We start from the raw sequence: 72,089 nt of genomic DNA, 5'->3' as shown, positions 1-72,089 counted from the left end.
AAGAGCCTCTTACTCATCACTAGTCAAATTCATTGAGGCAAGTGTCATTGAAGAAGATTCTGGAAGCTTCCAGGGTCTTTCCACCTCGTTGAATGAACTTGCCATTTGTCACTTCCCGCTCAGCGCACCCTGGTAGTGCTTCTACCTGCGTTGCAGTGCACCTAGCCAGTGTAATCTCTGCATTTCAGCGCAGACAGTTAGTGGAGCCTCTGAATTGATCCTGAATTGACTTGTTTTTGAGCAATTTCTGGTGGAGAACTTATGTGAATTGCTGTGGTTTGTTAGCCTTGTTCCTCTAGGGGTAGGAACAACATGTTTAGGGAATTTGGATCCCTTAGGTTATGGACATTTCATGCTTATAGCTGTAAGGCACAAAAATGTCTATAACACCGAGGAGGCCGAGCAATCTGAAGAGGAAAATGAGGAAGAAGCTGAGCATTCTAAAACAGAAGTTGAGCATTCTGAGGCAGAAGCTGAACAATCCAAGCAGGAGGAGGAAATGGGACAGTAGGAAGGTAGCCCACCACAGGACCTAGTGGGAGAAGATGAATTGGCCGCAGTTTTGGCCAATATGGGTGAGTATGGCCAACCTTCCAGTCCAACAGACCTCCACGAAAAACCCCAAGAAAAAACTGCATATGAAAAGCCACATACAGAGGAGGAAGAAGAAGGAAATCTGCCTGTACATGATGAAGAGGAGATAAGAGACACTGAACGGGAACAATCCGTTCCCAAGACACCAGAGGAAATTCCGGAGGAAGTAGGAGTAGAAAAAGAAGTTTCCCAGGAAGTGACGGAACCAGTTAGGGTTCCTACCCCAAAACAGCCAGAACAGAACAACGAAGAAGCACCCCAGGAGAAAGATCCAGGGACTAGTCACGGCCCAAAACACAACAAATAGCCTACTTTTCCTTCTAATAAAACACTGGAAATTAGAGAATTACGAAAGGAACAAGGGAGATTATTGAGCATAATAGCCCAGCTCCACAAGCAGATGAGGATCCTGAAAGCAAGGCAGAGGGTAAGGAAGACCGTAGGGAAGAAAAAGGTGACCACTGCAGTAAAATTCCGTAAGATAAAAAGGCGGAGGACCAAAAATCGTCTTGCTATTCAAAGCCCTGCTGAAAATCCAACTGCTGTTCCAAATGATGCTGAGGAACAGACTGTTGTTCCATTTGAAAAGGAACAACAGCAATGTTGGGTATACGACCAAAGTCCCACATTGACTAGAGGTGGGGAGGATCATGGATATATAAGGATGGACAAATATCTCCATTGGTATGAGGCCTTTTGGGGTAAGTCCAAAAGCAAATCCATGAGGGCTTGGGCCCAAAGTGGACAATATCATACCATTGTGGAGATATGTGGTGTCCAAAGTTCTTACAAGTGGTATCAGAGCCATGCCCCAAAGTTAGCCAAGTGGATGAATCCTCAGAATACCGAACGAAGGTGGTGGGCCCTGGTAATATCACGATGGGATCCGTGGATGAGCTCGGTTAGACAGGTGATGTGCTCCGAAGTCTTCATGGACGTGTCCTGGCCCCAACACGGTGAAGAGGAGTTGACCTGGGATATAGCAAGCTCTCGAGGCAGGTGGTGCTTCCATGTAAGGCATGTGCTTCCAACGCATTGGAGCAGAGAATCCTAGTTGGTAGAGAGTGGACGGATGGATAATCATTTGAGGGGAGGCTCGATGGTCCTTTGTTCGAGGGGAGGATTGTTGGGTATACGACCAAAGTCCCACATTGACTAGAGGTGGGGAGGATCATGGATATATAAGGATGGACAAATATCTTCATTGGTATGAGGCCTTTTGGGGTAAGTCCAAAAGAAAATCCATGAGGGCTTGGGCCCAAAGTGGACAATATCATACCATTGTGGAGATATGTGGTGTCCAGAGTCCTTACAAGCAAGCTAACATTCGTGTTAAAAAAGAAATGGAAAACAAGAAAATTCAGATGGAGGCACCACCCTCAGGGGTGATAAGGGTTCTGAACTCAAAACAATGCAATAAGAAAGTTCAGGTAAAACTCACGGCCTCACTGCTACATGGAGAAGAGATCTAAAGACATTGACCTTGCGCAAGGGATTGAAACATGGTCAATAAGAAGCAGAAAGGCTTAGAGAGCAAACGGTCCCTCGCGAGAAGTATGAAGAATTACAACAACAACTAAGGAACGTCAATCAATCCGAAAGCCATGCCTTTGAAGGATGGCGAAAGGAACAAGAAAAAGTTGCAAAGGTAACTCGTAGGCTAGATACTATTATCAAGCAGATGGATACCTTGTGTTTTTTATACAATGACGTTTTAGCATGTAGGGCCCCTGCCAAAAAATATGCTCTATTTTTACTGGAATGGTACTTACAATTAAAAATAAAAGTTGTTAAAGCAGGTGCCCCTATACAAATTAACATTGTCAATGACTTTATAGACTGTTGTAAACATTATGGGGTGAGGGTCCAAAGATTGCTGTGTAAATTCTATTTTCATAACCTCGTGCTAGATCAAGAGACTGAGCTGAACCCTAGCCCTTTTGTTGGAGACATCCAATTGCAAGAATTCATCTCATTCGTGGTTAATCAGATTAAATGGATCAAAGCCTATAATACTTTCCAAAGGCAAGAAAATGGCCTAGACTTGTGGGTAAGGGCTGAGCCTAGGGACCCAGTGCAGTTGTGGAAAGCACATAGAAACCTCATGAGAACTCCGGGTGTCATTGAAACGTCAGGACCCATGCACGAGGCACTCATTCGACAAAGTTTAGAATATTTTCTTTCTATCAAAGACCTCTCCATTGATGCAGCCAAATTTCGGTACCGAATCTCTAATCCAAACATCTAGCTCAGGGAGCCATTTAAGTATGAGAATTTTCAATTAGCTGCCAACCATTTGAACCTCTATGGTGAAATAATTTTGAGGATAGGGCCATCCTGGTTAGGATATAGATTCCGCAGTCCAATTATCTGGCACCCTGCACCCGGATATCAAGCCCTATATGAGATGCCTGAGGGTCAAACAGGCTAGTTCTTTGGCTACCTAGTCACTCACCACGGCTGTAGGCCTCCGCATGAGATTCCTTCTCCAGCCTATTCTCTCACTGCCTTGCATGTCAACTACAACGTTTTCACGAGGGCATGAAACAGGGTAAGCAGGGGGGTGTGTGGAGTACTAAAAAGGTATGCTTTTGATGGTCATTTCAGTGGCTTTTCAGTAGAATTTGTAAACCTTTTTGCATCATGAACTTGGAAAACAATAAAGAAGTATAAAAAGACATGTGGGATTAATACGCAAGACTTAACCGTTGATAGTTGTCATTATCCTGTGCAGGAAAGGGTGAAAACGAGGAGCTGTTGTTCCAAAGAAAAAGAAAAGAACATGGTAACTGCTATCCCTTTGACGGGGGACCGATTACAAACAAGGCTTAGTAGATCAAAGCAAACTGGCCCGGAAAAGGAGGAGAAGACACCAGCTCAGCGGAGGAGAAAAGAAATGATTAAGGATTAACAGTTTGGCGAATCCCTCAGGATCTTTGATCCTGAGGGATCACTGCTTTATTTATCTTGTTACTTAGACATCTCCGTCGTCACCCTTATATAAAGGGACGACACTGTTAGCTTTGGGGGATTATGCTTTTATGTAACTTTCTGTTAAAGATCGAACTTTGATCATCGAGTCTCGTTGAAACTGGTTCATTGTACTTTTGTTTTATGCACTAATATAAACTTGGTGATTATCTTATCTGTGCGTCTAGATTAACTTAAAGCGGTGTACCCTTGGAGGCTAAGGGCCCGGCCCCAGATGACACTTGCTTCTGTATCACTACGATTTGATTTCTTGACCGAATATTGTTACTATTTTGTTACAGAGCTCTTATGTTGTACATTCATGTGATAGAATTTATCTGAAGGTTGTGTTCTTTACGATTCAGGAGTGATGCTGTTCCATTTTGAAATGCAGTTGTATTCCTGATAATGAAGATTGATGCTAGAACAGATTACTCTTCAAGTGTGTTGTGCATGTGTATGATTTCCAAACGTTGTTCCATAACTTATTAGTAATTAATGTTGTTCCATTAGTGTGTGATGCTTGATTTTCCTTGAGAATGAAATATTTTTGTTTGATTACAATGAGTGCATTTGAGTTGGTAGAATAAAGCTTGATTACTACTCGCAAGACTTAGTTGTTCGATTGCTATTCCATTTCAGAATTGCTATTCTATTTTAGCATTGCTGTTCCATTCCAAATTTGTTGTTCAATTTCTTATTTGATGTTCCATTTTTCTACCTGTCGTTTCATTTACTCACATTTTTTGTTTTGGTGTGAGAGACGATCTGTGGCTGTAGTGAGCCTTGGCATTTACTGTCTAGCTCCCAGACCCGTGGTCCATGCTCTAATTTCCTTTACATCAGTTTCCAAAGGGATGGGCTATCGCTGCCGAACCCTTGACTGATAAGTTGCCTAGCTTTAGAGTGTGTGATTTATTTATTTGAAGTAACTTAGTTATAGACAAGCATCCATTTACTCTTGTATTTTTAGACGCTGTACTACTAGCATTACTCTAGCAAATGATAGCCTCAGACTGAGACACTCTTTGAAATAACAAAACGCTCTCGAATTGACATATTAATGTGAGGTAATTAGAGGTGAAAGAGACACGTTTTATAGCTCTACACTCACAAGGGTGTTAAGGTAAATCCTAACAAAATTAAAGTCACCAAGGAATGGAAAATTCCAAAAACTTTAAGGCATCTTCGAGCATTTCTTGGGTTGATAGGGTATTATCGCAAGCTTGTTAGGAATTATATGAAAATAACAACATGCATAACAAAATTACTCAATAAATATGCATTTTATTGGAATCTAGAAGCAACTAAGGCCTTTGAACATGTTAAAGAGGAAATGTGCCAAGCTTTGGTTTTAACTATGCTAGACTTCAGAAAAACCTATATTGTGAAATGTGATGCCTCCAAAAATGGAATTGGTGTTGTTTTAATGCAAGAAGGAAGACCCATTTCCTTTGAAATTTTTCCAATCAAGGGAAGGAATTTACTCAAACTCATTTATGAAAAGTAAATGTTTAATTCTACATTCCCTGAATCAATGGTGCCCTTACCTAATTGGAATACCCTTAAAGGTAAAAACAAATCATGATAGTCTTAAATACTTGTTGGAGCAAATATAGTCTTTGGAAACCCAACAAAACTAGGTCACAAAGATGTTAGGTTATCACTTTGAAATCATATACAATAAAGGGAAGCAAAATGTTGTTTCAGATGCACTTTCAACAAAAGATGAGGATGTAGAGGCATTAATTTGTGCTATTTCTATTATCCAACATGATTGGATAAATGGAGCAAGGTATGAATTGTAGAATGATAAAAATGTGTGGACACACATTCAAAATTTGCAACTAGATCCTAGTGCATCTGACACTTTTATTTAGAAATGACCAGGAGCTCAAAATTTGCCAAAAAATCAAAGTGTCAGAACCTTTGATAAGCTTATCTTCAGATCAAAGAGCTCATCATTCTGAATCAAATGGTGTGAACGACACTCAAATCTGAGCTCATATGCAGAAGTTACCGTAAGTCAAAGTATATATTTGACTTCGACACGTGGTAGGATTGGATGACATAGAAAAGGTCCTAGAGAATGGGGAAGTGCCAAGTGGCAGGTTACCATTGGGTCCTACATATCGCATATCATGGAAAAATAGAGGAGTAACTTAAGGAGAATCATCCCTAGGCAAGTGGCGTTGCAATAATTGTATATCGCAATCGCACAAAGGGAAAGTGTTAAGAATCGGCCCTTGGTAGGATCTTGGTTGTGATTTTGATATTGAAAAATGGAGGAGGAATGAGAATCCGCCCCCGAAAAATTCCGATTGCGATGCGACAAAATCACAATCGCAAATCGTAGAAGAAGCATGAAATAACACCCTGGCCATCGTCGAATGTGATTTGCAATGGGGATAATTTCAGACCCGATATTGTTATACGATGTATTTTATAATCTGAGCAAGTCCTCTACTATCGTAGTGTATGTAATTTGATATCCATCGAGGGAAAGTGTCGATTGCGATTGCGATGGAGTTCCCAGATGCGATATGCTATATTTTGTGTTTTATAATCCCAGCGGGTTCGTGTAGCATATATTTCTTGTTTTTTAGGCTTGGGACTATCCGCTGATGGTTGGACTTCGTCGATTGCGACTTGCGATAGAGCTACAGAACTATCATCTTTTTTGCTTGACTAACCACTTTGTATGTGAGCACTCGGCCCTAACTACAATAAAGGCTTGGAAGTTGGCAGGACTGCCGATTTCAGCAGAACTACCATATTTAACTCTAGATATTGAATTTAACTAGAAGCAAGTTAGATTTGGAGGAGAAAATTTTGGAAAGACTGACAGAAGTCATAACTAAGACAAGTTTCAACCAAATGGGATGCAAAAAGAGCCTAGATATCCATTTTTGAACATTCTGAACTCATTGGAACAATTTTCAAGATCAAAGGAGCACTTTTGGATAGGATTTTTGAAAAGTGAAGCCTATGAGTGCCATGGCCAAACAGAGTGTTGATTCAGTCTGTGGAGGAGTATGAAGATGGATATGACCTTGCAGGGGTCTTCCATTGTCCATGTGTTTTCTACAGTAGCCATTACAACAATGTTTTAGCTTTATTTCTTCTTTTATCTATATGTGTTTGGAGAAAGAGACTTGTTTAATTACTTCAAGTGGATTGTAGTATTATTTATGCTCTTGGAAGTTGGAGTATGGGGTATTGATTTGAAAGCCCTTAGCTTGCTTATTGTTTCATGACTAGCTTTAGGCTTTCAATGTGTTTAGAGTGAGGGTTCTTTGCAGAATAATATTTCCTTGAAAGGGAAACTAGCCACTCTTTCTTTTAGCACACTTATGTACTCTTTATTACTGAAGAATTTTGAGCATAATGAGAAGGAGTCATGTCTTTCGAGCTGATCCAAGGAGATGTAGCCCCTGGAGGGGTGAACTCCTTTAACAAGGGTTGGTGTATTACTGTTGGATGTATGTTTCCATTTAGTGTTTTGGTTTTATGTTTTAATTTTTCTTCATGAAACTAACTTAAGTAAACACACATAAAATTCATGTTTTTACTTGTTATTTTGGAGTACAAGCCTCAAGAACATTTTTATATTCTGAATGGGGAATTAGGACAACATTACCAATCTGGTCCATTTCAAATCAGGTTGGTATGAGATCTTAGGTTTACTTTGCGCGAGGAATTGACTGTTGTTTGCAAGTGAATGTGTTTTGAATCTCAAGTGAGGAGAAGGTTTTTGAAAGGAGAGAAATATTGTTACAATCTATACCACCAAGTTCTACCTCAAATTGCAGTAGAATCTTCAAGAAAATCATGTCCCGAGGAGAGCCTGCAAGAATGTTCAAGGATGTGAAGGATTTTAGAAAGGATTTCTTAGACATGGCAGAAATGGTGAAAGTCCTCCTTGCAAGGTGAAAGCTCTAGACCTCCAAGAGGAGTGTTCTCTAAGGGAAGAAGGTAACAATAATGGTGATAAACCACCATCTTCTCCACAATTTTCATGTTTTTCTACAACTCATATGCAATATGGTAGTGTAGAAAGTCCCTCAGAGAAGGTAGATGGATAGGTTTGCACCTTTTGTCCATATGATGTGCAAGATGAGGTTCGATCAACACCCAAATTCAAGGAGCTGAAAGAAGAGAGCCAAATAGTCAAAGAGGACACATCCAAAATCAAAAGGGAGTTCAAAAACATCTTTGTATGTCAATCAAAAAGATGCAGAAAATGGTAAGAATTTACATGCTTCTTCCTTATGCGAAAATGTTGACGCAAATTCATTTGCATCCTTTAAAAAACATAGTCAAGGCATTGGATCCAAGCTCTTGACCAAGATGGGTTATAAGGAAGGAGGCCTTGGAGTAAACTAGCAAGGCATTAAAAATCTATTTGAGGCCAAGGAAAGGTCAAAATACGAAGGCTTAGGCTATGTTTCAAAAGAAGAATGGTGTTTTAGCGACAACTCATGGGTATTGTGTTCCTTTTGTCGTAAGAGAGGACATGAGGAGGTAAGATGTCGGGATTTGCATCCAGAATTGGTTCCCACTTGGTTCCTCAAGTGTAAGGAGGACTTGAAGTGAAAAGCACCTCCAAAGAGATGAAAACATTGAAGAACAAAGGAAGCTAAATTCTTCTTGCCACGCAAGAAGCTTAAGCCAAAGGAAAATAGAAAGAGGTATAATCATCATATTAATGAAAACACTTTTTTTAATGGAAAACAACACGTAGATTTGAATAACGTGTTGAGAAGAATGTTTCCATGCACCTTTTTCCTTTCATCTAACCATTGTGTAGATAAGTGTGAGAAAATAAAAGCAAACATCAATAAGATGTTTATGTCTAACGGAATTGAGACCGAAAAGAGAAAATATCGTCCAAGGTTAAAGGCAAGTGAGCCAAGAGGAACTCAAAATAACTTTTGTACTCAATACAATATTAGTGGACATTGGGTCGAGAAGTGTTGGAAATTGTTTCCACAACTTCATCCTGGTAAGGGAAAGAAAATCATCCAAGCATCAGAAGAGGAAGTGATAAAATAAAAAGTGGTGCAATATGCAACCATCCCTGAAGAAACTTCAGAAGAAGCGAAAGTTCAAATAGAGGGTTCATTTACCTAGTTGGGTAAGAAATGGGTGGACTATTTGTCTAGCTGAAGTTTGTAATTTTTTGTTTTGCACTAGTTGCATATCCCCATAATTGGGTAACTTGTAAAAGTGATGTTCATAAATACGTCACTTATATGCAACAATGTTTTCTTTAAGCATTACAATGCTAGTTTTGCTTGTTGATAGTTAATTTGAATGGAAAATTTGGGAGTCAAGATTATTACATTTTGTAAAATGCATTTCTATTTGTTGTTTGAGAAAGCATTTTAAAACTAGTGTATGACTAGTTGCAACACATTTAGAATGTTCCAAATGTGTTTATAACTCAAGTTATACAAGTATTCACTATGTGAGGCTTGTTTTGGTTCATTTGGAAAAATCTTTTAGGATCTTATCCTCGATAAGGATTTTGTAGATGAGCACCTTGGAATTCTTCTTGGGAAGGATGTTGCTATGGATGGCCATAGTGACATGGACAAGTCGAGAAGAACATTGAACACAAATTATTTGGTCAAGATATATTTTTAGTTCAACTTGATAAAAATACACGACAAGTACAATTCAAGGCACTGCAAACATCGATTGGATTGAGTTTGAAAAAATGAAGGAATCATACCTTCAAATGCTGAACAATTGAAAGTAAACTTTTGGAGACAAAATTTTTTTCCGCGAGGAAGAGTGATCAAGAGCTCAAAATTTTCCAAAACATAAAAGTGTGAAAATATTTATAAGCTTAGATTCATATCAAATAGCTCGTAATTCTAAATCCAATGGTGCGAATGACACTCAAATCTGAGCTCGTATGCAAAAGTTAGAGCAAGTCAAAGTTCAAATTTGACTTGGACACGTGGCAGGACTGTATGACATTGAAAAGGTCCCAGCGAATGGGGAAGCACCAAGTGGTAGGTTGCCATTAAGTCTCGCATATCGCATATAGAAGAAAAACAGAGGAGTGGCTTAAGGAGAACCAGCCCTAGGCAAGTGGCAATGGGATAATCACATATTGCAATCGCACAAAGTGAAAGTGTTAAGAATCGGCCCCCGACAGGATCCTAGTTGTGATTGTGATATTGAAAGACAGAGGAGGAACAAGAATCAGTCCCCAGAAAAACCTGGTTGTGATGCAAAAAAATAAAAATCATAGATTGTAGCGGGAGCATGAAGTAACACCCTGGTTGTTGCCAATTTTGATTCGTGATAGGGGGACTTTCAGACACGGTACTGTCATACGCTTTATTTTATAACCTTGACAGTTCCATTGCTATTACAATGTATGGAATTTGATATCTGCCGAGGGAAAGTGCCAATTGCAATTGTGATGGGGTCCTTGGATGTGATATGCTATATGTTGTGTTTTATAATCTAGTGGGTCCGTGTATCACAGAGTGCTTATTGTTTGGGCTTGGGACTATCCATTGATGGTTGGACTTTGGCGATTGCAACTTGCGACAGAGCTACAGAATCGTCACCGTTTCCGCCGGACTGACCACTTTGTATGTGACCACTCGACCTTAACTGCAAGATAGGCTTGGAATTTGGCGAAAGCGCCAATTTCAGCAGAACTGCCATATTTAACTCTAGATAATGAATTTAACTAGCAGTAAGCCAGATTTGGAGGAGAAAATTGTGGAAAGACTGACATAATTCATAACTAAGGAAATTTTCAACCAAATGGGATGCAAAAGGAAGCTAGATAGCTATTTTTGGACATCTGAACTCATTGGAACAATTTTCAGGATCAAAGGAGCCATGGTAAAAAAAAGTGTTTATTCAGTTTACGGAGGAGTATGAAGATGGAGATGACCTTGCAAGGGTCTTCCAGCATCCATGTGTTTTCTGAATTAGCCATTACAGTAGTGTTGTAGCTTTATTTCTTGTTTTCTTTATATGTGTTTGGAGAAAGAGATTTGTTTAAGTACTTCATGTGGATTGTTATATTATTTGTGCTCTTGGAAGTTGGAGTGTGGGGTCTTGATTTGAGAGCCCTTAGCTTACTTATTGTTTCATGAATAACTTTAGGTTGTCATGTGTTTAGAGTGAGTGTTCTTGTAGAAGAATGTTTCCTTGAAGGGGAAACTAGCCATTCTTTTTGTTAGCACACTTATGTACTCTTTATTACTGAAGAATATTTAGCATAATGAGAAGGGGTCATGCCTTTAGAGTTGATCCAAGGAGATGTAGCACAGGAGGGGTGAACTCCTTTACAATGGTTGGCGTATTATTGTTTGATTCATGTTTCTTTTCAATGTTTTGGTTTCATGTTTTAAGTTTTCTTCATGAAACTAACTTAAGTAAACACACATAAATTCATTTTTTTACTTTCTATTTTGGAGTACAAACCTCAAGCACATTTTTATATCATGAATGTGGAATTAACACAACATTTCTAATCTTCTCCATTTCAGAGCAAGAAAAATGACTCACTATGGTATTGGGATGATCACTTATATCTATGTGAGAATTCCAAAATCAAAGATAAAGTTCTTTTGGATTTACACACCTCTCCTATAGGAGGGCACTCATGATTTTAAAAAACTTACCACAGGGTCAAGAAGGAATTTTTTTGGGATGGCCTTAAATTTGACGTTGAGAATTTTGTGGGTGAATTTTTGGGTTTTCAATAAAATAAAGTTGAGACAATTAAAATTCCAAGTTTGTTACAACCATTAGCCATTCCAAGTCAACACTGGGAGGAGGTCTCAATGGATTTTATCATAGGTATACCCATGTACGAAGGAAAAAGTGTCATCACGGTAGTTGTTGATATACTTAATATTCAATTGGCTCATAACTCATCTTATCATCCTCAATCTAGTGGGAAAACTGAAATAGTGAACAAATGTTTGGAAGGATATCTTCGTTGCTTTGTATCTGATAAACAAACACAATGGTTCAAATGATTATGTCTATCAAAATGGTGGTATAACATTTCCTTCCATACCGCAACAAAAATGACCCCATTTATGACACTTTATGGATATCATCCACCATCCATCACATCATCTCTAAGAGATAGTTCTAAGTTTCAAGCAGTGGAAGATCACGTAAAGCATCAACAACAAGTTCTCCAACTCTTAAAGGACAATTTGACTCTAGCACATACTTGATGAAGCAACGAGCAGATCAACATCACAACGAATTTTTTTTTGATGTGGGCGATTGAGTATTTTTATAGCTACAATCATGCAAGAACTTGTCACTCAAAGAAGCTAAGAAGGATAATAAAGTATCACCCAATTACTATGGACCTTATAAGGTATTGAAAAATATTGGTACTATGTCATACAAATTGGAGATACCTGCATCTTCACGAATACACAAAGTTTTCCATGTTTCATGTTTGAATAGAGTTATAGGTGACAAGCTTCCAATTCAAACTATATTGCTAGAAATTGATGAAGAAGGAAAAATCCTATTAGATCCTGAAGCAATCATGAAAATAGGAATTCAAAAAATGAGAAATCAATCAATTTTAGAGTATCTCATTAAGTAGAAGAACTTACTATAGTGTTGTTTTAATCAATCCTAATTGACCGAGACTGCAACATTAATTATCAACCTAGGGTTGGTCTTGCTGTTTTAATGGAGTTCACACTATTTGTGCCGATTCACTACAACGAAGAATGAGAAAATGAAAAAAGCAGTAAAATATGTCACTGAAACAAATTGTTGAATCAAATCATTCATGTAGACATAAAAACATTCTACAGAACTAAATCACACTTCGCAACTATCAAAGTAAAGGTGTTCCACACAGGAAGTAATATCTACTCCAACTGGTTACTACCATTCTGTTGATTAACTCAGTGTAACAACATAATGTAAATTGAAATAACGTCGAATGTAACCCATAATTTGTACAACAATAGTGAGAAACCATAAATCAATTAGCTAAACTAGAATGCACACTACCTATACCACTGCAATCCCTTCCAAAGAGGAGGGACCTTCCTCCTCAGCAGGCCACATGAATAACACAAAAGTAATTAATGAATCAACTGAAGAGTAGTAAAAACATCACCATCCTGATTAATATTAAAAATAAACTCAGAGTTACAGAAGCAGAGTAACAATACTTTTCTATATGTCGTGTCCTTGTACATGAAAAATCGAGTTCCTTTATAGTTATTACATACAAGAAATTAGAAATAGACCAGTCATGAGAATCTCACGATTCCCATGCCGATAAAAAATAAAAGTAGTTACAACCTATTTCTAAATACAAATATACATTAGTTAGGATTTGAACCACTTGGGTCTGTTGCTTCCAAAATAAACAAGTCCTATTGCCGACAGCTGTTATGTGGAATAGAACCGACATTTTTCGGCTTCGGTGAAACAACATCTTGCGAGTGAATAGTGGTTCGGGATGTTATGAAAATCACTGGCGACAACAACCTTAGTGTAACAATGAACCTTTGCATTAGTGTGCAGTGTAACAACATCCTGTAACAACATCCAATGTGTAATAACAACCTATAACAACATTCAATGTGTAACAACAACATGTGACAACATCCAGGGTGTAACAATGAATTTTTCTACCCTTCTCTATAGTCAATCCGCATTGCCTGACTGCTCCATAAAGTTATTCTCACGAGAAACACCTGAAAGGAGAAGAGATTTCCAAAATACTTCTTCAATGCTCCCCCAGTTAGCCACAAAAAGGAATAAAGCATCGTATTATTCAGTGAAATACGACATAGTAACATGACAGTAGAATAGGTTAGAAAGGTGAGAAAACAAGGGAATTAATCGTGTAAAGTCATAGGCATGGAGGATAGAAGGATAAAAGCTAGGGAAATAATGTGTAAAGAATAGGTAAAACACCACACCCAACATCTCCCGCCGACTGAAGCAATTGCATGTGCCCATGTAGAATCTCAGATCCTCCTACTATAGCCCAGATGCAAGTCTATGAAACTGTAGGCACCAACAATGTCTTCACTCGGAGCTATGTACCCTTGAATGGCCATCAACTGATGTGGCAAAGATTCCTCTTCATAGTCACATAGGTGGTAGTCTGGATGATACTCCTCCATTAGCAACCAAATCAAAGGAAATTTGAATTTGAGCCCAATCCAGAACACCCCCAATGTCTGCACGATCCGAACATACTCATGCACCCATGTAACAACAACCAAAAAGTTCATGTACTCAAAAGGATCTCCTTCTTGTAACTCAGTGCTACAGGCCTCGGTGAGTTTAAGATATCCTGCTAATGCTCAACTTTTCATTTGTGCATATAGGTTGAGGCAAATCCTCAGAATCCTTTTCCTATAGACGGGAAATTGTTCCCTGATCTCTGGAGTGCTCAGGAAAAGCTTAAACTCATGCCTGAGTTCGTAAACCATCCCTAGTTTAGCTCTAACCCACAATGTTGTTCTCTCTTCGTTAGCTTCTTCCGATTTCATGGCTAGATGCCACTTAATCTGATTCCTCAAAAATCAAAGGAAAACCCACAACTGCAAATCTCCCATATAGGATAAGACACTTGCTATTATCTTTGTGCTGACATATTCACACATGATATTATGCAAAAATAGCTTGCACAACAAGCTCTAGTCATCAAAGTTGCAGCAGCGAAAAATCTCAAGAAAAGTACGAGTTGAAGAACCCAAATAGGACCTGTTCTCAAAAACTGCTTTTAATTGAAATAAATAATAACGTTCCCAAAGGAACACTGGATATGACAGAGATGACCTCCTACATGATAGCAGGTTTAGGGCAAGCTCATGGAGCTTGGTCTTGTCCTCCGTTAGGTCCAAGACCTATCGATTTAGCTCATACAGTTTTTCACTATTCTTCTTCATAGCTTCCTTATGCCTCCATGCTTCCCATTCTCTCTTCCATTCTTCCTTTAGCCATTTTTGCCTAAGGGAATCCATCATCTTCTTTTGTGCCTTAAGTGAGATCACCCCCTCTTGTAGTGAGAGTGCCTGTTGCATCCATTTATGTAGCTCTGGTAACAACTTCTTTTTAAAACACCATCCTTCATCAGGACCCGGTGTTCTCCCACATGTACTATCAATTGAGGGTGTAACAACCTCCTAAGGGTGAAACTGCTCCACTTCAGCTATTGGTTCTTGTGTAACAACAACTTCATCAATGGATTCTGTTACAGTTTCCTTATCTCCCTGATCAACTTCCATCCCCATTGCTAGTTCTTGTGTAACAACAATGTCATCCACAAACTTATGTATATCTTTTTTCCCTGGTTAGGCTTCTGTCTCCACTACTAGTTCTTGTGTAACAATAGTGTTGAACACAAGCTCATGGATGCTAGCTTCTCCTTCCTTTCCTTGGCTGACTTCCACCTCCACTGTTGTTTCTGGTGAAAGAATAGTGTTAGCCAAGGGATCCTGTCTATGGACTATGTCGTCTTAGTTGCTGGTTCTTGTGTAACAACAACATCCTCAACGGGTTCTTGTGTGTGAGCTTCCAAAATTTTAGTTTTTTTTCCCTCGAGCTGGTGTCTACTGCACAAACTTTAAACCCTACAACCACTAGCTTCTTAGCACAGATCGTGCACATATTTCCTGGGGAATTTCCCCTTCTGGCCCTATCCACGGCCTCAACCAAACTATCTAACCCTGGGGCTCTTGCCTCTGCCTTTACCTCTACTATTTGTTCCCTTAGATCTTTATTTTATTTTTTTAAATTTTCAATTCTTAACAGCAAGGATTGAGTTTCGCTCTTACTAGGTGAATAAGGTTCCTCTGGCTTAGCCTGCTCCTTGTCCTCTTGCTTTACTGCTTCTTTGTCCTTCCTTGACATCGATGGGGACTTTGGGTACCCGCTAACCATTATCCTCTGCTTCAGCTGCTTGTCACCAATTTTTTTATCAACTGGCCTCGTACCAAACCTTACTGTCGAAGGCTGGGGTTGCTCCTTTTTCATCACTCGAGCTTCTTCAGTTGTCCCGATTTTCCTCCTGCAGGTGGTCCTGGCCTTCTTTCTCATGAATTCTTCCCAATTCCTACCTTGGTGGCTTAATGCATCCAACACAATGAGCTTGATAAGGCCATGGTTGGTGACGCATGTTTTTGGATGCACAACTATTTTTACGGACGCGTCCATATGCCTAATGTTTCCCAACAAGAAGTAGCGAATATTGATTAGCCAATGATGCCATAGGTGGTTCAACAATGGAAAGTGGTAATTGAACACAATTGTTGCCCTTCCCTCAGAAGTAATGTAATTGATGAGATAGAGGGAAACATCAACCCATGGATGGGGGAGTGACAATATGTCAATTCCCCTTCCTTTATTTACCAACGACTCTTCCTCTTGGAGGAAATCCCCCTTCAGGGAGGGGTCATTAACCTTCCTGTTAAACCACCTCTTTCCTTCCACTGGTAATCCCGTAACTCTAGCAATCACCTCTTCCATGACCTCGAGCTTAAACCCTCTAAACTCCATATGGTTTCTCGCCGCTGTTTGATCCCTCTAACCTCTAGAAGAACTTAAACCGGCTAGCATCCTTGAAAATCTGGCATGCTTCTTTGCCAAGGCTTTTGTGGACCCTGGCTCATGTCGAATTGCTGCTCCATGGATTGGTTATGAAAATTCAATGTTGTTTCTCCTACTTCTCTTTTCCTTTAGATGTTCTGGGTTAGTCGACACACAACTTAGCTGTTTCAGCCTACACTGCTATTTTCCCACTTCTCTCAGCACTCTGAATGGGGATGTAGTGATCCAGCAGGAGTAAATTGTAGGGTGGTAGGGTGGTGCAAGTGAGGATTTCAAATTAGGATTTTGAAATAATGGTTCATATTGAATAATAAATTTTCCTTATTAATGCTGGGTTATGGGAGGTATCATCAATGGTACACTTTCCCTTTTTGTTATGATCAGGAATTAAGTAGCAATAACTACTAGGTTACCATGCCTTAATTGCAGGTTTTTTTGAATAATCACAAGTCATGCGATGGTCATGTCGCAATATGATTCGCTCCCCCCCAGCTTAAATGTGACATCCATCCTCGACTGTCAAAAGTCATTTTAAGTTTCCATAATTACGAAATAAAGAAAATATAATATTACCTTTCGATGACATACCTGGGTAATGTGGGAAGAAGTCATGGGTGGCGCGATGCGCGAACCAAGCTCTGGTGGCAAGACAAGAGAACTTAATTCTAATGACAAGGATCATGATGATGCCTGCTATTTATTACAATAAAATATCTCATTTATTTCTTAAAAGTAGTCAGCTGTTACAGATGTAACAACCAAGATGACTAATATATATTACTTTGCTTTTTACAAAAAATAAAGAAGAAAATATCATGTAACAACACTTATCGTAAGGTATGCTTTGAAATAACATATGTTGTTACAGAGTGTGTAATAGCTGCCACAAGGTGATTTTCAACTGCTACAAAAAGTGTTTATCTATGCTCGGGAATGGTTTTCACAGCTAGATTGTTATTATTATTATTATTATTATTTGAAGAGTTTGAAGGTATAACAACTTCCAATTGTAGTTGATTTTCAATGGTTACACTTATTGGAAAGATTAGAATTTTTGCATCACAGGGGGGCTTTCCACTATTCCTATAATTTGAAGATCTGAATTGGTGACAATGTTGACGAATGAATCCCTTGAAGTTGGTTTGTGATATAATCGAAGACGGTGCCCATTTGCAAGCAATGGTATCCTCGCACTGTCAATGGTCACCAAATTTACAGTCCCATTTTCAAATATTGAGTCTAACTCATAGGGACCTATCCATCTGGTACAAAGCTTACCCTTGAATTCTTCTTGATGAATCTGTCGTGCCACTTAGCTCTCCGCTACTCGATAATCTATGTTTGTTGGATATCAGCTAACCCCGTTTCTCCTCCAATTCATTGAGTCGGTTCAATCTGTGCTTTTGTGGTGTAGCCAAATCAAAATTGACCTGCAATGTTGTTCTTCGTGTCTTGATTTCAAACTAAATGAGGAATAAGGGGTTTTTACCATACACAATTTCATATGGTGAGAATTGAGTGGTATTCCTCCAGGTAGTCTTGTATGCCCACGACACTTTTGGAAGTATATCAGCCCAATTTCTTCGCTAATTGGCCACAGTCTTAGTAAGGATCCCCTCAATGACCTTGTTAGTGCTTTCCACTTGGCCATTTGCTTGTGGATGATAAGGTGTTGTGATCCTATGATGGATTTAATATTTTTCAACCAACTTCTGGATCTTATGAGATGTGAACTGGGGCCCTCCATTTGTGACTATCTCCCTGGGTATGCTAAATTGGAGAAAGATGTCTTCAAACAAAAAGTCTAAGATAGCCTACTATGTGGCTCTGGTTAGTGCCTTTGCCTCAACCCATTTTGTGACATAGTCAATGCAGACCAAGATGTAAGATTTATGTCTGTATGAGGGATTAATTGGTCCCACAAAATCTAGGGCCCATATTTCAAAAGGTTCTAAGACGATTTGGGGTTGTAACGACATCTCATCCGATTGCAGTGATTGGTCCATCCTTTGAAAACTATCAAATCCCTCCACAAAATTATTGGCATCTTGAAATATTGTTGGCCAATAATACCCTATTGAAAGGACTTTATATCCTATCCATTTGTCTACGAAGTGCCCTCCACAAGGTTCTTCGTGAAAATTTTTAAGGATGTCAAAGACCTCATATTCTCTAACACAACATCTCATCTAGAAATTTGGTCCAGTGTGATAGAGATTTCCATCTATCCAAGTATATGTAGCACTTTCTTGTATGATCTTTCTTTTCTCCTTGGAGGACAAAGACTGTGGAAACTTCCCTGCAGCAAGATAATTGGCTATATTTTCATACCAAGGTGAGTAAGTAGAAATAGAAAAGATATATTCATATGGGAAAGAATCCTTAGTAGGAATGCACATCTCATCTAGTTAACCTAAAAAGAAAACCAGCTACTACATTATATTTTCCAGGTTTATCGACAAATGTGATATCAAATTCTTGTAACAACAATAACCAACGTGTAATTCTACCATTGGTAATTGACTTATTCATTTAAAAACGAATGGTAGAATGGTCATTGTGTACAAATACTTGATACCCAGTGATATAATGTAGGAATTTATTGTGTGCACGGCTACTAAGAACTCCTTCTCAGTCACTATGTAGCTGAGTTCAGCCAGGGTTAGATTTTTTCTTATGTAGTAAATAACATAAGGTTTCTTATCCTCCATTTGGCCCAAAACAACACCTACAACAATATCGATGCATATGTATCTATGTGAAACGACAGTTCCCAATTAGGTCCTCCCAAGATCGAAGCTTTTGATACACATTATTTCAATTTTAAAAATGCCTACTCACACTTCCCTGTCCATAAAGTCGACATCCTTCATGAGTAAGGAAAATAATGGTGATGCAATTTTTGAAACGTTTTCTATAAATCTCCTACAATACCCTACATGCCCCAAGAAACTATGTACCTCTTTTTGTGCTTTAGGGGCTAGAATTTTTAGAATTACCTCTACTTTTGTAGGGTCTACCTTGATTCCTTCAACAGAAATGTAGTGTCCAAGCAGGATCCCTTTATTCATTATCATGTGAGATTTTCCAGTGCTCAAAGCAACATTAGTCTCTACACAACGTTCCAACACTTTTTCCAGATTAGCTAATGGTGTTACAAAAGAATTTCCATAAGGTGTAAAATAATCCATGAAGATTTCAAGGAAGTCATTCAAAAATTCAGAAAAAATTACCAATATTTTCCTTTGAAAGGTTGCTGGTGCATTACAGAGTCCAAAAGGAAGCACTTAGTATGCGAAGGTTCCCCAAGGGCAAGTAAAGGTTTTTTTATCTTGATCCTCCGGGGCAATTTGTATTTGATTATAACCACTAAATCCGTCCAAGAATGAAATGAAATTCTTTCTAAAAAGGGTATCAAGGACCTTATCTATAAATGGTAAGGGGAAATGGTCCTTTTAAGTGGCTTTATTGGGTTCTTTGTAATCTACATAGACTCTCCACTTTCCATTCTTTTTAGGAATGATGACAAGCAGCGAAACCCACTAACTGTCAGATATTGGATAAATAATATTAGCACTCAAGAGTTTTTGTAATTCTTCCTTACCATCTCCTTCAATGCAGGGTTCATGCAGCGCTATGGTTGTCTGACTGGTTTGCAACCATCCTTTAAATAAATCTGGTGAGTGCATAGGTTAGGGTGGATCCATTTCATATCCGTATAGTCCCATGCAAATGATTTTTTATATTTCTGTAATAGCTGTAACCGCAGTTAGTTTTTCTCATCAGTTAAGTTTGGGTTAATATTCAAAAACTTCCCATGTTTCTATCTTAATCGGACTACTATCAATATTTAGAGTGGTTCTCATATGTTCAAAATCTATATCTTCCACCTCTTCTTCCTCATTCACATTTTTAATAGAAGCAAAAAAAAGCGAGTTACTGATAAAACCATTAATGACATCATCTTCTGTCTCATCCTTGAAATACTGGGCTTTCCCCAAAGTGAGGAGTGGCAGGGAAATATCTAACTTAGGCTCAAACTCATCCCACCAAGGGTTGTATACATCCACATTTGGTTTTGTGGGGTAAAGGCTAAGGCGCTTTATTGCCTGGCCATCTAAGATCACCATAGATCTCGATATGTAGCCTATAAATGCATCCATAGTGGCCAGCCAAGGTCTCCCTAGGATCAAAGGATGTCCCCCCAAATTGGATTTGGGCTGCAAGATAAGAAAATCAACCGAATACCTCTAAGAAGCTATTGTAATAACGATATCCTCTAACACCCCCTCAGGTTTAACACGAGACCTGTCCATTAATTCAAGTATAGTAGGAGTATGTCTAAGTCCCTGTAACTCAAGAGTGGTAAAGAGGTCCTTTTTCATTACATTAATCACAGCCCCGAGATCAATCAATGTGTTATCTATGGGTTGATCATTAATGTAAATAGTGACTGTAGGATTTTCTGGATCATTATACTTAGTTACAAGAGGCTGAGTAGACATTAATTCAGATAATTTACCCATCACATTTATGGTGGTAGGTTCTTTAGGCTTCCTCACAGGTTTCTTGATGCACAAATCCCTCACTGTAAATAGGTACTTCCTTAAGGGCTTGTAGCAGAGGAATTCGTACATGCAGATTTTGCAACTCCCTAAAAAAATCAAATTCAGGTTGTGAAGTCATCCCAAGTTTAGCCAATATCTAAGGATACGAAAGGTCCTGAGTTAAGAAAGCTGAATCGGTTGTTACAAGTGTATCAGCCTTTCCCGAGTTGGCTGTTATAGTAGTAACAGTCCTTCACGGGTTGGATGTTACAGATGTAACAACTTCCTCTATATAGGTTGTTGTAGGCACAGTAGCCACCTCAGAGCCTCTGATATCTCTTCTAGATGGTTCACCTTCCTCCTCTATAATGAAAGGGGAGTGACTTGGTTTAATTAGCTTTCCTGATCGTAATTGTATTTCATTAAGCCCCACAGGGGTAATAAGGTAGGTCTAGAAGGTAATCAAAGCCTCTATTCCCTAAGCTTCTTTATTGTTCGGGTTTGGGTTAGGTTGCGCAGGTAGTTGGGGTCGCACAGGTAGTGGAGGAGTAGGATCTTGGAAAGGATGTAACTGTAGTTGTTGTTGCATAGGTAATCTAGGTAAAGCTAAGTTCATTCCTCTCGAGTTTTGGTTCCAAGGATATGGTTGAGATTGATGATATTGGACAGAGGGAGATGGAGACCATTGGTTCTAGGGTGAAGGAAACTGTGTTGAATGAGGAGTAGGATATTGCCATGGATATTGCTGAGTATTATATGCATTATTCCACGAATTGAAAGAGGAAAAATCTTGACACATACCTGGAGGTCGTGGTTGCCATGGTCTCCTTGGTGTGATGAAATAAGAGGACCTCACTTCCTCGCTTAATTCTCTATGTACTGCCTTCAGTATAGGAAGCTCTGGACATTTCGCTGTCGAATTTTCCAACTTGCAAATATTACATAAACTAATGTTGTTCAATTCAGATTCCTTCAAAGGATGTTTCTTTCGGTAATTCAAACATAACACAACTAGAGGTGTGTCAACTTCTGCTTGTGTTTTCTTGATCTGCGATGTCGTTATCTGGGAAGAGAGAGTACTGAGGATATCAGTCTTAAAATTTTCAAACAAATTCCTAATCTCTACTCTGGTTACTCCTCCGCCTGCATATTTTTTTATTCGGGCAGAGGCATCTTGAACTGTGCACCTCCCCTTAGACGATCTTCTATAGCATCTTAGATAGAGCTTCACAATTTTCATGAATGGTTCTTGCGATATATCCCCCTTCTCTAATAGGTTTAGGGTGTCAAGGAAGTTGTCCCTCATTCCTATGATAAATATAGTCTTCAAGATTTCCTGATCTAAATCACTATGTTTAGATATTGGGCATTGGATCCCCCACACAACGGTTTTGGGGCTTAAAGCCCACATTTTTGGGAAAATTATATTGTAAAGACTCTGCGAAGTGCGAGGAGCATGAAGTAAAGAGTCGAGTAAAAGGGTTGTCTACCCTAAAATAATGTAATTTGATGTAAAGTGTGTCGGACCACCCATGGTTCGCGGACCATGGGAGCGTATAAATAGAGCAAGGCTCTAAGATGTAAAGTAGCTTGGGAGTAGTTAAGTAAGTCTTGATGGAGAATTGAGTGATTTAGAGTCTGTAAGTCCGAGCCTTGAGTCGTAGGAGTAGGTAGAGGCTTTGCAGCTATGTGCGTAGAGGCCTAGAATCCGCAGCTGAGTGCATGGACCCCTAAAGCTAAGTGCGCAGGGCAGGGTCGGGTTGTAATTGAAGGAAAAATATTAATAAAGATAATTTGATTCTAGATTACTACATATCTATGTTTTTGTATTTTTGTTTATGCATCTCTTTTTACAAGTTCTATGATTACGCGCATACATGTTCATGTTGAATGGTGAGAGGAAGTATTGGGCCCACTTAATCTAATTAAAGAATTATAATACTAAGAATAGCAAGAGTAAAGGATCTTCGTGCTCTTCATTGAACCCCGTGAAGGTAGTTGCACAGGACAAATGGTTGCACAAAAGCTGCACAGTGCGCGAATTTGGACCGTGAACTTTCCAAGACTCATGAAGACATCCCAAGGGTGCGGAAACCTGGTTCCAACACCCTCCCATACTACCTCGGGTGAGACCTTAGTCCACGCACCGCAGACTGTTGCTGAAAGGGCCCATAGTCTCGAGATTTGTTCAGCTAATTCACGACTAAACTTGGGTCAGGCCCCATCAAGCCAACAAATGGTTTCATTGCTGGGACCGGGATCTGCCTAAGGGATGTCTGATGTCAAAACGTTGGAATCCAACAAAGAAAGAAGTTGAAGACTCATTAGTTAACAAGATTCATGTTTTCACGACACAGGAGAATATGAATTCGCGAATGTCTGAGGAGCAATGGTTGGATCGCTACCTGTATACAGAAATGCATGAAATTTTCTTCTCTTATTTCCCAGTCAAGTTTCATGAGTGGATCGTGAAGTTAACAGATAGCCAAGGGAGGTGAAGATTGGATAAACCAATAGCGTGGATGCGAGAATTAGTACGCAGACTAGAAGCCTCAGAAGATAAGATCGTGCGTGCCATAGATTATTGGCTGGATCACATTATAGGCAGATTCATTACTGAATTCAGAGTAGATACGACTGTCGGCTACAGTGAGGAACATTGACAGTTTCTCAAGGGTCCGCGAGGTAAGTTCATCAGAGCTTTGAATACGTGGATTAAAATGTTGTTATGTGAAAAACGGCTTATGCAAGTAAATTAATGTTGGGGGCTACACGAAGTGGAAGACCATATAGAATCGAAGGAATAAAGGATAGTCCTTTGATTTCACTGCAAATGGAAGGATCGAAAGAACTCATAGTAGTTTCGCCAAGGAGCACAACAAGTTTAATAAGGGAAGGGATCCTGTGATTTCCACCACCGCTCACACCACCACCCACCTCACCGTTCTCACCGATATCTCCACCCACTCCACCTTTGCGACGATCACTGTTCAATATGGCAAGTGTAATTAAACTGTCAGTTTTCAGGGGAGTAGGAAATGAAGATCCAGACCAGTTCTAGTTTATGGTATGTACAGTATGGGAAGCGCATGGTGTAGTAGATGATAACATCAAAAAGGCGACTCTCATGAGCACGCTGCAAGACCGTGCGTTGACGTGGTATATCAAAAATTCTAATGATCACTTGAACACAGGGATCATGGAAGTACAAGCCACACTGAACAGGGGGTTTAGCAGACCGAAATCAGAAACACAGTCGATTATCGGACTTAAGGAAAGCGCGATGCTCCTGGGCAAGACACCTTGGGACTTGGATCAAAGGTTGAAAAGCATGATTTGCGAAACAAATATGATGTTGACCGATGTGCAACACCGCGCCTAGTTTATAGCATCATTATCCCCTCATTTGAGAACGACGTTGACCCAACAGAAGTTGGCCACACAAGCCGAGGTGTTGGAAATGGCAATGAGGCTGCATGAGACATCAATATAGGATCCCGCGTGGAGAGTCCAATAGATTCACACACAATTACATAATTTTTGTTTAGAAATGAAGAGCCTAAAGCTAGAAAGAACATTGCGACAAAAATTACGCGAAAAATTCTGGTGCATTAAGTGTAGAGGCCAGGACCATGACAAGAATCACTGTCCTGTTTTCATGAACTACATTACAGGAGGAGGGCCTATTCCAATAAGACTCAAAGTGCAAGCAAGGCCCAGCGCGGCACCTGCCTTACGGTGTGCGACATGTCAGATAGGAGGAAAACATGATACAAAAAACTGTCATCTATTACAAAAATATACGCAGACATCACAATAGCTATTTTGCAATTTTTGTAGGTTAGTTGGGCATGACGAGCACACTTGCAGAAGTTATGAATTAATGATGGACCGAACCCTGACGTATAGAATGCAGACCGAAACGCGAGCCTTGGACCCAAATACAACGGTAGTGCGAAATGGATTTCAGGGGCGCGGATGAGGAAGAGGAGGAATGGGACCCGAAAGGGGTCACAGACAGGTGATCTGTTATAATTTCGGAGGGTCTGGGCACTACACCCGCAAATGCACCAACCCGACAAGAGTATCGTGTTCATATTGCTCTCAGTTTGATCATGAAATGATAGACTATCCTACGTTGGTAACACAAATGCATGAGAAAGGGGTACTTCAGCCTCCCCCGACTCAAAATATCCAAATGATGAGTTTTGAACTGTGCAAAGATGATCCAAATGTAAATATGATGCTTAGAAGTGGCAGTGCGACAGGGGATGATAAGGGGAAACAACCTAAAGAAAATCATTGGGTTCACAAGACTCATACAAAGGAACCCAAATTCGATTTGGAACACGCAAAGAAAACCTTTATGGAAGCTAAGAAGAGCTTTGCGAAGGCCTCTACCTCAAGAGGTCAGGATCAACCAAAGGCAAGAATGGATCCTTCCATGCTCACTACATTTCTGGAGACATGTATGAAATTGTTACGTGATAGTAAGGCATTAAAAGGGTTACAGGGACTAATTACTAGGTGCACAGGGTCTAGAGAACTGCGGATGATCTGAAAAGTAGGAACGCATGCCTCGCGCACAGGAAGGGAAATGAGGTTGACCACGCAAATAGGGGAATATGAAATGGACCAGATAATTCTAGACTTAGGGTCAGATGTCAATGTACTCCTGAAACAGACTTGGGAACGAATGGGGAAGCCCACGTTAGAGTGGTCTCCCATTCAGTTGTGAATGGTGAATCAACAAAAAATCATACCAATGGGGAGACTGCAAGGGGTCACTATCGATATTGAAGGCGCAAGAACACTGGTGGACTTTGAGGTAATAGAGATTGTTGATGACGAAAATCCCTATCCCACGTTGTTAGGCATTGATTGGGCTATGGATATGAATGGAATTATTAATTTGAAAAAGTACAAGATGATTTTCGAAAAGAAGGCATTGCGCATGGTCAAACCATTAGACCCTACTGAAGGCGCGTGATACACTGAGCTGGTGCATGAAAAAGATAGTGATGACAAGCTCGATTGCATTTATCAGATCACTGCGCACGAACAAGACTCAGTGAATCCAACTGCTGATGGAAGAATTTTGTGGGAGCACGACAGCTCCTGCACCTTAGATTCAAATGAAGAAATAGAAATATGGTAGAATCGGCTGCACGAAGTGACACCACTTAATTGAAATACATTGATAAAATCACTACGTTGCTTAACAATGGAGGTGCACGAATTACCAACGTACAACAGATTGAGCGAGGTAGAAATATTCTTGGACAAATTTGAAAGTGTCATACCAACGCTGCAACGGTTCGAAGAGCTGAAATGGACACTGCGCGCTACACCTGCAACATGGTGGGGTACCCATCAAGGTAGTTTTGGGAGCTGGCACGGATGCCGAAGGATGATGCACCTACGTTGGGAAACCACCGTTGAGAATACAAGACAAATATGATGGTCGGGATGACCCGCACTCCCACCTCGCGAAGTGGACAAAAGCCTATGGAGAAAAGCCACAATCTGAATGGGTGCATCTATTCTATCACACTCTGGATATCATACCTATGAACTAATACATGGAAACAGAGCTCCACCATGGTACGAGCGAGTGGGATATCTTGCGTGAAGGGTTTCTTTTTAAGTTTTCATTTGAAGACCACTATTGGGATACTATTGATGGTGCGCTACAAGCAGTCAAGAAATCTATTTTCAAGGTACCCTAAGAGGCTATAGAAGAAATTCGGCCAGAGTGGGCAACACAATTAAGCTGTGCACTGGAATGTTACAATGTGAACATTGAAGAGGATGAAGAGGACCCCCAGAATATTAGTATTCTAGAAATGGAACGGTATCGTGAAGTACAAGGTCCCTTGATTGAAGACCCTGATATTACTCTGCTACTCCAAATGAAACAGGTGAATATTGGAACATAGGAGGGTCCCAAGTACACAAAGCTTGGAGACTATTGGGACGACGCCACCATAGATAAAGTCACAGAGTTACTCAATGAATACTAGGACCTGTTCCCAACCAAGATCATGGAGCTAAAAGGGATTTTCGGTGAGTTAGGAATGATGAGGATCAACATAAAGCCCAACGTGAAGCTAGTCAAGCAACAAACTTACTATTTAAATCCCAAATACAAAGAAAAGGTCCGAGTGGAATTAGATAAAATGCTCGCAGTGGGAATTATTGAGCCCGTGGAAGAATCAGATTGGGTGAGCCCTATCGTACTACAAGAGAAGAAGAAAAAGGGAGAAATATGAATATGTGTGGACCTTAGGAAGTTGAACGATGCCTGTGTACATGATCTGTTCCCAAAACCCTATACAAACGAAGTGCTGGAAAACATTGGTGGACAGGAAGCATACTCATTCACAAATGGGTTCTCAGGGTACCACCAGATTAAGATCGTGCCAGAAGATAGGAGCAAAACAACCTTCACAATAGAATGGGGTTGCTTCCAGTACATGGTCATGTCGTTTGGATTAAAAAACACACCAGTCATCTTCTCGCGCATCTTAGTCACCGTGTTTAAAGAATACATCCACAAGTTTTTGGAGGTATATTTGGATGATTGGACTATTTTCGGTTTAGTTAAGCACCATGTAGCAAGCCTAAGTTTGATGTTGGATACTTTCCGGTGACACCAAATTGCGCTTAACCTTAAAAATTACACTTTCCTTGTTCCCTTCGGGAACCTGTTGGGCCATGTAGTCTGCAAGCAAGGGTTGATGGTGGATCCTGCGAAGATTGCAGTAATTTTGAACCTGGAAGCACTGCATAGTGTTAAACAATTGCACACCACCCTAGGGCACACAAGTTACTACAGGAAGTTTATCAAAAGTTATGCTCAGATTACCGCGCCAATGGAGAAACTCTTAAAGAAGGAGGCTACATATTGCTATAATGATGATTGTATGAAGAGCCTGGATGTTCTCAAGGAAAACTTAGCGTCTGCACCAATCCTGGTTTTTCCAAATTGGGATGAAGAGTTTCACGTTCATGTTGATGCATTATTTATCACACTGGGTGCAGTACTTACTCAAGAGGGAGGTGAGGGATTGGATCAGCCTATTGCATTTCCTAGTCGTAGATTATCCAAAGGCAAAAATAACTATTCAATGACCGAGTGTGAGGGATTAGCGATGGTGTATGCACTTCAGAATTATAAACATTATTTTCTCAGAGGACACTTTAAAATGTATACTTATCATTCCGAATTGAAATATCTGGTCAATAAACCTATGTTGGGGGGGTGCATCTGCAGATGGTTGTTATTATTCCAAGAATATGATTTTGAGGTGGTAGTGAAGCCAGGACACTTGAACGCAGGACCGGGTCATTTGTTAGGCATTGAAACAAGCGAGGAACCTACTAATCTAGAGGAGGGACTACCTAATGCTCAGCTTTTTCTAGTACACGTTACTGATGGAAACTTCGAGGATATCATCCACTTTCTAACAACAAGGACTATGTCGGAGGAATACTCCATCAAACCGAAGAAGGAGTTGGTGGTGCGTACGACAGAGTTTTCCATCATCATGGGACACCTATATAAAATTGGAACTGTTGAAATATTGAGACGATATGTACCTAAATTTGAGCGCGATCAAATCCTCGGAGAAGTGCATGGGGGCGCTGCAGGAGGACATTATGTAGGGCGCGTGACAGCGCAGAAGATAATGCGTGCAGGGTTATGGTGGCCAAATTTGCACTAGGATTCCAAAGAGTATTGTAAGGCTTGCGATGTATGCAAAAGGACTGGGAAACCATCGTGAAGGGATGAAATGCTGCTAAATCCATAGATGACACTGCAACCATTCGAGAAATGGGCAGTCGATTTTGTGGGACCAATCAAACCTCAGGGAAAGATGGGCGTGCGATATATCATCACTGCGATGGAATATCTAACGTGATGGGTGGAGGCACAACTTGTGAAAGACTGCACAGCTACTACAACTGCAAATTTTTTTTGTTTGAAAATGTATTAACCTGTTTTGGCTATCCAAATATCTTAATGAGTGATCACAAAATAATTTTTTAATGAAACTATCAGCGCACTCATAGAAGAGTTATAGATATACCATCAGAAGAGTATGTCGTACCACCCACAAGCCAATGGGATGATGGAAGCTTTCAATAAGATATTGGAGCCTGCACTAACTAAAGTATGGAACATGCAACGAAATTATTGGGACTTGCACGTACCTGCAATATTGTGGGCATATCGGACCACGTGTAAAAAACTAACAGGACAGACATCGTTCTGATTAGTTTATGGGTTGAAGCTGTTATGCCAATGGAATATATTGTACCAAGCCTACGCATTGCAGCACTTACCGGTATGGCAGACCATGAAGCATTGGAAGAACGATTAGTACAATTAGAAGAATTGGAGGAAGAATGATTCCTGACTGGATTTCATCAACAGGTACATAAACAACATGAAAAAGCATGGCATGATCGCCATATCAAGCTGCAAACCTTCAAAGCAAATGACTTGGTACTGCTCTATGATAGTAAGGTTGAAAAATTTCCAGGAAAATTCAAAATGCATTGGCTTGGACCATATGTGGTTCATGAAATCACATATGGAGGTGCAGTCTAGCTTAACAAATTAAATGGAGAACCATTCCCTAGGAAAATAAATGGCAGCGACTTAAAGCTCTATATCAGTAGTGTAGCTACCTAACTCCCCAACAACAACCCAAGTCCTCGTGCTCCTGGGAATCGGTCGAGAGCACAAGACTATAAATGTAGGCCAAAGTTAATGTATGAGGATAATTTGGAAGTCAGATGAATGGGAAAATGGTACAACAAACAGAAGGATAGTGTGCTACAGATTTTTGAGCTACACAGAGGTTTCCGGATGGACTTCACACAATGATCATCACACCGATGCAATGACTCGAGGGCGACTCACGATGTTTGTGTTGGGGGCCAGTTGGGCATCAAATCCCCTGCACAATGGCTTTTGGGGTTAAATCCCACATTTTTAGGGCAATTATATTGTAAAGACTCTGCGAAGTGCACGGAGCATGAAGTAGAGAGTCGAGTCAAAGGGTTGTCCGCCCTAAAATAATGTAATTTAATGTAAAGTGTGTCAGCCTACCAATGGTTCGCGGACCATGGGAGTGTATAAATAGAGCAAGGCTCTAAGATGTAAAGTAGCTTCGTATTAGTTAAGTAAGTCTTGATGGAGAATTGAGTGATTCAGAGACTGTAAGTCCGAGTCTTGAGTTGTAGGAGTAGGTAGAGGCCCTGCAGCTGTGTGCACAAAGGCCTAGAACCTGCAGCTAAGTACGCAGACCCTTGCAACTGAGTGCGAAGGGTAGGGCCAGGTTGTAATTGAAGGAAAAGCATTAATAAAGATAAGTTGATTCTGGATTACTACATATCTGTGTTTCTGTATTTATGTTTATGCATCTCCTTTTACAAGTTCTATGATTGCGTGCATACATGTTCATGTTGAATGGTGAATGTAAGTATTGGGCCCACTTAATCTAATTAAAGAATTATAATACTAAGCACAACAAGAGTAAAGGATATTCACACTCTTCATTGAACCTCACAAAGGCAGTTGCACAGGATAGACGGCTGCGCGAAAGCTGCGCAGCACGCAGATTTGGACCGCGAACTTTCCAAGACTCCTGAAGACATCCCAAGGGTGTATAAACCTGGTTCCAACACCCTCCCATACTACATCAGTTGAGACCTTTGTCCACGCACTGCGGACTGTTGTCGAAAGGGCCCATAGTCTCAGGATTTGTTCGGCTAATTCACTACTAAACCTGGGTCAAGGCCCATCAAGCCACATTAGACCTCTGTAGGTTATAGTGGAACTCCTCCACATAATCTTCCAAGCTTTCCTCCTCCTTTTGTGTCATTCTAAATATCTCCTCCCTTAAGTCCTTGGTTCTCTCACAGTCTTGGTACTTTGATAAGAATGTCTCCTTCATATCATTCCATGTTCGAATAGAAGCAGTGCCCAATCCCATGAACCATCTCAAGGCTGCCCCTTTTAAAGTAGCAAGAAATAATTTTAATTTTTGTGCATCTTAGGTATAATTATAACTTCTGCATAAGACATCAAACTCAAATAGAAAGGTGCTTGGATCTTCCACAGTCATCGCCTGGAAGGATGGTAAGGATGATAGAGGAATATTTTTCATAAGAGCTTAAGCTTTGATATCCTCGATTGGGAACTCAAAAGTGGTGATAGTAGCATCTATTTTAGCATTATTTTCATTGTTGTCCCCCATGACTAATCCTTCTAACCCTTGTTGTAACAGACGTCCTTCAAATTGTTCTTGTGATGGTCTTGTAGGTGTGATTAGTGGATCAAATGTCCTTGGGGTTGGCTGTTTCACCACACTACCTATATCTGGGTATTGATAAACCAACAAGTGTTCTTCCATCTCAGGTGTTCGATGTTCCCCCTTAGTTTCCCCTTGCCCCTCGATCCTCAAGTTATGGCTACTAGCTTCCCCCTCCTACCCCTGAATCAGATTCTTGGTCTTGGGGGTATGAGTGTTAGCTTTAGAATTATATGGTCGCAAGATAGAGGAATCAAAGGTTTCTTCTTTTCTTATGGGAGTAAAATTTTTTTTAGGTCCTATTTTCCTTGCATCCCTTTGAGAGGTAGATTGTTATTTTTTTTCCTTAGTGATTAGTTCCTGGATAAATGTTTTCCTTCCCAAATCTACACTCTTCCTTTCCTTTTTACGACCCATTTTTCCTATGACTAATTAGAGTGGGAGTAATTTTGGTATCTCTATAATTCCTACAGTTACCCACAGGGACCCTATGTGTATTAATTCACACCCTAAGTGTCTTAGTCTTCGACAATGGTGAGCTCCCCTAGGTATGTTAGAGAGATGCACAGGTTCTTACCTCTCATCTTACCGCCCAACGACGGAAGAGCTAAAGACACGCTAAACAAAACACATCAATTCCCTAAGTGCCCTAGTGATCATAATGGTGAGCCTGCCTAGATATGTTACAGTGATGCACATGTTCTTACCTCTTGTCTTATCGCCCAATAATTGTGGACTAGGAACACTCTACATCAAACAAACAACTTGGTTGACTGTATTGTCAATTTCCATCTTCGAAACCAATGCCAAAATGTAGTGTTGTTTTAATCAATCCTAATTGACCGAGACTGCAACATTAGTTGTCAACCCATGGTAGGTCTTGCTATTTCAATGGAGTTCACACTATCTATGCTGATACACTGCAACCAAGAATGAGAAAATGTAGAAGACAATAAAATATGTCGTTGAACCAAATTGTTGAATCAAACCATTCATGTAGACATAAAAACATTCTACAGAATTAAATCACACTTCGCAACTATCAAAGTAAAGGCACGCCACGTAGGAACTAATATCTGCTCCAGCTAGTTACTACCATTCTATTGATTAACTTAGTGTAACACCATAATGTAAATTGAAGCAACAGTGAATGTAACCCACAATTTGTATAGCAACAATGAGAAACCATAAATAAATTAGATAAACTAGAATGTACACTACCTCTACCACTGCAGTCCCTACCAAAGAGGAGGGCCCTTCCACCTCAGTAGGGTGCAGGAATAACACAAAAGTATTTAATGAATAAGTTCAATAGCAGTAACAACATCACCGTGCTAATTAATATTAAAAATAAACTCAGAGTTATAGAAGTAGAGTAACAATAATTTTGTATATGTTGTGTCCTTGTACATGAAAAATCCAGTTCCTTTATAGTTATTACATACCAAAAATTAGAAACAGATCAGTCACGAGAATCTCACAATTTTCATGCTGATAAAAAATAAGAGTAGTTACAAACTATTTCTAAATACAAATATACATTAGTTAGGATTGCAACCGATTGGGTTTGTTGCTTCCAAAATAAACAAGTTCTACTACCGACACTTTTTATGTGGAATAGTACCCACATTTTCCAGCTTCGGTTCAACAACATCCTATGAGTGAATAGTGGTTCGGGATGTTACAACAATCACTGGCGACAACACCCTTGGTGTAAAAACAGACCTTCATATCAGCACGTAGTGTAACAACATCCTATAACAGCATCCAATGCGTAACAACATGCAATGTGTAATAGGAAACTGTGACAACATCCAGGGTGTAAAAATGAATTGTTCTACCCTTCTCTATAGTCAATCTTCACTGCCTATATGCTCCATAACTTTGTTCTCATGAGAAACACTTGAAAGGAGAAGAGCTTTCCAAAATAATTCTTCAATTCTCCCAAGTTAGCCACAAAAATGAATAAAGCATTGTATTATTTAGTAAAATACGACAAAGTAACATGAAAGTAGAATAGGTTATAAAGGTGAGAAAACAGGGGAATTAACCATGTAAATTCATAGACTTGGAGGACAGAAGGATCAAAAATGGGGAAATAATGTGCAGAAAATAGGTAAAAAACCAAACCCAACACTTACCTGCAAAATATTCCACATGGGAGGATGAATATTTTATATATAAGCATCCATAACTACTCAAGCATTGAGGACAACACATTTCTAAAGGAGAGGGGCATGCTATCTCCCTCTAATAATAGTGTAGCCTTATATTGTTATTGTTGTGTCCCATGTAGCCCCCATATCATTATTATTGTGCCCTATAGAAGCCCACTATTTTTATTGTCGTGCCCTTACATTATTATTGTTATGTAGGCCCTAATTATATTGTGACCCTTTAGAATCATATATATATAATGGAGGTATTATATTTGCATCATCCAAGAATTGTTCATTTATGTCATGTAAAAAAGAGGTTGCCCCTTTGAAGAGGTCTATTTTCAAGTCGTTGATCTATATTTTCTTCTACTTTTGTGATTTGGTTCATAAAAAAAACAATATAGGTGGCTATATGCTGATAGGTACCTTCTCCCCACTTCCTTGTGAAACTTTTGCGTGTCCTGTATTTTCTCTAATCATCTCCTCACAGGGTAAGCTACTATTTTAAGAAGCGGGAATCTAATTCCTATTTTTTCTATGAAAAAGGAGGTAACAATCCTTCATAGTATGCCCCATTTCGTGGCATCTTCTACAACAAAATTAAATCCATTCATAATCTAAAATTTACACGTGAATAATCAAAGCGCCCAATCACGATCTTCACAAGAAGTCCTTTTCAAGCATATATATTAAAAAGGATAGAAGCAATAATCATCATCCAAGTCTTCAAAAAGACATATCTACATCCAAAACTTGTCCCAACAAATTTTCAACCTCTCAAAATGCTTCCCGAGATCTAAATTTCACTGGGAGGCTAAGTAAATGAACCCATATAGGTGTTTTCTCTAACACCTCCTTCCCGACATCAAATAATGGTGAACAATTTTTCCACTTTACTGGGGTTGAATCCATGGCTCGATTCCTCTCCAACACCCAGTGAACATGCTATCCAGAAGTAAAAACAAGAAAAAATCAACCTCTTGGAAAAGATGTGAATGCCGGAAGTAGAGATATGTGTTCCCCCCACTCCCGAGTGACCCATTCTGTTAGGGTTTTAACATTGAATTGATGACCCCTTGCACACCCCACAATGGCATGTCATATCCTAGAGACAACTCCTGGATGTAGGGAGTCAATGCTGATGAAATCTAAAAATTTGATTAATTTTTTTAACTGATTGGTTGGAGTCATATTATGAAGAATGGAACACATATTATAGTTCAAAAATTCGTCATTTACAACCACTGTGGCCAACATTTTGAGGGATGAAAACTTCATAATTAAATTGATGGAAATAAGAAAAATGAGAAAATGCAGGGTTTAATAACTTAAGCAACCAAGAATTTAAGATTTAACCCAGGGAAAATAATGATGAAAGAAATAAGGAACAAAGAATGTAAATGTATTTCAAAAAGATATGGAGATCCCATTAAGGTACTTTAATTAATTTCATATACCATTTGTAGCACAAAGAATCATATGTAAATCCAAAATTACAATTAAGAGAACCTACTGCTACATACACGTATTTTAGCAAAGGAAATTATGAGATGAAACAATAAAAACACAAGAGAAGGTAATATACTTACTACATTTTGCTCAAAATCTGGAATCATATTGGTTTTATTTCACTAGTTTCTAAGATATTTCTTCATCACATAACAGTTTTAACTTCAAGCCTCCAAACCCATTCTTAGTTCTCATTTCTTATTTTATTTTTCCCCAAGGTTTAACTTTCTAAATCAGTTAGAAAAATGATTTTTCTACAATTACAAAATTGTCCTTTTCTAATTTCCTAAAAGGGTAAAACTCCAAATAACAATGAGTTATTTAAATGTTAATAACTCATATTACAAAATTTTATAAACTCCATTTCATAATGTGGGGCCTGCCCCTTTTTACAAACTTTATAATATATAACAATGAATTTAGGGGTTTTATTAAATATTAATAAAATTCAAATCTGGATGGAGGGACATGGGCCCCTATAACAAACAACAAGTGGTTTTGTGGAATCTCCCCTTAGGTTTTAAAATAGGTGGGGGAGGGACCATCCAAATTTAACAGAAGTGTTGATCTAGTGCATGGGTTGTTTGATCGAAACCACTAAATGTGAATTCCCCCATTTAAACATTGATAGGGATGGGACCTCTGCATACCATTGATCTTTGTCGACTCTGGAGCATGAACATTATGATCCATCGATCTACTAGTCAAAGAAGCTTCCATTTACCAAAAAGATGTCATCACATCCAAGGCTTCAAAAACCACCAGATTTATTAGGATCACCTTTTTTAGGGCATCCAATTATAATAGAAGCACATTGTGCCTACTTAAGGCTCAGTACAATCAACTTATGACCTATATTCCCATAAATTTCCTTTGTAAACTAACTTTCAATAGATGGAAATCTAGGCTGGCGATAATTCCCTTCAAAATATTAATTTTTGTCTATATTGGAGATTGTAAATTTGATCCAACATCTTATATTTCCATCCATTGTTGGAGCATATTTTTGAATTCCTAGAATGTCAACTCACAAAATCTGTTGGATATTTCTCACATGTCCCATCCATATACCTTCCAAAACATTGCAGTCACATAGAGACATCTCTTCATATGGCATAAGGAAATAGAAATCCTTAGACAACTTCTTTATCATTTTGCGGCTATCCAATGATAGATCTCATAGTGATGAGAGGCTTTTAAAGAATATGTATAATTTTTTAAGAGTCTTGCACCTTGATAAACTAAAGTCTCAATCTGATATGTTTAGATTTATTTACAGGTGCACATAACTAGATTATATTCAACATCTTCAACTCCCTAATGCTTCCAGGAATACTACTTATCAGATAACCAAGATGAACGGTAACAAGGAATGTTAACTTTCTAATGTTAAAAGGTAGATATTTAATGTTTGTACTACCTAAATTCAAATATCTTAATGATGAAAGTCCTTTAATACTGCTAGAAATTAATAGACCAGCATAGATGTAAAAATTAGTGTACACAATGATTTAAGGTTTCTAAAATTGCTAGGAAGAGATTTTAGACTTACAAACTAGTTCGAATTGAGATATTGCAATGATATCAGATTTTCAAAACTACTAGGAAGCACTTTTAGACTAGTAAACATTTCTAAATAAAGTACTTGCAAAGAATTCAAAAATCCAAAATCTTTTGATATCTGTGTTAAACCAGAATAAGATTTTATTCTCAATGCTCTTAAAGGTCCAAGCATTGAAATTGATATCAAAAAATCCTCTAGATATGGAAATTATCGAATTGAAAAAGACCATCTTTTCAAATTGATTTTCAAATTTTCCCTCCTCAAATTATAAGGGTCCAACTTTAAGTACTCTTAAGGTTCCTAAAATCAAGTCAAGTTTAAACACCGATATGAGCAGTGGATCGTTGTTCTTGCTTGCCTCTATGCAACAATCATTTGTCAAATGCTGGTTTTTGAATTGTGATTTTACCAAAAAAAATCCTTAAAGTGAAAATTGTGTCCTAAATTTGGATTCTATCAATATAAACATCCTCATTGGATAGGTTTCTAACATTCTCATTCATCCATATGTGCACTCTATTACTTTTACCACTGGGATTTCTTGTTAAAATTTCTTCAAGTCTTGTGAGTTGAAGCAACGAGTCCTAAGCTCTTGACAAGACCATATCCACCTTCTCCATAATAAAGTAATCACTTATGTGGTCTATTCCAATACCTTGGCTGAAAACAATATGCTTGTTTGTAAATTTCCTTCTAGAACCTACTCCACACACTTCGTCTGCATTCAACATTCTACAAGAAGTAGTAATATCAAATAGGTATGCATAGCTTCAACTTTGATTCATATGCATACACAAAGAGATAAATACACACATATTTATGTTTATCTATATCTGCATGCAAAGGAACACGAGTCCCCAATGAATATGTGAGCTGAACCTGAGAATTGAAGTGTGTGCTTTGCATTCTTGAGCAAGGAAATGATCCCAAAAAGAGCCATGAAATCCTCCCTTTCCTGACATGTTTCTTTGTCCTAATAGAGTTAAGATACCCATTTTCTCTGCCTTAACAATTATAATTATTATTAGGAAATACATAGAGCTAAACACGATCAACATTACACCCTATCATATTTCACACACAAAGATTTACATTTCTTCAACATTCAACTAATAGTTAAAGGGATCTAGGTAAAAAATGGGTTAATCCATAAGCCCATCCTTTGAGTTATTGTTATTCAATCTGTTAGCATACCTATTAAAAAACTTTGATTTCCCTGTTATCTACCTTCAAATTTTTATTGTGTTTGAATATTGATGTAATAGGCACAAGGTCAACATGTAAGCATTGTCTCAAAAATTAAAGAATTATGGCACATTGTTCACCTAAATCGAATTGATATTATTATGACATTATTTGAAATCCTTTCAATGCTTTCTAATGAACTTTCCTCAAAATATTTAAAGCCTCAAAAGGAAGAAGTTTCTGTAATGATTTATTCTGAAAAGTTATGACCATAATATCTATCAACATAGTCCCAAAACTTCAATGGACTCTCCTTATTTAGCTAGGATAAACTACCTTTGAAGTCTTTGCAAGATTTTGCTATAACATCAGCTCCTACTACAATAATGTCTAGCTTACGGGACACTGATATTGTAGACTAGGTGCCTTGTTGGGTTATGGATTCAAACTTTAAAATTGTTTTCGATTAGCTCAAAAACCCTGAAATATGAAATGTCCCAGAAGCCTCTATTTTTTGTCCATTATTATTTATTCATCAACTAAGATATTGATATCAAAACTACTACAACCTACAAATTTGATGCTCACCTACTAAGCTTATTTATGTATAAAATCCTATTATGAACAAATCAACTGATTTCTGTCAAGTGAAATCATTCTTTCAATGAGATCAAGACAACATATGGGTGCTTGATCTTATGCCAGTTCACATTTGATCCTTTAAAAGAAAAATAGAAATAAATAGGAGGAATTAACCAATAGGAGTTGGCACAAACCCATAAAATGAAATTAGCTACAAAAAATCTATCACATCCATACAGCTCAAGGATTCCATATATTTCTCTACATGATAATTTAAAGCATGAGATAAAATATCATCTTGACCAACAACTTCAACATTTTATTTAACAATTTTTTGATATATATCATGAAAAATTTTAATTAATATTTTCTCTCTCCATCTAGAGATTTGTTCTTCTACAAGGCATTCATAGTTCAAAAGTTCAAAGAATATATAACATATTTCATATTTGTTTCTTCAACTACAGGCTGTCCATGAAAACATTGTTCTCTACTTGGAAAAATTTGCATATGGCCATATTCATGGAATTTTCTCACCTTTAATTCAAGAACATCATTTTCTTCATGTAGCTATCTTTAAATGTTTAGTTGTTGATTTTATCCTTAGCATGTGCCTATAACCCTCTTTTCATCTGAATGACATGAATCATATATAGGATCACCTTAAAAATGTACAAAATAAGACCTATGAGGATTAACTTACAGCTTGATAATTTATGTATTTTCTTGAAAAATGAGCGATGGGTATTGATGTAGGTCTAAGATTTCTTAAAGCTAATTTTCACAAGTGTCTTCAACAAAACCAACATGAGACCTGGAATTTTTTTCTAAAAAGAGTCTTTAATAAATCAAACCTTCTAGATACACGTTTATGAAAAATGAATTAAATTCCACGTGGAAAATATTCAAAGGAAAGCTTAATCGTGACAGAGATCTATACTAAGACTTAGTTTCTTGGCCCAAATAATACATGAGAAATGTTGTCACTAACTACTTTATAAGGTTATCATTTGCGCAGAGTGAAAACAAGTAGTGAATTTTGAAGCCATTTCCCAAGCCATGAAAGCTATCAAAGATTAGTCGAACCATCTCCATTGCATAGTTCTCATAATAGGCTTTCCAACAGTATATGGAAGTCCAAAAATGGAGTTCTAGATCAGAAGTTAAAGAAGATTAAATATAACCTCGGAAAACCTAGAAATTAAGGAGGAAAGGACGAAATACAAAGGAAAATCACATATTGGAGGTCGGGGGCCCCGTACACAATATATCCTGCAATCCCGCATATCACATCCCACATATCGGCAACGCCGCAGTACCGCAATCCTACATCCCACAGGTCTTGCATCCTGCATATCGAAAACCCCGCAGTCTTGCAGTCTTGTGGAACCATGATCCACAATATTGTAGTCCTACAGTATTGTGATACCGTAGTCCTCCAGCCCATCAGTACCGTGATCCCATAGTCATGTAGTCCCACAATCCCACAGTCCTATAGTCGCGCCATCCTGTAGTCCCACCATCTCGCAATCCTGCAGTCCTGCGATGGTCTATCCTTAAGGAATTGTGGGGAGTGAAACACACCAATAGCACATATCACCGATAATTTGGGCCCTTAGCATTAAATCATCGAGGAGGGCCAAAATCATTTAACAAACTAAATGCATGAAAAAATAGGAACAGACGGTCCACTTTCTTTCTCCTCAACATGGAAATAGGGTGATGATGTGGAGTATGAAAATGATGTGGTTGTATGGAGGACACATGGCATTCAAATTCTACATTTTCAGGAGTCCTATAGGGGCATTTCTGGGTGACACGTGCCACCACTCACAGGCTGACACGTGGTAGTGATAACATCACCCCCAAAAATTGGCAATCGACAATCGTACACAACAAAGTATTCCTTCCGCCAAGGATCCTTCCAGGGTTGCGGTTGTGATATCTTACGTGCTCTTGATCCGCAGGTCGATGATCACAAGGGTAGAGGGGAACAAAACAAGAAAAAAGATATAATTCATTGAGATGTGGTATTCTATGTAACAAAGGGAAAAGGACCCCGGACAGGAGCCTAAATGCCTTAGCACCTGAGGGCTAAGCCCCTCATTATAGTGCCCAACTAATCCCCTTGTTATAGCCCCTAGTCAGATGATGCGAAAAGAAAAAAGGGGGGATAAACCAAGGGGGTATAAGGTGCATCTACGCTCATTGTTCTGTAATATTTTTAAAAAGAAAAATTCCCACTACCGTAAAGATTTAGGGCATGACACAAAGCTATAAAGGCGGATGGGTCGATAGCTAAAGCAATGAATGAAGTATCAGCAATAGTAGATCAATATGGGGGGACTTAGGAAGAATTTATGTCACGACATGGTGCTCAACTCCGACACACAAATAAGGACTACTGAGACAGGCACTTACAATCGACCCACTCTGTGCTCTAGAGAATGAGTCATTCACGCGGTAAAGGATGAAGTGATAGGGAGCCAGCTGAGTAGCCAGAGGGAAACACAATGACAAAGACTCAACCTAACTAGATGCCTTCACAAAAGAAGTCGAGGGATACCTCCTCCATCCTTTTCCATTTTCTTTCTCTGTTCATTAATTTCTGTTTATTTCCAAGAAGGTATTGAATCTCAACTGTAATCATTTTGGGCAACAACACCTTACATGGGCTGAGATAGCTAGTCTAAGATGCCATTTTGGTTCAATTTTTTTTTCATGGGGGCTTCACTAATATTGTGTTGAATGTATGGACTGGCTATTTGGACCCTTTAAGATCAATGGACTTTCCCTATTTATTCCAAGCATAATCGATGTGCAGTATGTATTCCCTTTTGTAACCTCATTTCAAAAGTTGTTTTTCCTTCTCTGAAATAGTGTAATGAGATTGTTAGTTTCTCCTTGGTTCATGGATTTACCTTGGTTTCTAAATAGAGAACAATTTCTATGTGTATTATAGATTTACTTGTGTTGTTCAATAGCCTACAGTACCTACGGTAACTACAAATTTACTTGTATTATTAGATTTTCCTATAGTACCTGTATGAGCACAACTTTCTCACATTGTTCGGTTATAGAGGTACCCATGTCATAGGCATGAAACCTCAATAAGTAGTTTGTTGTTTCTATCACTCCACCTCCTCCCTCTTCCATATTTCTATTGGAAAATATTTGCTTAGGATCCTATGTTGTTTACAACCCTATACATTGAATTCCATATCTCTTCTAGAACATTGCTGCTTAGGATTCTGTTTGTTACAGCCCTATGCATCTACTTCCCTCCTTCCTTTCCTCCTCTCCACCATTTCTACAACTTCAGTTTTACGTTGTCTCATTGTTGTGCATTGGAAACTAGAAGAAGAGGCCATTTCTCTTTGAGATTACCCCAATATACCCCCAACATTTGGATCCATCTGTTGGTTTGAAACTACTTCAGTGAAGGCTTGTTGAACCAAGCCCATCCTATTACCTTTTTATGTGACAATCAGAGTGCTAAAAACCCATCATAGATTATATCTTAAGAGCTCCTCTCTCTAAGATGTCATAGGAACTGGTCTAAAGTCAACCTAGAGGCTGTCTCTAGGAGCCTTTTTATCTTCCCTGCAACACTTGTGCTTCTGGTGCGATTTGGAGCTACAACATCTTTCTGGCACCGTTACTAGGGAATGGATTAGAATATTTTTCCCTGGGTATGACACATTTCCTCTGTTAGGTGAGCAAGGGAATTGTGGGTTCAATATCTCTCATCTTGGCAACTCCCTTGTCAATTTTATGGTAAATATTCTGGCGACTCCATTGTCCATATCTCTGTTTGATCATCATGTCTTTGAAGCAACCCCATACTCACTCTCATGCTACAACAATCGAAAGATTTCCCTGCCTATAAACTTGCAGTCACTCATATAGGGAGGTTTTCATGATGGCCCTTCTTGCATTTCTGGTCAACAAATTTTCTCCACTGGATTTTTCTTCTATTGCCGGTTTTCCCAATCATGTCCCTACGTTTCATGAATGGTATACATATTTTCCTAGCTTCAGTGAAATCACATATAGAAGGCCTGACCAACACCTCAAAGAATTTCATGAATGTATGGAACAACAAGGTATTTTTCTTGAAGATGTACAAATAAATTTTTTCATGTATTCTTTAGAGGGGGGTGCTAGAGTTTGGTTTAATACGATACCTTATGGCAACATATCTTACTTAAATAGTTTCCATATGGTATTCAATCACTATTGAAAAATACTATATCCACCGAATTCTCTATTTGAATATTGTTGCACACATTTTAATGATGAAGGCATTCCTGAGGTTGAGGACCCTACTGAAGATGTTTGTGGAGCTCCACTCCAAGAAAACACCCTCTCGCATAAAGAAGCATCACCCACTAAGCAAGAAAGAGAAGAAGGGAATTTCATCGAGCTTCCAAAAATCCTCAGAGGTCTGATTCAGCCGAATGTGATGTTTCCCCTTCTCATGATGAATACGACTCTGGTGAAGAGTCAAGTGAGGCAGAGTGACCACAATCTCCATCATGGGAAGTTGCACAAGAAAAGCAGGCTGATCAGGAGGTCAATAAAGAGGCTCCAGTTCACAATGCACACCCTTCACATGGAGAACAAGACCAAGACCCTCCTCCAATTTGTGATTCATATTATTCAGAGGAGGAATAGATGGTCATGGAAGTTTAGAAGGAGTTATTTACCAGCAAGTGGGGAGAAGGCTCCCAGCATCAAAACTTTCAAGAAGAGCCCGGAGTCGAAGGACCAAGCAGTGTATGCAATTACGTATTACAAAAAGGTCCCCGTCAGGAAGTCTCAGTAGGCCCTCCCATCTCTCACTCTTGCAACTCAGAAACTAAAGATTCTACTACATATTTCCAAGAGGATTGGCCCATCAAAAAATGGATAACAAATGATCAACAACCATCTTTTCTCAAAAAATCGAAGGTTGAGGAGTTGTTGATGCCCCAAAAATCGTTGTATCGACATTGGGGGATAACCACCCGGTCCGGACCTTAATACAACTCCTTTTCCGTTTGGAATGGTGGCTCCGACTGGGTATAATGGGACCAGTTTCCCAATAATGAATAAAATGGGTGGATGAATGATTGATTATCTAATCTATCGATAGGTGAATAAATTAATCTATCAGCAAAAAAAAATAACTACTACTAATCCCAGGAACTATTATTCTTTGAAATGTAGCACTTGATGATCTTTGTCTATTGACAGGCATATAGATGACTCTATCTAATAAACATAGACATTTATTCATTCAATGATTACTTTGTTTAAATAGTTAAACAAAGTGATTAACACAATATTGCTACACTTATCATTTATATTATCAATGCATATATGATCAAAAGGAAAGCATACTGTAAACATCCAATAGTGGAAGGAATAAAGAACGTTATTAAAAACACATACATATATCCAATAATAGAAAAAGCGATCAAACGACAATTCATATAAAAAGAATGAACTCAGTCATAGATAATAGTACCATATGAGCTGCTAATCACTCCCAATATCAATCGCTATTTGAAATTATTCTTCCAACGGAGAAATACTTTCAAACAAAGACAGTAGTGCACATTCGCATAAAAGCTTCTTTGTCAAAATCAGAAAGATTGGTCCAGTTTTATAAAAGAATATGCCTGAAGTACAGTAGTGCAACTTCAGGTTTTAAGTCATATACAAAACTTACGACCCTTTCTAAATACATGAAAGGGTCTATAAATACTTAATTAATCTAACTACCTATGAAACTGAAATCCTACTTAATTGGTATCGATTGATTTTGAATATCTCCTTGACGACAATCTGGCAGTCAGCGGCATGAATCATCATTTAGGTTGTTTTCCTTTAAACCTGAGCTGGCATATCGCAAGTATTGGCTCCACTTCGGGTGGTCTGTTGAGGCGAGAATTGAGTTGGGCAGCATAGGTGGCATCCTGTATATCGGGAATGATATACCCGATTGCATCTGTGAGGCATTTGAGGGCGGCTCTATAGTTTTATGGTTTGATTAAGAAGAACCAATAGGTGTCCCATGTCAAACTGTTAATTCATGAGATTAATCTTCCATTTTTCTCTAGTTTCGGATAACATGACTGCTCCAATGTGTTAGCCGCTATCAATTTTCCTGGAGTACATTGAGAAATCATGCTAGACAAGTAGAGAGTATTATTAAACAATTCAACCAAATTACATGTGGTTAATTTGCATCTTGAAATTGCTCTCTCTGCTTTCATTAACTGGGACTGCCATTCCGTAAATAATATTTCCTTATGTGATTCTAGGATTTTTGGTAAATTAGCCACCTGTCCCTGATCGGAGTCTTACCACTCAAGAAAATTAGTTAATGTTTCATCGGCTTGATCCAAGTCTGTTCTAGCTTTTTCCGATTTTTCACTTTTGATGTCATCAACTCGCATAAAGGTTCTGCCTGGGCAATTTGTTGACATAAAAGCTTTATCTGTGTTATCAATGCCTTTTTTATTTGTAATGCCTCTGCTCTGAATTCAGCTAGCTGTGGAAGATTTTTTCTTTTCTCTAGCTGGGCTGATAGTTGAGCAATTTTCTCATCTTTTGACTTCAACATTTGTTCATTCGCTGCTTTTAGTTGTGCCAATGCCTCAAACAGCTCTTTCTGCTATTGAATTGCACTGTAATCAATTCTCTGTTTCTCTTCCTGCAATTGTTTAGTCAATTGATTATATTTTTGTTGTTGTGTAAACAATTGCCATTCCTCTTGCTCTGCCTTCTGATGTGTCTATGATAGTTGTTCTTGTAGTGAAAAGATCTCTTGGTCTTTTGCTTTTAATAAATTACTCACCTCTGATGCCTTGTCTATTGTCGCTGTCGAATAGGCTCCAGCATATTGAGATAGTTTTGTTAGGTCATCAGAGGGGTCAAATTCCTCTTTCCAAACCACGTTTCCCGTCACTGTTTGTTCTGGGAATAGGGAAGGTTGATCAGTCCTTCTCCTTTTTCTCTGGCGTTTTACCATAGCCTTGTGTCTTGGGCTATAGAAGACATCTAAAGGAGGAATTTCTTCTACTTGCAAAATAATCTGATCGGAGGGATCCTTTAGGATTATCTCTACTTCTTTAGAACTGGGTAGGCCGCTGGTTCCACTTGGAACCTGTTTTGAAGATGTCTCCTGTGTATCAGCCGCTTTTGATGTCTCGGCTTCCTTAGAGCACTCAAGATTGCTGATGATTGAGTCGAATCGCTGCCACTCCTGGAGCAATTTCGGGTCAATCTGAGCATCTACATTCACCTCTATGTTGCTTTGTTCCTGCTCTTTCATCCGGGTTTCCTCTTGTTTTCTCATATGCACTTCCTCCTGTTCTTTTGATGTAACAGGAGGTTCCTTAGTGAGTCGCTTCTCAGGCTCGCTTGATTCTGTCATTGGGCTTGTTGCTAACAGATCTAGAGGCAGAGTTTGCAACCTCCGTTCTCTTAGTATGTTGAATTCAACTAACCCGTCATCTTTGTATTCCATTCTAGCCAGTGATTTAACTTGGGACATTGACTCGGCTGAGGAGAACAGGTCATCGAACTTATCTTCTTTATGATCAAACTTTGTCAATTTGGCCTGTTCAAGTGAATTATAGGCGACTTTGTTTGGATCAAATTTCCTATTAGGGAGAGTTGCTAGAGTTAATGCCTTCATCTTTTCAGCTTCTTTCTCTGCATGTTTGAAATGATGCAAAGTGTAGACACCACATATCAGAGGAAAACAGGGCCAGACCTGCTTCTTATTTTTCTTTAGAGTTTGTGTAACTCCTTCGGAAATAATCTGATAGGCTATCTCCCTAGCCAACAGTTTATCAAGTATGTACAAAGGAAGGACATGAGGTTTAGCTTGGCTGCCGAAATTCTTATATAAGTAAACTTTTCCTCTCCGAGCCATCTTCCTATGGATGTCAAATCAACCCCTACTTGATTGGAAATATTAGGAGTAGGTTTATCAAAAATAGAATAATGAATGGGTAACATAAAGCCATTGCAGACTTGGTATAAATGGTGCTTGTAGTAAGTTTTCCACAACTTTTGATGGTATATGTGAATGGGCATGGGTCTTGTGGAGTCCACCTCCATCCAAGCATGGGAAATTCAGAATTAAAACACAGGGTGTCCAATATATAAGCATTGTAGTAGAATGGAGGAATAAGCCTTTCAGTGACACGGGTTTTTCTTCTAAAATCAAGAACTGCGGTTGCTAGCTTATCTGACAGTATATTTGCCCAGTCCATTATTTCACTATTACATGCCGCTTCCATCAAAGGAACCATTTCTATAGTGAAATTAGCGGAATCATGCAACCCCACAACCTACACATCATTATCCCAGCATAACAATAAGGAGAACATAGAGAATCAACAGAGTACTTACCTGAAGATTCATGCTTGTGTTTTGCTGGATTCTGCCTCCAATCTCGAATGGGTTCGGATTCAATTTCGTTCTCTTCTCTGAATTTCTCCAGGAATGCCTTGTTTTAATTCTTCTCTGGTACAGGCAAATGATACATTTGCCTCAAATCATTAGGTTGAAATGAACCGAAGACTCTCCCATCTCCAGTGCAAAAGGTTATGTCTGTGATTGGGATTTCCTCAATTGCCCACCTCACTACATCTGTATATGGGAGAATTTGTTCCCGAGCTGCTATCCGATGAAGGAAATGTTGGAAATAATACTGAGAGGGGGGGGGTGAATCAGTATTATCAGATCAATAAAACCTTTTCAATTTCATACTCAGAAACATATACGCGACCTCAGTTAAGTGAATCCGCGTGTACACGCGACTGTGTCTAAAGCAACTAGCGTATATGCAGATATCTTATGATTCAGTTAATCTTATCTTCAGTAAATGCATCAGAACATTATTAAGCAATTTAACAGTAAACAGGTGCAGTATAACAGAACAGAACATCACACAAGAGCCACACACATGAACACCATGATATAAGGTGGAAACCCAATGTGGGTGAAAACCACCTGCTGCAATTCGTCTCTTTCTTCTTTAATTAGAAACTTCTTTTACAATATACTGGTGCAGTCCTTTACCAGTATGCAGGCTACAACCTGCAGAGGGCTACAACCCTCTCTTTCGTTTTCCAACTACTTCTGGAAGGGAGCTACAACCCCCTCAGCTCTTGTACTAGCTGATCCATTTACTAGTACGTAGGTGCTGACCCTACAACCTTCAAGGACCACGTTTCATCAATTTTCAGACTGGATCCAAGAGTACAAAGCAAACATTACCGCAATACAATCATCAACTTATACTTGCATCATAATTCATTAAACAACCCAATACCGAATCACTGAAACCCTGTCATCAAGAAAACTGAACCCAAACCAGAATCTAGAACTCTGCAACAACCACCAGAATCAGCAACAACCTGAAATATCAACCCTTATCATGCATACGCTACTTCACTGTACCAAAACCGCGTGTATACGCGCTTTCTCCAAAGGCAACCCGCGTGCAGATCTAGAAATGATTACTTCTGCCTTTGTTGTCAGATCCGACCCTTGCCAAGCGTCCCGAACAGATAACCAGCAATACCAGATCCTCTCACTGCGTCAGACACCCACAGCCATGTCTTTGCCTAGTGATCTTCTCCTTATATAGCTTTAGGCCTTGTTCAATACCAAGAGCCAAAACCATAGAAACACAATACCATCAACTTCAAAACTAGGGATCGACACGCCCGTCGAGACACACTGGTCCGAAACCATAGGCACAACTTCCAAGGACTAACCGCCATGGACCAAAGGTACTTTTCCACATACACGCGCTTTTTCTGAAGCCAACCTGCGTGTACACGCGACTTGGGCTTAACAAACCTGCGTGTATGAACTTCCTTGGCAAGCTCTACTAGGATCTGTCTTCTGATTAAGTTGCCATCACCTGTACCAACTTCTGAGCATCTGTACCAACCTCTGAGTGAGTTGCCATCAAGGACAACACTTGAATCATAATGCCAACAATCTCCCCCTTTGGACTTGATGGCAACCACCACACCAAGTCACTCTCCCCCTTTGACATCAAGGGCAAAGGGTGGACCAAGATATTCTCTTCTTTGGTATACCTTCTGCTGTCCATACTCCCCCTAAGTACCTGCTGAAATCTCCAAATGTGCTCCCCCTTTGTGTATGCCAAAGTGTACCAATCTATCCATCCTGCTCTTGCTGAATTGTGCTGTTCATGCTCCCTTGACTGTAAGCAAGATCTGCAAAAGATGTTCTTCAAGAAGAACAAGGACTTATACATCATAGAAGACCTTCCTATCACCAAAAGACTCAACATACATTCATCACCCAACCTAGTGGGGATATACCAATATTGACTCATCCACCTAACCATGTGAAGATACATGATAATACATGAACATTTCATCATTCATCCCAGGCATAGTGGGGAAACCAACATAGGCCGTTACATGACCTTGACACCATAAAAATAGATATCACAAGAGATACATGACATAGAGACGAAATATCTAGACCAAGACTTATGATAGCCACCAACAGCATCATGATCTGTACCATAAGCATCAGCCTGCAATACCATTCCTAAACAGTAAGATGTATCATTTAGCTTCATAGACTTTATCAACAACTTCTAACCATAATGCCAACAATGCATTATTTGAAGAATATTCTCCCCTGAGTATGAGCCAACCATGTCTGAACCATTTCCTGAGTCTGTTCTGCTCCCCCTGAGCCTGAGCCAACCATGACTGAACCTGGGTCTGTTCTACTGCCCTTTCTCCATATACGCGACTTTGCAGCCTGTAACTCGCGTATATACGCGACTTGTCTTCATTATCTCAGCGTATTCAGGATGGAATACTGAATCTCATCACTTTCAGATTCCCCTGTGTCTGTTATGTCAGCTGACTGAGTTGTCCCACACCTTTCTGTCTCTGTCTTCTTCAATTCCTGCAACTGTGATGATGTATGGTCCCCTTGTCTTGAATTTTGAAATCTGCTCCTGCATTCCCTTGCTTTATGCCCATAGTTGTTGCATGTATAACACCTTATATTTTTCATGTTCCTTCTATCACAATCAATTGCTTTGTGTCCATATGCATTGCAGGCAAAGCAATACCCTCTGAAATACTTGGGATGCGATGATCTTTCTTGAACCATTCTACTTCTGCATCTGGCTGCAACATGTCCAAGATTATGACATACATAACATTCAACATTATTCAGCAGAGGAAATAATCGTCTATCACGTCCATAGTTAGGAGTAAAGGATCTTCCTTGAGGAATTTCTTTCCTTGGTTGTTCCTTGAGCATTTCAGATTTCTCATTAGAGTTTCTTGCCTCACCTTGTGAACTAGATTCACCTTCACCATATTCATGAAAACCAAGACCAGTCTTGATAGCAGGAGATCTTTGACTATTAAGAATATCATCCAAGACTTTAGAACTATCTTGAAATCGTAAGAGCTTATCCTTTTCTTCTAGTTTACCTTTCAAGATATTTACCTCAACCTGATGTTGTTCTTCTTTTTTCAGATACTGCTTCCTTAGGTCTTCTTCAACTTTTCTCCCTTCTTCCACTTGTCGCTTTAGTTTGATTACTTCATGTTCTTGATCTTCAAGATCTTCTTTTAGAGAGAGGATCTTTGATTCAAGTCTCTGAATAGTTGTGCTCTGATCTTTTGCTATATCCTGCAATCTCTCCCTTACCCTGGTTTCTGTTTCCAATAGTTCTTTTAATTTGGCAGCTTCTTCAGTTTCTGCATTCTTCTCTTCATGTGCCATGAGACTTTTAATATCCTCGCTATTATTGGATGAAGCATTCTTCTTCTTGTGCGCCATGAGACTTCTAATATCTTCACTATCATTTAATGAACTTTTAATATGGGAATAATAGCTTCTACCATCTTCTTCATATATCCTTTCTTTGTTATGAGGACATCTAGCAGCATAGTGACCAACTCTACCACATAGAAAACATTTGAAAGGTAGCTTATCTTTGAACCGTCCAGTTCCCCGTTCAAGATTCTTGACAAAATTTACCTCATCTTCTTCCTCTGACACTTCGAATGCGGCCTCTGGTGGTACCTCTTGTCGCATTTCAAAAGCAGTTAAGATCCCGTGAAGCTGTGACATGGTAATTTTCCGCACATTCTCCTTTTCTTCTATGGCAGATACTTTAGAATCAAATTTAGTAGACAGAGATCTCAAAACCTTTTGAACTAAGACAACTTCCTCAAATTCTTCACCCAGATCCCTCATACAATTCACAATCTCATCCATACGCAGGAAATAATTAGCTACGCTTTCATTACTTCGCATCTTAAGAGTTTCATACCGGATTCTGAGAGTTTGAAGCTTTGCTATTTTTACCTGATCATCTCCTTCGTAGCTTGTAACGATTTTGTCCCATATTTCCTTAGCTGATTTGAGATGCATGATCTTCATAAATTCTGATTGAGTCAAAGTACTCAATAGGACATTAACTACTTTGGCATTGAGCTCATATTGCTTTTTCTCTGCTGGATCTGTAGGAGTTGCTGATGGGAATTTGTATCCTCCTTCTACGAGTCCCCAAACTTCTGCTCCAAGAGACTGTAGATATGCAGTGGTTCTTATCTTCCAGTGAGTAAAATTGTTCCCGTCAAAGACTGGTGGCCTGATGTGTGCCTCTCTTTCTGGATTAGCCATTTTGATGGATCTTTTCCTTCAAGCGATCAAGCTTCCTATGAAGGACCTGCTCTGATACCAATTGTTGGAAATAATACTGAGAGGGGGGGGTGAATTAGTATTATCAGATCAATAAAACCTTTTCAATTTCATACTCAGAAACATATACGCGACCTCAGTTAAGTGAATCCGCGTGTACACGCGACTGTGTCTAAAGCAACTAGCGTATATGCAGATATCTTATGATTTAGTTAATCTTATCTTCAGTAAATGCATCAGAACATTATTAAGCAATTTAACAGTAAACAGGTGCAGTATAACAGAACAGAACATCACACAAGAGCCACACACATGAACACCATGATATAAGGTGGAAACCCAATGTGGGTGAAAACCACCTGCTGCAATTCGTCTCTTTCTTCTTTAATTAGAAACTTCTTTTACAATATACTGGTGCAGTCCTTTACCAGTATGCAGGCTACAACCTGCAGAGGGCTACAACCCTCTCTTTCGTTTTCCAACTACTTCTGGAAGGGAGCTACAACCCCCTCAGCTCTTGTACTAGCTGATCCATTTACTAGTACGTAGGTGCTGACCCTACAACCTTCAGGGACCACGTTTCATCAATTTTCAGACTGGATCCAAGAGTACAAAGCAAACATTACCGCAATACAATCATCAACTTATACTTGCATCATAATTCATTAAACAACCCAATACCGAATCACTGAAACCCTGTCATCAAGAACACTGAACCCAAACCAGAATCTAGAACTCTGCAACAACCACCAGAATCAGCAACAACCTGAAATATCAACCCTTATCATGCATACGCTACTTCACTGTACCAAAACCGCGTGTATACGCGCTTTCTCCAAAGGCAACCCGCGTGCAGATCTAGAAATGATTACTTCTGCCTTTGCTGTCAGATCCGACCCTTGCCAAGCGTCCCGAACAGATAACCAGCAATACCAGATCCTCTCACTGCATCAGACACCCACAGCATGTCTTTGCCTAGTGATCTTCTCCTTATATAGCTTTAGGCCTTGTTCAATACCAAGAGCCAAAACCATAGAAACACAATACCATCAACTTCAAAACTAGGGATCGACACGCCCGTCGAGACACACTGGTCCGAAACCATAGGCACAACTTCCAAGGACTAACCGCCATGGACCAAAGGTACTTTTCCACATACACGCGCTTTTTCTGAAGCCAACCTGCGTGTACACGCGACTTGGGCTTAACAAACCTGCGTGTATGAACTTCCTTGGCAAGCTCTACTAGGATCTGTCTTCTGATTAAGTTGCCATCACCTGTACCAACTTCTGAGCATCTGTACCAACCTCTGAGTGAGTTGCCATCAAGGACAACACTTGAATCATAATGCCAATAGGAAAGAGTCGGCTAAATCCTTTAGAGTAGCATCAGATTTTCGAGTGGTATCTACTGTGGCTTGTACTGCTGTCACGTCGGGTTCTTCGGCTTCAATCAAATTATAGGTACTTTGCCAAGTAGTTTTGCCGAGTCCTAGACATGTAGTGTTAGATATCAATCCTTTTCTTTTAGCTCCTGGATCAGCGGTGAGTTTTCCTGTGGCTGGCGAAGCGGAAGCGATTGCAGTTTTCTTAGACTTCTTCCCCATTCTGCTTAAATCTACTGCTTCGGAAGAGTTTTGCACAGGAATGAAAATAAACGTAATACAAAGAATTGGTAGCACGAATGAAATATGAGCGAGATATATTGATCAATGCGTGATGAAGGATTAACTTAAAGTGGCCGCAGATACAATCTGTGAAAAGATTTTTTAGACTTACTATTCCATTAAATGGCCATTAAAACCTGTCAATCCTTTAAATGCCCATCATATCGTTTATTGGCCGAATGATTTGTTTAAGCATGCCTTGAAAGTTTTGGCGGTTGAGCGCAGGTGAATCGATGTTGGGAAGATAAGGCCTTTAATACGAATTAATTGTAATATCCCCGCTTTATCAATTCTTTGAAATTCACGCTTTTGGCTTTATCGCAATCGGCCGTCGGGGAAAACTTAAATCGTTATATTGGTTCCTTTTGGAATCCCTGATTTTCGATAGTGATATCACATCGCATCGGGAGTATTAACTGACAACTTTTAAAAAGCATGCATGGTATATCTCTGATCGCCGATAGTGATATCGCATCGCATCGGAGCGAAAGGGATTTTATCGCATCGCATCGGAGAGAAAGGGACTTTTGTTATGATAACTCATTATTGTCGATACCCGATAGCCTTTTGCGTGTTGTCGCGTTGGAGAAAACCAATGGGTCTTTAAGTTATGCCTCCTTTTTCATTGCGACATGCGATCTGGCGATTGCTTTATCGCAACGATAAAATATTACTCATTTATATATTTTAAGACCAATTAATTGGTTTATCAAAAAGGTTTTGTAATATTTTCATTTTGTTTTCGGATCTTTTTGAATAATACTAAGTTGATACCAATTAAAAATAAAAGGGGGCCCATTTCATATTATAGTTTTGAGAATAAAAATGATATGAAATGGGGGGTTGTTGTAGAGCACAACAATTGGCGATTCGCTGGAAGAAACAGTTATCTCTTAAAAGTACGGAAATACTTAAACTTTTTCAAAATAGAAATCTCATCAAAGGGGAAAATTCTAATATAACTAGGTATATATGCATTCCAAATAAAATGAAACTATCTTTGCTAATTTCCTCTCTTGTTTAAAATTAGATACATTCTAAGTTTTAAATTGGCCTCTATTGTTTGATAATGATAAAACAGAAAACCTTTCCAAATCAGCTTTTAGGATTGACTCCTTTGTCATAGGTAGAGCCTCTGCTGCCAGCAAATATTCATAGTTTCGACAGGGATACCTTTTAACCATGTTATTGTCCATTGTCCGATTCATTTCAGAGTATGATTAACAGAATGAATTCAAAACATGCTTTTCACATTTTGCATTTCTTTTCTACTTTTCTGTTATTTTGTAAGATAAAAAGCCATTGTCCTGGTTTGGTGACCAGCTGAGTGACAATGCCATTCACTGGTAGTAATTTAATCGAACAAGTTGGCTCGTGATAAGACCCCTTGTCTTATAATTCTAAGCCATTACCTTGTTTGGTATGCAGTATTGGTAATGTCGGTTAAACTATTTCCCTATGATCATGGTAAGCAGGCTTGTAATAAGACCTCTTATCTCTTATATCAAATATTTTAGCATTACACTCTGAGTAATCATAAGCTTTGGTGAGTGGGATGGACAATTTTCTCCTTAAGAGTAAAAATGGATGACAAGGTAAGAGTTAAAGATGCTGAAGTTGGATTAGTTCCTATTTTGATATTGATAACCTTTTTGTGACCAATTTGAAAACATAAAATGATTTACAATACTTCTAAACTTTGAGAAGCTTTGACAAAAATTGAAGTGGGTTTTCAGAATGCAATTATACCTAGTTTCCTAGAAATTATCCCTTTTGTTTAAGACTTCTATTATTTTAAAAGCAAATATCAACACTACTTCTTTTGAACAACTTTTAAATACAGCAAAGGTCAATGGAAGATACCTTACAACTTTATTTTCTAATGGTCCTACAAACTACAAAATTCTACTAAAAAAGGAAAGGAGAAGGGGTTACCTCCTCAATTGAAGAATTTTTTTAAGATAAGGCCATTAACAGGGAGAGAATCTCTCAAACCTGATAAATCTTGTAATATGAAGGTCGAATGGCTTATCTTCTCACAGATCTGAAATGTCCCAAGCCACATCTTCTGGAACTTGGTGTGTTTTCCCTTATCTTCATGGGTTTTGTCCCATTTCAGAACTAAATCACCGACTTGAAATCGTTTTGAACCGGATGAGGCTGAATCAAAGGATGACTTGATAATTTGCTGATGTTTTGCATGAATAACCTTGGCTTTTTCTCTTTCCTCTTCTAATTTTAGAATTTGGTCATGTCTAAGTTGAATAGAAGAGGAAGGGCTTTCTTCAATAAACTGAACTAAGGCTAGAGAAGGAAGGACAAGATTTCTTGGTAGCATTGCTTCTTTTCCATACATGAGGTTAAACGGAGAAGAACCTATGGAAGCCTTCTGCGTTATCCTATCAGCCCATAGTGCAAATATCAAGGATTTGTGCCATTTTTTATGATTCTGTTCGATAGTCCGCTTAATCATTTTCATCATATTTTTATTTGTGGATTCCACTAAACCATTACCCTAGGGATAGTAATTAGCAGAATATTTCAATTTAAATCCTCTTTTAATAGTGAAATCAAACATAGCATTGCCTGAGAAATAAGATGCATTACCAAAAACAAGAGCATTTGGGACACCAAACCTGGTAATGATGAATTGATCTATGAATTCTATAATTACCTCAGAATTTGTTGTCTTTAAAGGAATTTCTTCAACCCACTTAGTAAAATAATCAGTAGCGGTAAGGATATACTTATGTTGTTTGGAAGAATGTGGAGTAATTTCTCCAATGATGTCCAATCCCCATTGCTCAAATGGTTGTTCAATGTTGACTGGTTGCAAAGGGAAAGCTGGTTTTCTTTGTCTTCCACTAGAAGTTTGACAATTTCGGCATTTCCTTACATATTCATGAGCATCTCTAAAAAGAGTGGGCCAATAATATCCAACATGAATGATTTTGTGGGCTGTTGTGTCAGCTCCAAAATGTCCTCCTACTGGTCCATCATGTAATTCCTGCAAACCTTTTGTGCTTCAGGTTTTTCTAGGCATCTTAATAAGATTGAATCATAATTTTGCCTAAAAAGCACATCTTCAATAATTGTGAAATTTTTTGCTTTTAATCTAATGGCCCTTTTGTTTTTGTAAGACAGGTTAGGAGGTGCATATCCATTTTTCAAATAAAATATTAAGTCAACATATTGCGATTCAGAATCAGTAATACTTATCTGGTTGATTTCTTCGGTTTGATCTGTATCACCTGATTCTTGAATGTTGGATGCTCCTGCCAATAGCCTGCAAAAACCTTGGCCTCTAACAATCTTTGCTGGTTTAATTTCTAAGTCATATTCTTGAAGTGCTGTAACCCAATTTTCCCTTTTTTCACCTAATTCCCTTTGGATTAATAGTTGCCTTATTGTAGGGAAAGGAACTATAACTTTTGTATGGGCTTTTAAAAGGAAGGGTCTGTAATGTTTGATAGCTTTATATACAACAAAGGCTTGTTTTTCTACTTCGGAGTAATTCAATTCAGCACCCTGAAGATTTGAACTATAGAATGAAATGGGTGCTTCTAAGTTGTGATTGTTAATTTGTGTGAGTACTGCTGCATAAGACAAATCGGATGCGATAGTATACAATGTGAAATTATTAGAAAAATTAGGAGTATTTAAAGCGGGGGCATTGATTATTGATTTTTTGATTAAATCAAATGCTTCCTTTTCTATTGATCCCCATCTAAAGACTGAATTTTTCTTAATCATAGTTTGAAGTGGCAAAATGATTTGAGAAAAGTCTGGAACGAATCTTTTGACAAAATTGATTTGGCCTAAAAATGACTGCATGGATTTTTTTATTATGAGGAAAGGGATTTCAAGGATTTCTTTGATCATGTCCGGATCAATATAAATGCCATCTTTAGAAACAATAAAGCCTAAGAGCTTTCCTTGGTCAAGAGAGAAGAAGGATTTTTTAGGATTAAGTGAAATACCGTACCTTTTGCAGCGTTGAAAGATTTGATTTAAATCATGCAAATGATTGAATTTCTTTTTAGAAAATACAGTAATATCTTCTAAGTAGGCAACTACTGTTTTGCTAATCAACCCTTTAAAAGCTATATCCATCACTCTTTGGAACGTGGCTCCTGCATTAATAAGTCCGAACGGCATTTTCTGATAAGCATAAGTTCCCCACTTTGTTCTGAATGTGGTTTTGAGTCGGTCATCAGGATGGACCAAAACTTGGTTATAACCTGAAAAAACGTCTAAAAAGGAAATCAACTCAGAGCCTGCCACTGATTGGAGTATCTGCTCCGTAGTAGTTAATGGGAAATTATTTTTTAGGCTCGCCTTATTCAAATTTCTGAAATCTATACAAATCCTGATGTCGCCATTTTTCTTTCTGACAGGCACCATATTGGAGACCCAGTTTGAGTGCCGAAAGGGAAAAATAATATTAGATTTCAAGAGTTTATTGAGTTCCAATTTTATTTGACTCTCTAAGTTTGGATGTATTTTTCTCAATTTCTGTTGAATTGGTTTCTGTTCAGGAAGCATTGGAATGGTATGCTGGATGATGGATGTATTGTATGTCTTTCAATCATCATATTTCCAAGCAAAAACATGTTTATTTTTCCATAACAGTCTAATGAATGCTTCCTTTTCTTCCACGGAAAGTTCTGATCCTAAATTAATGTTTTGAGGACTTTGCTCAGTGCCAAGGTTTATCAATTCAAACCTTAAGGTGGAACTTTGGAGCTTTGTATTGGTCACAGGTCTAAACCTGTCTTTAATATCATAAAGATCCTCAAGCTTCACCACAGGCTTTGGGATTGAATTTTCCTCGTGTTTACCTCTCATTTGAAGGTCATGCTCATTTTCCTCAATGATTTGATCATCATAGGACTTATCGAAAGTTAAAAATTGTAAAATATCTTCATCGGGGTTGAATACTCTCCAATTAGTGACATTGTTAGGAATCGATGGCCTAAAATGTAATTCTACTGAAAATCTATCTAGGCTATAATCTATGGAAGGTAGGAGCTTGGAAGCAACATTGGCTAGCAAGTCGGCTGTTGAATTTTGAGACCTGGGGATGGAAGAAATATTGAATGCCAAAAAGCGGGAGGTGAATTCGTGTACCAGTGACTGATAATGTTTGAGATGGCTAGAAAGACAATGAATTGTATTTCTTACCTGTTTAATAATAATTTCAGAATCTCCAAACACTTTCAAATATTGAACCTTGAGGCCAATCACTTTATATAGTCCTTGGACTAAGGCTTCATACTCAGCTGTATTATTCATGCATTCAAACTCTAACCTACAGGACAACATTGTTTTTTCTCCCTGAGGGCTAACCAAAATACATCCTGCTCCTAAGCCCTCGCTAGACTTAGACCCATCAAAATATAATGACCAAAATAAAGAAGTATTAAAAATTTTATTTACAGTTTCCTCAGTATCATTAAAACATCTTGACCTATGTTTGTGAATAATTTTCGATCTGAGATGTAGAATTGTTTACTGAGAAAGGAGATGGTTGGGCAGTGAAGTTGCCAAAGAATGACTCAGATGAATAATTCCCCAAAATGTTGTTATTAAATGTTATTGGTTGGTTTTCTTGTTCAAATTCTGTAACTGTATGGGTCATGTGTTTCTCCCGATCGATTTTTATTTGATTTGGCTTTCCCTTATAGGGAAGCCATGTATGGGACCAACCGGTAGAAATATACCCATGGAGTTTTTCAGACCAATCCCTACTCAAGATCAAACCATAAAATTCAGGTATATCGGCAATCAAGATATCAATTCTTTGAACTACTCTAGGATCAGCTGATAGCCTGACAGTTACTGAGTTGATTTCCCCTAAAACCTGTACTTTAGTCCTGTCCAACTGCGCAATATGAATAGCGGACTTTTGGGGTTCAATGTTCAGTTTGGAACAAATTGAAGCTGGCATTATATTAAAGGATGCCCCTGAGTCAATCAAAAAGTTGTGCAGGTTTCTATTGTAGATCTCGTAGGTTAGAAGGAAAGGTGGAGTATGAGAATTTGATCTATCTCCAATTAGAACTGCATCAGTAGCTTCGACCATACCAGAAGGTGGTTGACCTGTGTTGAGCCTCAACCTTGTACTCACTTAGCCATCTTCCCAACAACTTTTTCCCATTCACTTCTTCCTTTTTCCATCTTTTCCTCCATTAACTTGTTCAAATTATTGCATTACATATCTTTTTATCATGGTTTGTTAACTATGTTAATGTTTGGCTGTTTGATTAGAATTTTGGAACATATACAGCAATTTCGCAGCTGTTCAGCAATTCCGTAGCTATTCAGAGATTCCGCAGCGTTTTTGTTGTTTGATATGCTCCACATGTCTTCTCAAGGAATGGGCCACATGGGCATGTTGGGTTGGATGTACACATGGATCGTATGCTATTGGTTGAGCCAAACCAGTCACGTATGCCCTTGGTCAACGAAGGTGTTCCCTCGGTCAAACGGTCAAGTTCTAAACGGTGGCACGGGAGCCGTGAGCAGCTGGGACACGAAACTATAGCTGGCACTTCCTCCACGACACGAAGACAGCTAAAGACAGGATCCAAACATAGATTTACCTCCCATGATGACCGTTTCCCTCAAAAGTGCACGGAGTGGCTGCGTGTTGCTGCACAAGTTAATTAGTTAAGACTGCGTGTTGCTGCGTAGTTAATAAGTTAGGCTGTAGTTGCTTAGTTCACGCAGAGGGTATTTGCCTCTATGCTTATAAATGAAGCGTGTGCCAATGCTTATAGATTAGCTTTTTGAATATTGTAATTGCTGTGTTGATTTTGTTATCAAAACTCTGTTTTAGAAGACTGTTTCTACAACACTTTTTCCCTGTATTTTGACATGTTGGTTTTATAAAAAGAAGACTGTTCTGTTCACCTTTTCGTAGCTGATCTTTTAGCCGGTTGCGTGGATGGAGGGCCCCCATCTATGACAACCTGTGTACATAGTGTTTGATTTCATTTTCCTACTTTCAGCAATTTTTATTTCTTTCATCATGTATAATAGTGTACCATTTGATTTCATGTCATTTCATTTCCAGCATTTATTTTAAACTGATCAGTATTGTTTTCTGCAGGTTTTTAACCTGGGATTGTTTTGTCTTTGTGTATTTGCTTTATATCTGATGGTATTTTCAGTTGTCATATTCATAGTTGCTGCCTTTACTTTGATTTTCTAGCTTAAATTCTAGTTTAGTTTCTCAAGGTGTATGATAATACATTGATGGCCTCCTTATCATAAGTTGTTTATCTTTAAGAGATCAGAATACTAATAAATTATAGCTTGCTTTGAGTGTCTTTTGGCTTATATCACTAACTCTTTCTTCACTTGTTACACATAACAATGTATGTTGGAAGCAGAGCTGGAGAAAGGCACAGTGGTGTTATAATTTGCCATTTAGAGCTTTATCACATTTTAGACTTATCTCTAACTACTTCCTAATCGTGTTTTACATAGTACCATATGTTGGAACTAAAGAGTTAGGAAGAGATGAACATTATCATTGGTTTTTAAAGTGATTTTCTTACCTTTTTATTTGCAGCAACATGAGTAGTGACTAGTGCCATTAGAAAGTGGTTCTTTGCTTTCAGTTCATTTCAAGTTATTTATTTCTTTCAATCTCTTTCTTTGCAAAGTTTAAAAGGTAGTTAGAAACCACCAACAACGCACACTCACTCATTTAGAAATCACCTTACACACACTATCACTCATCTGTTTATAAAATCATCACTCCATCTTAGGAAGTTAAATTGACCACAAACAACACCCCAAACGACAAAAATATCTAAGAGGTTGCTTAAGTACATATAGTACAACTTCACTTCATCAGCTTACGAGCTCCTGGTTGACAATTTATGATAGCAATTTAGACAACACTAAATTGACTAAACATTTTGGCGCCGTTGCCGGGGAAGTGAAATTAAGTAACCATATTCTTAGAGAAAAAAAAACATAAAAATTTCAAGGAAAGAAGTTGATAACCTATCAAAGTATGCTCTCCTCTTGCACTTCAAAGTGATCTGGAGGATCAGAAAAGAGAAAGTTATTGATTTGGTAGTTTCTTGAGTATGCTCTCTTCTTGCACCTAGAGTGACCTGGAAGATCAGAAAAAGAACTATTAACTTGACTTGAAGAAAAATAATAAAAAAAAATGACATGCATAGAGCTAGAGATTCTAGGGGAAGGTTTTTAGCTAGAGCTCGAAGTTCAATTTTTACAAGTCCATCTGCTTTAAGGGATAGACAAGAGATACATCCCTTATCTCCAACCGACACTCCTAGTCCTAGAATTCCTGGAATTCAAGAGCCAAGAGTTGACTCTCCCACACATTCTATTGAATTTGAACCAGGAAGAGACTCTTCTCTTTCTCCTACAGAAAGACCAATTGTAATTGAGGAAGTAGAGTCATCTGAAGAAGAAGGAGAAATCTCTTCTCATTCACCTTTTGTAGAGGAACCAGAAGATTTTGAAATCCCTAGGAGAACCATCATGGCAGAGGAAGAAGGAGGTGGTAGAGGTAGAGGCAGAGGAGGAGGAGGAAACAACAACAATAATGGAGGAGGTAGAGGTTCCCTTGGAGGAGGAAATAGAGATGGGGATAATTCATTTGGGTTTCCCATTGTTAATGAGGATTCCCGAGCCACTATGAAAAACATATCACCATCTGTCCTCCCAAATTTCCATGGGTTAAGGACTGAGGACCCTGAAACATTTTTATTTGAGTTTGAAGTGGTGTGTCGAACTTATGACTACCTGGATGACTCTTAGAAACTCAAATTGTTCCCTTCAACACTGAAAGATCAAGCCTTGAAATGGTTCATGGGGTTACTCACTCAATCCATTAGGTCTTGGGATGAAATGGAACAGACATTTTTGGATAGGTATTTGGACTATTGTATGCCTACTAATCACAAGGACGAGGTATTTAAAATGATACAAAGAGAAGATGAGAGCTTAGAAGATTTACTTGAAAGATTTCAATATAACTTGAAAAGAGCAAAAATGAGTAGCTTGGATGAAGAGACCTTAAAAGCCCTCTTATTAAAAGCCATTAGGGATGAATGGATAGATATCTTAAACATGATGGGGAAAGGGGATATTTCTCAACTTTCACTCAATGATATAGCAGAACTTTGTATCCATCTCTCAAGGGGCAAATCAAAAACTCAAAAAGGGCCTAGAGATCCTTCTCTCCTTAGAGCAAATAAATCTGCAACAGGATCAGTAAGTAGGGCTGAAATCGGAAATATGCTTGATGAATTCAAAACTGACATCTTAGGGAGTCTTAGTGAACAACTAGATACCCTTAAGATTCACAATAAACAAAAAGCAGAAGCTGAGGCTTTGGCCATTTTTTGCCCGAAATGTAGAAAGAAACATGCTTTAAGGGAATGTCCCTTGGACGCACACGTTGTAGAAACATGTGTAATTTTCTCAGAAACTCATGAGACTAAGGATTGTCCTTCAATACCTGGCCTCAAAGCAGTCTTTCAAGAGGATCCAAATACACTGGAATCTCTCTGTTTTATTGCAAGGAGACCTTGGCAAGGGCAACAAAATCAAGGGTTTAACAACTCTATGAATTTTCAATCCCAACCAAATTGGAATCCTTGGAAACAATCTTGGCCTCAACCTCAAAATGATTTTCAAGCATGGATGCAAAGCATGCAAAATCCTTATGGGAGACTTGCTCAATTCTATCAATATCCTCCATCATTTCAGAATCAGCAGGCTCCACAACTTCCAAATCAAGGTCAACAACTATCATTGCCATACCCTCAACAACAACAACAACCTCCTCCACAAAATCAAAATTCTCAACTCTCGCTTCAATCCCAACAGAAGTCAAATCAACTTCCCTCTCAGCCATTACCAAATCCAAATAATAGGAACCCTCAAAATTCTTACATGATGGAAGGTCAACCATTCCCTACCTATATGGTTGTTCCTCTCAATGAAGTACAACTCAGATCAGGTAGAATCTTAGATCAACCTTCTACAAGTGTTCAACAACCAAGCATTTCTGAGGAAGAATCTCTCAAAGTCAATAAGGGTTCTGAAGTATCACTTCAAAACCAAAATATCCAAAAATAAAAAGAAAAAGAATCAACCTCTACAACTCCCATAGTTGAGCAACCTACGCCTTTAGCTACACCTCCTTTTCCTGAAAGATTACAAATTGACAAAGGAGTGGAAAAGAAAATATGGGTGCCTGACTATAGTTTTCTAGATGAATTGAAGAATGTCTGTATCAAGATCCCCTTGTTACAAGCCATTAAGGAAATTCCCATTCTAGCAAAGACAATAAAGGAGTTGAGTTTGAAGAAAACAGGAAAGAGAACCAGAGATACCAAAAGGATACATCTAGTTGGAAAAATTGCAGACATTATGATGGGTAAGATTACCATGCAAAAGTATGTGGATCCCGGTAGCCCTATTGTCAAGACACATATTAATGGGGTTGAAATCCCAAATACATTGATTGACTTAGGACTCGCTATCAACATCATGAGTAGACAGACCATGGATCAGTTAAAGCTTCCTAACCTTCTCGTTACACCTACTTTTCTGCAACTTGCAGATAGATCAATCATTAAACCTGATGGTGTATTGGAAGACATTCCAGTCTCCCTAGACTCTTGGGAATATCCAGTTGATTTTATGATTTTAACTCCCAAGAACAATCTAGGAGGACATCCTCTTATCTTAGGAAGACCTTGGCTAGCAACAGCTGATGCTTTTATCAGTTGTAGGTCTGGGTACATGTATATATCAGATGGTAATTCCACCAAGAAATTCAACTTGTATCCTCCAGCAAAGGCAATAACAAAAATAGGAGAAGATGAGTGGGTTGATGATGAGGATACTATTCAACCTGTTCTAACCATCTCTGAGATCAGTGAGGATAGTCAAATTCTAAATATATTAGAAAATTTTGAAATACCTTTAGAATATGACTCTACACAGTTTCAGTTAGATGCGGACATTGAATATCTCTCCTCTAGATAGATGTCTCTCTTCTCAATGAAAGAGTTTGGTAGTTCCACAGTTGAAATCCTTCCACGAAAAACATTGAACATTAACAAAAACTTGGAAAGACCACAACAAGAAGAATTAACTAAACTTTTGCAAAAAAATTCCACTGCATTTGCATGGGAATACACTGACATGAAAGGAATCAATCCTAAGACTTGTATTCATCACATCTATATTGAAGAAAATAGCAGACCTATTAGGCAACCACAAAGAAGGATGAATCCAAACCTTAGGGAAATCGTGAAAGAAGAACTCCAGAAATTGCTCAAGGTAAACTTCATTTACCCCATTTCAGATAGCCAATGGGTTTCTCCCTTGGTTATAGTGCCCAAAAAGAATGGTAAATGGAGAGTTTGCATTGATTATAGAGAATTGAACAAGGCAACCCTAAAGGATCATTTCCCTCTACCTTTTATTGATCAGGTACTAGACACTTTAGCAGGTAAAAAATATTTCTCATTCCTGGATGGTTTTAGTGGGTATAATCAAATTCAGGTAGCACCTGAAGATCAAGACAAAACCACATTTACTTGTCCTTGCGGAAATTTTGCCTACCGAGTACTCCCTTTTGGATTGTGCAATACACCCGCTACATTTCAAAGGGCTGTACTAGGAATCTTTTCAGATCTGATTCATGATTGTGTAGAAGTATACATGGACGATTTCACAGTTTATGGTAATACATTTGAAGAAGCTTTGGAAAATTTGGAAAAAGTACTGATAAGATGTAAGGAAACAAATCTTTCTTTAAGTCATGAAAAGTGTTTTATGATGTTTACTGAAGGGATTGTTTTAGGACATCATATCTCAGGAGATGGGATTAAGGTTGACAGATCCAAAGTTGAAGTCATCTCTAAGTTACCTGTTCCAAATTGCCAAAAAGATGTTAGAAGTTTTCTTGGGTTTACTGGATATTACAGAAGATTTATTGAAAACTTCACTAAGATAGCATCTCCTCTTTTTAAATTTCTTACCAAAGACTGTGAGTTCAAATGGGATCCTGAGTGTCAATCTGCCTTTGAAGCTTTAAAGACTAGAATATCTGAAGCACCCATCTTAAGGGGGCCAAATTGGAAACTCCCTTTCCACATTTCTACTGATGCTTCAGATACAGCTCTAGGAGCTATTTTGGGACAAAAGGATTTGATCCCTTATGCCATTTATTACACCAGTAAAAATTTGACTCCCACTGAGTTAAATTATACTGTTACAGAAAAAGAGTTCTTAGTTGTGGTACATGCGATCAATAAGTTTAGACACTACATAACCGGCTATGAAACCTTTGTCCATACTGATCACTCTGCCATAAGATATTTAATGAACAAACCTGTTACTAATGGTAGAGTTACAAGATGGCTTTTACTCTTACAAGAATTCAACATCACTGTGTTAGATAGACCTAGAAAACAAAACACAGTAGCTGATTTCTTGTCTAGAATCCAAAACACTAATGAAGATTTTCCAGTAGAAGATAAGTTTCCAGATGAATACTTGTTTGCAGTAACTACCAAGACTCCTTGGTATGCAGATATGGCTAATTATCTAGTTACAGGGAAGCTACCTCTACACTTATTTCCTAATGAGAAAACGAAAATCATTCAGGAGAGTTCACATTATTCTTGGATTTCTAATGAATTGTTCAAAACAGGGCCAGATTGTATAATCAGAAGGTGTGTTCGGGAAGATGAAATTCCTGACATCCTTAAGGCATGTCATGATGAACCATGCGGCGGGCACTTTGCTGACAAGAGGACAACCTATAAAATCCTTTCTCTAGGATATTATTGGCCTTATCTCTTTAAATATGCAAAGCAGTATGTTAGAAGGTGTGACAGCTCCCAAAGAGTTGGGAGACCAACTCCTTCAAATGAAATGCCACTAAAACCTCAGGTATGCATCGAACCCTTTGAGAAATGGGCTCTAGATTTCGTTGGACCAATTAATCCACCATCAAAGAAAAAGAAGTATATACTTGTTTGTACTGATTATGTTACTAAGTGGGTAGAAGCCAAGGCATTTCCTTCTGCCACTGAAAATTCAGTTGTTCAATTTCTTTTTGAGGATATTTGCACTCGTTTTTGTGTCCCAAGGGAAATTGTAACAGATTAGGGAAGCCAATTTACATCTAAATTGATGGAGACGCTCATGGAGGAATATAAGATCAAGCACAGAACATCTACTCCATACCATCCGCAATCCAATGGCCAAGTGGAATCTACCAATAAAGTTCTTGAAGGCATTATCACCAAGACTGTTCATCTTCATAGAAGAGATTGGGCGGAAAGGCTTCCTGAAGCCTTATGGGCCTATCGAACCACATGGAGGAACACAACAGGACATTCTCCCTATGAACTTGTTTATGGGAAGGAAGTCCTGCTCCCCATTCAGTTCCAAATCAAGACCTTCAAGATGGCAGTCCAATTGGGAATGAGCCTCTCAGAAGCCCAAAAGCATAGAATGGACCAGCTAAATGAGCTAGATGAAATAAGACAAGATGCAATTCTAAGGACCGATCTAGTTCAGCACCAAAGATCTAAATGACATGATCGTCATATCAAAGAAAGAAAGTTTCAGAAAGGAGATTGGGCTCTATTGTTTGATTCAAAGTTTAAAGACTTCAAAGGGAAATTTCAAACTCATTGGCTTGGGCCATATGAGATCGATGAAGTCTTTAGTAATGGAGCAGTTCGAGTGAAAACTATTGATGAATTTCATACTCCTCTTATTGTGAATGGCCATCGCCTGAAAATCTACCAGAAGCAACTCTCAAAAGAGGAATTTGTCAAGTTGTTCAAAGAAGATTCTGCAATGAGGCTGGTGGAGAAGAATTCTTCTCCTCCATGAGCCTAATCTCTGTTTCTTTCAGTTAAAAAAAAAAAAAAAAAAAAAAAAAAAAAAAAAAAAAAAAAAGAGAAAAAATTCTTGTATAAGCCTAAAAACCAATCTTGGATTGGCAGTCTTATGCAGAAAATGTAAGGTGAAAATCAGGGTCACCTGACACTTTATATTTTCCAAAAAAAAAAATCCCTCTTTTTGCATCTCATCCATCTCATCATCTTAATTCCATTCCATTTTTTCAGTCCATTCACTCCATCTCATTCTCATCAATAAAGTTCCTATCAGGACTATTTCATTTATTCAAGTTGTTTTAATTCTCTTGATGTAGGAAGAAAATGTTGCTGCAAATTCTACAGCTAGGAGTCAATTCCGCAGCTGATATCCGAATTCCGCAGCTAATACACTCTGTCCCTGCAACAAAAATAAACTCTGTTTCAAAAAGAAAAAATCTGCAGTCAGAAGTACCAGCATCATTAAAGGGTGAAGACACACAACATATACAAAGGCAGCAATAAATCAAAGGTTGGCATCATGATTAGCAAAGGAATCAAAATACCCAAAGGTATGTTTCTAACCCTCTAACTCACAGTTATATCATTATGTATGGTTTGCGGATTATGGTATTAGGCACCTAGTGTAATGATTGAACAAGATCTCCGCTCACTCCTTGTCCATTATGCTGCGTAGTCCACCTCACCTCCGTTTTAACGGTCCATAATCACTATGATTCAAACCTGATACGGCCTGCTCCCTTGCATTAATTCTCCGTACCAGAATGACATGTCCTATTACACCACGGCTCTTCAACTGATCATTCCGCAGCCAGGTGTATATCGTTACCTGACGTCGATGGGATTCGGCCGTTCTACCCTTTAATACCTTTCTATGCATGCATAACTTCATTCCTATCGCTGTTCACTCCCTCGATTTCATCGATTTCACTCTCGGTTCATTCACCACTCTGTCTCACCATAAATCTACGCTGCTCCATTCTCCTCATCTCTCCGCTTAAAACCCTAACCAACAGGCTCACAATTGCATCACGGTCATTCTACTGTAGCCGTAACACCCACTACTGAACACTGTTTTCCCAACCTCATTATGGCCATTCTTCTGTAGCTGTGTATTTCTCTGTTCCAGCCGTAATTTACGCTAAGGAGCACTGATTTCCCGTGAAGTCTCTTTCCTTTAGCATCCAAACAGTATTGTCAGAGCAACAAGAGAAGTTGGTAACCGAAATGGGCAAGCTATTGAGAGCAGAGCCAGAAGGTTCAAAATTTCTAGACGGTTACCCACAAACGAGGAATGCCCTACAGAAGGCCAAGTGGTTAAAATTTATTCAGAAATTTAAAGGGTACCACAAAGAGGTTACCAAGGCCTTTGCTCGGTCGTTTGATGGGAAAACAAACACTGTGGAGATTGGGGACTTGCAATTCATTGTCACAGAAAGCAGCTTGGCTCAAGCAACTACTTTGCCTCGTACTGGAGAACGATGGTTCAAGAATCGAACTGTTGAAAGCCAAGAATGGAAGAACATATTGAAAAATCCAGGTATGGATACTACTATCTTCACCAAAGGAATACCTGTAAGTAACATTAAAAAGGAATGGACTGCCTTACTTTTGCTAGTGCAGAAATTTTTGACATGTGAAGGCAGATTTGGTACAATGTATGTTTATCACACAAAGATAATGATGCATTTTATGGGTGAACATACCATCAATCTCCCTTATTTCCTGCTATCTAGTTTAAAGAAAATGAGTGCTGTTGTGCAAAAACATGTGGGTAACATTGAGCCACACCTATACCACCATGGCCTCATCAAAATACTAATTGAAGAGCAGTTAAAAATCAGGAAAGACACATGGGAGAAATTCCTTATCAGGAACCATTTTCAGGAGGTGGCTGAAGCCTCCATTAGCTCTCCTAAAGTACCAGCCTCTATTAGCTCTCCTAAAGTGCCCCGGAGAAGTAGAAGAAAAGAGAAAGAAACTGCTGCCCAAGATACTGATGTAGAAGAAACTGCTGCCCAAGATACTGATGTAGAAGAAACTGCTGATGTAGAAGAAACTGTCCAAGAAATCATTGCAGAAACTCTTCAAGAAATTGCCCAAGAAACCATCTTGGAAACTAGTCAAAAAGAGAGGGAAAAGGGTAGAAAAACAAAAATACAGAAAAGGGATAAGGGAAAAGCTATTTTGCAAACACCATCCCCTTCACCTGAGCCTTCAACCGAAGAAGATACCCAAACATTGGCTCATAGGCTTGCTCAGCTTCAGGAAACTGCCATCTCCAAGAAGAAAAGCACTAGCATACAGGTAAGAAGAAGTAGAAGGCTCATAGAAAGGAAAAGTGTAATAAAAGGAAAACAATCCCATTTTGTTGACTTGAGCACACCTAAGAAGAGTCAAATTCAGCTAGACATTGACTCAAGTCCTCCTAGAGAGGAAAGCCCTTTTCAACAAGAAAGAGAGAGTAGTTTTCAAGAGTTTGAATTCAGACCAAGGCAAACTCCAGATATTGACCCTGTTCAGCAAGAAGCATATGACTATTTAGAAACATTGGAGCAATCTGTTGCTGGTCCTAGCACAATCTTGCCCCTTGAACAACAGGTTCAATCTATGAAGCAAGAAATATTTGAACTAGAAGTTATAAATCGCCACACCAAAAATGAAAATGAAAAATTGAAAGAACAAGGTAACTTGGACAAGATGATCCACGACAACACCATGCTCCATTTGGGCCTTTGGCAAAGAAAGAACAGAAAGTTGAAGAGAAAATGCAAGAAGTTGAGCCGGGCATTGATCAACTTAAAATTCAGGTGCTTGGTGAAGAAACCGAGAACAAGTTTGGCAACAAAGAGGAAGAGAAAGAGATTGGATGTCTTAGCAGAGGCATCCGAGCATATGAACTAAAGGATTATGCCAAGTTTTGGTTGCATGAGGACATGCAACACCCTCAGAGTGGGGGTATGTTGAGCCTCAACCTTGCACTCACTTAGCCATCTTCCCAACATCTTTTTCCCATTCACTTCTTCCTTTTTCCATCTTTTCCTCCATTAACTTGTTCAAATTATTGCATTACATGTCTTTTTATCATGGTTTGTTAACTATGCTAATGTTTGATTGTTTGATTAGAATTTTGGAACATATACAACAATTCCGCAGCTGTTCAGCAATTCCGCAGTTGTTCAGCAATTCCGCAGCTATTCAGAGATTCCGCAGCCTTTTTTTTGTTTGATATGCTCCATGTCTTCTCAATGAACGGGCCACATGGGCATGTTGGGTTGGATGTAAACATGGATTGTATGCTATTGGTTGAGCCAAACCAGTCACGTATGCCCTTGTTCAACGCAGGTGTTCCCTTGGTCAAACGGTCAAGTTCTAAACGGTGGCACGGGAGCCGTGAGAAGCTGGGACACGGAAATATAGCTGGCACTTCCTCCATGACACGAAGACAGCTAAAGACAGGATCCAAACATAGATTTACCTCCCATGATGACCGTTTCCCTCAAAAGTGCATGGAGTGGCCTACGTGTTGCTGCACAAGTTAATTAGTTAAGACTGCGTGTTGCTACGTAGTTAATAAGTTAGGCTGTAGTTGCTTAGTTCACGCAGAGGGTAGTTGCCTCTGTGCTTATAAATAAAGCGTGTGCCAACGCTTATAGATTAGTTTTTTGAATATTGTAATTGTTGCGCTGATTTTGTTATCAAAACTCTGTTTTAGAAGATTGTTTCTACAACACTTTTTCACTGTATTTTGACATGTTGGTTTTATAAAAAGAAGACTGTTATGTTCACCTTTTCGTAGCTGACCTTTTAGCCAGTTGCGTGGATGGAGGGCCCCCATCTATGACAGCCTGTGTACATAGTGTTTGATTTCATTTTCCTTCTTTCAGCAATTTTTATTTCTTTCATCATGTATAATAGTGTACCATTTGATTTCATGCCATTTCATTTCCAGCATTTATTTTAAACTGATCAGTATTGTTTTCTGCAGGTTTTTAACCCGGGATTGTTTTGTCTTTGTGTATTTGCTTTATATCTGATGGTATTTTCAGTTGTCATATTCATAGTTGTTGCCTTTACTTTGATTTTCTAGCTTAAATTCTAGTTTAGTTTCTCAAGCTGTATGATAATACATTGATGGCCTCCTTATCATAAGTTGTTTATCTTTAAGAGATCAGAATACTAATAAATTACAGCTTGCTTTGAGTAGCTTTTGGCTTATATCACTAACTCTTTCTTCACTTGTTACACATAACAATGTATGTTGGAAGCAGAATGCTGGAGAAAGGCACAATGGTGTTATAATTTGTCATTTAGAGCTTTATCACTTTTTAGACTTATCTCTAACTACTTCCTAATAGTGTTTTACATAGTACCATATGTTGGAAGTGGAGAGTTAGGAAGAGATGAACATTATCATTGGTTTTTAAAGTGAATTTCTTACCTTTTTATTTGCAGCAACATGAGTAGTGACTAGTGCCATTAGAAAGTGGTTCTTTGCTTTCAGTTCATTTCAAGCTATTTATTTCTTTCAATCTCTTTCTTTGCAAAGTTTAAGAGGTAGTTAGAAACCACCAACAACACACACTCACTCCTTTATAAATCACCTTACACACTATCACTCATCTATTTATAAAATCATCACTCCATCTTAGGAAGTTAAATTGACCACAAACAACACCCCAAACGACAAAAAGATCTAAGAGGTTGCTTAAGTACATATAGTACACCTTCACTTCATCAGATTACGAGCTCCTGGTTGACAATTTATGATAACAATTTAGACAACACTAAATTGACTAAACAACCTGCATCATTTGTAGCTTTAGCACTGGGAAGGGGTGAAGTAGGAACACCATTTAATTCTTTGAGAATGAATTTTTGCTGATGTTTGAATTTGCTAAGTTCAAACATGGTAATGTTTGCCTGAGTCTTTTTCATGTCATCAACAATATTGTAATCCATTGAATTAGATACTACCAATGTTTTAGATGTTAACGGAATATTTGAGGTTGAAGGTTGGTTTTGTGGAACTGTTGCAGGTGACTTCTTTGGGTGCACCTTTTACTTTGTTGTAGTAGCACCTGTACTCCTTTTCTTTGAAGTTGTCTAAACAGGTTCGGAGGTACTTTTACTCCTAGTAGTGACAGGAAACGCTTCTTCTTCATTTTCTATATCGGAGTTAGGAAATATAAAATCCGACATTCCATGACATTCAACAACTTCCTATTCTTCATTAGTTGGTGAAACTGTTTCTTCTTCTCCTTCTTCAAGATTTGATTCTGCATTAGATATAACATTCGGTGGTTTTGGTTTAGTTTTCTTGTAATTCTTAAAGGGCCTTTTGGTTGAGGTTTCAGCTACTTGTTTTTTTTATTTCAACCATTTCATTTGACATAGTCTTGAGGACCTTTTGTAGACCCTCCATGTCATATAGATCTTTAGGGGTTTTCTTCTTTGAATCATCTTTAAAAGAAACTTTTTTGGTTTTTCTATCTTCAAGAGCAGCTTTCTTCTCTAGAGCATTAATACGTTTCTCCACAGCAAGGGCTTCTTTCATGTTTTCAGCTAAAGTTGGTTTTCCAGCCCGGTCTACAAAAATAGCTATATTGGCAGGTAGGGATGTTATATACAACTCGCTTCTAATTTGCTCACTTGGTTTGGAGGCCGTTGGGATTTTATTCAAGAGTTTATTGAATCTTGCATTAAATTATTTAATTGGTTCCCTATGCTCTATCCTAAGATTGGA

Source organism: Pinus tabuliformis, chromosome 9, assembly GCF_031772625.1.
Source record: "Pinus tabuliformis cultivar Carrire ecotype Pingquan chromosome 9, CPIR1, whole genome shotgun sequence".
Lineage (NCBI taxonomy): Eukaryota > Viridiplantae > Streptophyta > Pinopsida > Pinales > Pinaceae > Pinus > Pinus tabuliformis.
This window is presented reverse-complemented; position numbering follows the sequence as displayed.